General features: G+C 38.2%; 2 protein-coding genes across 3 annotated transcripts; both read left to right on the forward strand.

Annotated features, from left to right (window-relative positions):
• The first annotated feature begins 4762 nt into the window (after positions 1-4762).
• Positions 4763-9489, forward strand: LOC107832232 (bifunctional bis(5'-adenosyl)-triphosphatase/adenylylsulfatase FHIT). Of its 2 annotated transcripts, XM_016660048.2 has the most exons (5): positions 4768-5004; positions 5121-5231; positions 8389-8535; positions 8981-9079; positions 9175-9489. In XM_016660048.2, exons 1-5 carry the CDS (start codon positions 4852-4854, stop codon positions 9286-9288), a joined length of 624 nt encoding a protein of 207 aa, XP_016515534.1. In that variant the 5' UTR covers positions 4768-4851; the 3' UTR covers positions 9289-9489. The 2 variants fall into 2 exon arrangements, with proteins under 2 accessions (XP_016515535.1, XP_016515534.1); XM_016660049.2 differs by lacking the exon at positions 8981-9079 and having other exon boundaries at positions 4763-5004.
• A 519-nt stretch (positions 9490-10008) lies between these two features.
• Positions 10009-37170, forward strand: LOC107813256 (uncharacterized). Its single transcript, XM_075222951.1, is given in 20 exon segments — positions 10009-10371; positions 10555-10667; positions 10766-10841; positions 10918-11060; positions 11959-12045; positions 19736-19819; positions 20611-20818; positions 21271-21356; positions 21544-21775; positions 21871-21994; positions 22493-22629; positions 32351-32459; positions 33237-33279; positions 33439-33610; positions 35286-35356; positions 35522-35615; positions 36095-36304; positions 36381-36634; positions 36636-36888; positions 36983-37170. Coding segments are annotated over 20 exon segments (2793 nt in total). The 5' UTR covers positions 10009-10200; the 3' UTR covers positions 37109-37170.
• The last annotated feature ends 34919 nt before the right edge of the window (positions 37171-72089 follow it).

Here is a 72089-nt window from a genome sequence, read left to right on the forward strand (position 1 = left end):
TAGGTTTTAGGATTTGATTTAGATTTTAATTTAATTTTGGAAAAAAGAAGAAGAAAAGAATTTTTGGAAAATTGATTTGAAATAAGGAAAAGGAAATGAAGAAATAGCAATTTGGGCTGCTTTAAGTTAATTTACCTAGGCCCAATGATTCCCCTCCAAAACCCGGCCAACCCAACCCGTATTCCACCCTGACCCGGTCCGTTCCCCCACTAAACAAAACGACCCAGTTTAGATAGCCTAATCAGATCTCAACCGTCTATGATATCTGATCTAACAAACGGGAACTGTGGGAACTGGGGGGGGTTTAATATATAAGTGTCTGAAATGTGACCTCCCCTATCAAACTCGTCTCCTTCACCCCTCAGAGACTTAAAACCCTAATAGCTAGCCGCCCTGAAATCCCACCACCATCCGGTGACGGCGCCACCCCCGTTCACCACCAAATTAATACCCTAGGACCTCTTCCCTCCCCTCATCCGAATACCAACTCCACTTCCCTCGAATCACTCCAGAATCCCTCAAATTTTAGATCGAATGGATGAACCCTAATTCCCAAATAGTTCCTAATTCGAGTTTGTTTGAAGATTTGGGCCTATTTTGATGTTATTCGTGTGTTCTTATTAAAAACACACAATTAATATCATAGTTGGCCAGAAAATACGAGAAATTGAGGATTCAGACTCCTTTCCTTATTTGCTTGAGTTTCAGTAGGTATTTTCTTTTCTTCTTTTCGGTTTAATCTAGCTTTCATTTTTCTTTTTCTATTTCTCTGCATCTGTTTCTTCTCCTGGATTTCTTTTTTATTTTTTAGTTTTCCAGAATTTTTGTATTTGTTTTTTGTTCATGCATGATTAATCCTACATTTTTTTAGTATCATTAGCCTGTTAATTAACTGAGTTTACCAATTTAGTTAGTTCTAGTTAATAAACTGTTTAGCTTAGATTTTAATGGCGCCATGTTTGCATGCTTCTGGTACTCCAGACTTTAATTGGGCCAATTGTTTATTTGGGTTTTAGGATCTCTGACCCATTTAGAAGAGAAGGGTAGCCTGTTCACCTAGTTAACTCACTGGGTCTTGAAGGGTAATTAACAGGGGTATGGGGGTAATTAGGTAGGGGAATCTATTTGTAACTGCTTAGGAAGCTTCTAGGAAGATGGGGAGGGGACTGTCTTGCAAAACTGAAAATTGGACTAAGGGTAGTTAAGCTAAAATAAAAATTGGAGGAGGGTAGAAAACCAAATCTAATTTCCCTAGTGCTGCCTTATTCCCTTGCCTATAAAGGCACATTTTCTTGCTATTCAAGAGGGGTGAAGATATAAAAATTTAGAAAATCCAAAAACGGCTAAAAAAATTCATAAAATCTACTGTTCCATTGGTCTTTGATCTCATTCTGCAAATTTTTCTTTTTCTGAAGTTGTCTATGATTCACCTGGGGTAAAAAATGGCTTAGTTTGGTTTTTCAAATACCGATTTTGAGCTGAATTTGGTGTTTGGAGTCTTGTTTCAATTCGAGTTTGGGGAAGATAAAAATTCTAGAAATCAAACGGCTAAAAAAAATACTGTTCTATTGCTTTCTTCTACAATTTTGAAGATTTTCAATCTATGAAGAACTCCTCTTTTACCTGGGTGAAAAAATGGTTTACAAAGTGAAGTTGGTCGAATTTTTAGAGGCTACTTGATTGAGTCTTACTGCTAATTGTTGCTGTTGTATCTACTAGATTGGTTTGGTTTTAAAATCATTCTCAAGGTCATTTATTCCTCTTTGCTGTAACATGTACATTCTCGAATCCTTGCAATGGAAATATAAATGTTGAATTAAAGATAGTGTTTCAATGTCCAATTTTAGCTCACTTTCCAAAGTTTGATCTTAGAATTCTTGTTAGATGTCTGCAATTTTAATTGAATTTGGTGTTGTCATGTAGTAGCTTGTAACTATAAAGTTTGGACTTTTATTTTTTTAGTAGCTTTATATATATTGGAATGAATTTTCAGCTTTGTAGTGAGGGTCCGATGGCATGATATAACCGTGTTTGACAATAGCTTCATGTCTAAATTGCTCTTAAGGATGCTAAAATGATATTGTTTGGTGCGATTTGGGAAGTGGTGCAGAAAGTAGGATGTTTAGATAATTGATTTAAGTATGAATGTTTGAAAGCAAGCATGATTATTTGATTAGTGTTTCGGTGACTACAAATTTATAGTGTTGCAATGGTTATCATTTGGATGTGTTTGACTTAAAACGGTTTGGCTGGAGGGTCATTCTAATTCTATAAGGCATACTGTCAATTTTAAGAGGGGTTCATGAATTTCTTCAACCTTTTGTCTTGTTTGTGAGATTTTAATCAATCATATGGCAGCATTAGTTTTTGGTTTGCAAATACGAAATCCCCCCTCTTTTGTTTGCATTCTCATTTCCATGCCTACATCAGTTTTGTTTGCTTCTTTGGTTAATGTTTTCCTCCTCGTTGTACTCTTCTAATCAGTAATGTTATCCTGTTGTCATCACATTTTGAATTCGATTTGCTTTTTGTTATTCTATGGGTTCGATACACGACCCATTTGATATTTGACTTGAGCTTGCCTCATGAGAGCTGGGCTCTCCGATTGGGCTCAAATGAAATTTGTTGCGGAGCCCAGCACTCTGTGCCATGGTGATTCCATTGAGCCATTGGGCCTCGTTTCAGGTCAAGTCAATCTGGAATTGGTATAGAATGGACCTCACTTTAGTCTTAATTTTAGACTCCCTTTTAATTAAAACTATATCTCCTTTGTTTTTTCTAATTAGCAGGTCCTTGTAGTTAATTGAGGTGTGCCATTCCAAACAAATAATTTATGGCCCTCTGAACTTTAGTTTGAATTCCTTTTTAAGAATTGGAATTGAGGTGTGCCGCGCCAAATAAAATCTCAAATGCGTGGACTTCATTTAATTATTTCTTTTAAAATCCTTAGAATTTGAGGAGTGCCATTTAGCAAATTTTCCCTGGCCCTCGCAAAGTTAAAAACGCGTAGTTGCTTTAGGCGCGTTATTTTAATAATATTACCTTCCTAAACTCGGGTGCACATTTCATGTGACCCAAATCCAAATCTTAACAACGTCAAATAGAATATGTCTCAGACTGCGGGTGCATTTCATGTGATGCGGTCAAAAGATGTATTTTGGCTGACGTTGAAATCTTCCTTAAAAATGAATAAAAGCTGTTATAAAGTTAAAATGCACATAGGTTCAAAATGTTCTAAAATCAGATAATAGTCCAATAATAACAGTTGAGCGACCGTGCTAGAACCACGGAACTCGAGAATGCCTAACACCTTCTCCCGGGTTAACAGAATTCTTTACCCGGATTTCTAGTTCGCGGACTCTAATATAGAGTTAATCTTTTCCTCAATTTCGGGATTTGAACCGGTGACTTGGGACACCATAAATTTTCCAAGTGGCGACTCTGAATCTTTTAATAATATAACCTCGTTTCGATTGTCCTTTAATTGGAAAAACTCTCTTATACCCTTTCGGAGTATAGGAAAAAGGAGGTGTGACACTTATTAGAAAGATTCAGTTCCTCCCTAGCAAGCAGATATTGGAATGGTGTTACGCATGTATTTAGATATCTTCGGGAGAACTTTAGATATGTGATTGTTTTATTCTAAGGAATTCAAGTCATAAATTATTGGCTATGTCGATGCAGGTTATTGTCTGATCCACCTAAAGTCCGATCTCAAACATGCTATTTGTTCACATAAGGAGGTATAGCTATATCATCACGCTTAATGAAACAAGCAATAACTGCCACATCTTTACATGCTGAGATAATAGCCATTCATGAAGCTAGTCGGGAATGTGTTTGGTTGAGATCAATGACTCAACATATTCAGGAAATGTGTGGTTTTCTTATAAAAAAGGTAATCCAACTATACTATATGAAGACAATGCTGCTTGCATACTGAAAAGAGGATACATCAAAGGAGACGGAACAAAGCCCACTTCACCAAAGTTCTTTTTCACGCATGATCTTCAACAAAATGTTGAAATTAATGATCAACAAATTCGTTCATGTTAAAATTTGGCTGATCTGTTCACTAAGACATTACCAACTTCAACATTTTAAAAGTTGAGACAGAATATAGAAATGCGCCATCTTTGAGAAATAAAGTGATATTTTCATGAGGGGGAGTAAGATACGCCTTGTACTCTTTTTCTCTTAGTCTAGGTTTTGCCCCACTAATTTTCCTGGTAAAGTTTTTAACGAGACAACAAATAAAGCGTATTACATATATGTGTACTCTTTTTCCTTCACTAAGATTTTTCCCACATGATTTTTTTTTAATAAGGTTTTCACGAGACATATTATCTATTTTGGACATCCAAGGGGAGTGTTGTAAAACCTATAGTAATTGTGGATGTCCACTACTCCCACTACTTTCACCCATGATGTAAATAACCTCCCACTACTCATCACTATTATGGTTGTAACTCTCACACCTCCATAACCCCTCTCCATGATGTTCCCCATAATTTCAATTGTTAATGTCATGTTTAAATCAATCCTTTTATAACCTTCTATATAATAGTATAAATAGAGGCATGAACTATGACATGGGACACACTTGAGCACTTGAACACTCGATGAAATAAAAAAATTATCTCTTCTTCTCTTATTCTATTTATATTCTTATTTTATTCTTATTTTATATTGTTACATTGAGCTACATTTCTTAATAAAGATTAAATAATTCCACATTTTATTGTTTTTCATCTTGTGAATCATATCACCCTGAGAAAAAAATAAGCCATTATTCTCGGGGGACGGTGCTACTGTACTACCTGCTCCAAATTCCAGAATACAAACCTAGACATGTTAAAGCTACTGTCTTTTGTTTCATCACATAACTTCACTCCATTGTCAAATTTCATTGGAGGCATTCAATTTCAGTCCGCCTTCACACCCACTAATCATTTCTTCCACTTAGCGCGAGTCTTTTCTTCAATCAGTCATTCCCAGTCCAAGGTATGTCAAATCCTACCTTCCTCTTTTCTTTCACTCATCAATTTTACTAGCTGTTTCCCCAGGCACATATCATTGTTGCACTCATATCCTTTTTTTTTTTTCAAATTTAAACCCAGATGGAGGCTGATTCTTACATGTTTGGGCCATACAAGATTGACAAAAAAGAAGTCTTCTACTCCACTGATTTGTCGTATGCCTTGGTCAACCTCCGTCCCCTTCTTCCTGGTAATTCTTATTTATGTCTTTACCTGAAAAATTGCATATGCTAGTAAAGATCATCTTCTCTCACTTTCTTTCTCCACTGAACTGAAATTAGATTTCTGGTATTTTTTAATTTGTAATCTAGGATCTTTTTTTCCCCCTAATTTTCTTTAATTAGTAATAAGCACCTGTTATTTTTGACTGAAACTTTAACCCTTGATAGAAGGAGTGATGCATCCAGGAGCTGTACTCAATACACATAACAATTAACACCATTCATTTGGATGGTTGGAAAATTGTAGAGCAAGCTTTGACAGTAAAAGACACGAGAGAAAGTATGCATACTTAGCGCGATAGCAGAAAACTGCAATTTTATAGGGTTTTGCTTATTCATCCTAGACACATGGAATGCTTCATAGTTCAAGCACCAAACTAACTGCTGGGCAACCTTTTGTTGCTTGAAGCAAATAACCAACATTATACTAGGTAAATGGACACTGTCATATATAAGTGCTTGATCCTATATTTATCTGCTACTCTAGACTAAGGTCTGGCTTGCAGCACTTCTACTGTGTTCATCTGGTAATTAGTCAGAACCAAACTTCTTAAAATGTGGAATCTATGGAAACTCTATCCTCATTCTGCATTCTTCATACAAGATTCTTCTCCAACAAAATTTATAAACAAACACGTTCAATGTAGTACTTCCCTTTTGTGTTACTTCCTTAAGTATCAGACTATCAGTTTCGGGTTCATACTTCTGTTATTGGTATATCCTTCTTACAGTCCCTTGTATTTTGTGATCATTATTCATATTTCTCATGTATCGTAAAAGAAAATCACTTTAGTATTGGTTTGGTTTTATGTCATCATTTTCCGATGTCGCATGAGTACCATCTATTGAGCACTCTTCTTTTGCCGTGCAGGTCATATCCTTTTCCAGACTGTAATTGAATGGTTGTTGGAGATTCATTAAATATTTTCTAATGAGAATATAGTCGCTTAATTGTGATGATACAGAGGAAGCTGAAATATGGTGCTTTATCTCCTCAATATACTTTTAGTATGATCCCTCTGTGCTTAAATGTGGTTTTAACTCCAGAAGTACATGTATTTATGACTTTGGTGTATATCTTCAAATAGAGTATACCTCGGAGGTCACGGGTTTGAGCTGTGGAAACAGCCTCTTGCAGAAATGCAGGGTAAGACTGCGTACAATAGACCCTTGTGGTTCGGCCCTTCCCTGGGCCCCGCGCATAGCGGGAGCTTAGTGCACCGGACTGCCCTTTTTTTAGAGTATACCTCGGATGATCAGTTTAGAAAGTCCAGTACTCTTTTAAATGGTAATGCTAATGCAATGCTACTTGCAATCACTCAATTAATCAACCAATTAGGCTCAATCAAATCCTCAGTGTCAATTCTGTTCTATTTGATTCATTTTTTAATGCTAAGTAATCTAACTTTTAAGGCAGATAAAAAGTTTAATTTTTTAAATAAAATTATTGGTTCTCTATTTTAAAAATAAATTTCTGTAGAGATTTTTAAATCTTACACTAATCCTTGCATGAAAATACAAGTCTCCTATCATAATAACAAGAGTCATGACAAATACCGATCCTAATGTAAGTGTAACAAGTTTGGATTCTCTAAAGATGTAACATAGCAGGGAGCCTGCTTGTCATCTTTTGTACTCCTGCTGGTAGCTTCTCAGTACTATTATATCAATAAAACTACCTTACCTTATAAAAAATAAAAATAAAAATCCAAGTGTTACCGCATCTAAGAATTTTTTGCTTCTTTTGTTTTGTTCTTTGTAAGTCTGCATTGAGTCCGAGAGATCTAGATCTTTTGAGACAGCTTTCCTTGATATGATTTGAGGTCTTCCTTGTTCTCTTTTATCACTTTCAATTATTATATCATTGTACATATGGACCATTGCATGTGAAAATAAACCATGTTAAGTAACCTCTTATTTTATTTTAGTGCTACTTATAGTATATCCTCTGTGTGTGGTTTTCTAATCTTGCCATATCCTGTATATTACCATCCATCTTAACATTTGCATGTCTTGTGGATATGTTAAGGTTTAAAGGACCAACATTCACTACATATAGCATTACTAGTTTCACAACCATTATATAGTATTTGACTTTCACTTTAGTGGGTATCTTCCAATCTTTAAGCACTACCCTGTCACCCCTCCATTTCAACTATCTTTTTTATTTTTATTTTTTATGCATTACATTTTCATCTATCATGCCATCCTCCTGGAAGACTGAGCCTAAATATTTGAATTGTCTGCACTTGTATACCATAGTCCCTTCTGATCTCACTTCACTTGCATTCTTCTTGTGGAGGCTAACCCTCGTAACATTCATAGTATCTTTACTTTCGTAGATCTAATTCTACCAATATAGCTAAGGTTTCTGTCATGGATATATGAACATATGCGATTTTATCCTCATGATTTGTGTTGAGCAATTGATTGCAATATCATTTTCATCTCTCATTGATCTTGCAACTATCCATCAAATTTGTTGGCAATTATCTTAATACACTTACCTTGGTTTGGGTCTTTACCCATCTTCTCTTTTAGTTGTGCTAGCTTATAGATCACATACTCACAGATGCAGAAAAAACATCCAATTAAAGTTAGCTATGATATGCAAAAGTCTGGAGACATAATAATAAATTTGAACTTTGTTAGTTTTTAAGGACAAGTGGCATCTGGCGATTATTAATTTATGTAATACAGAAGAGTTGATTCCCATGACTGGACCATGAAAGCTTGTAACCAGACAAGATAGTGTTATTGGCTGTGGTCTGAATGATTCCTCTCACAAACTCATCCTCCAATGCAGTTAATAAACTTTTTATTGACCGTCATTATGAGGTTTATAATTCTTGAAATATATATTAATAGACAGTTAACAAAGGTGTTATGTCTGTTGGGGATGATTCTTGTTCCAATCTTTTGTTATAACTGCAATATAAGTTTTCTCCCACCAATTAATAGGTTTAATTTTGTGCTTTATTGGCCTTTGGGCATGTCTCACACTACATCTATTAGTTTCTTGAAAGTCTGCTTGTATTCTTTTGTTTTTCTTTTCCTTGGGGTATTATGGATTATGGAGTGGCATTCAAAATCTGAAGTATCATATTTGGTCTACTTAACGAGATGTACATGTGCTTGTCTGCCCAAGACGCGAAGTAAAGCGCTTTGGTGATCTTTCTGCTGATGAAACTAGCGACTTGTGGCTTACAGCACAAAAAGTGGGCAAGCAACTTGAGTCCTACCACAAGGCATCCTCTCTTACATTTGCAATCCAAGTAAGAAGGCAGAGTTGTTATCATTAATGATATTATTGTAAAACCTGATATGCTCAGATTTTTGAAAAAGACAGCTACAACAACAACAACCTAGTATAATCCCACTTAGCGGGGTCTGGGGAGGGTAGTGTGTACGCAGACCTTACCCGTACCCTGGGGTAGAGAGGCTGTTTCCAAATAGACCCCCGGCATCCTTCCCTCCAAGAACTTCTCACCTTGCTCTTGGGGAGACTCGAACTCACAACATCTTGCTGGATGCAGAATTTGATATTTATAAGTATTCTTGGCATCATTGTACAATGTAAAAAGGATAGCCAGATTTTCTTTGTGATTGAGTTATGTATACTTTCACTTATGTTCTTGTTTTATTATTATTTGTTTCCTTTGGCTTATTTTACTGGTTGAGAAGCTGGTCCTAAGTTCTTTGCTTCTGTTAATATCTCAGGATGGACCCCAGGCGGGGCAGACAGTTCCTCATGTTCATATTCACATCATCCCACGTAAAAGTGGTGACTTTGAAAAGAATGATGAAATTTATGATGCTGTAGGATTCAAATATCTGTTACTGATTACTAGTACTTAGTTGGCTGGATTCAAAATACAAATTGCCGGTACTAATCTTTTGCATTATTCATGCAGCTGGACGTGAAGGAGAAGGAGATGAAGCAATCGCTCGATTTGGACAAAGAAAGGAAAGACAGAAGCATTGAGGAGATGGCTGAAGAGGCAGATGAATACAGAAAACTTTTCTAGTGAAGAGGCATAATATATCATCTCATTATTGTCTTTAGAATCCAGCTGTTGCCTATTGATCACTAACTATTCCGTGGATGTAACATTCGGATATTATAAACTAGTATTATATGATTACATTCTGGTGTTAGCAGTAAGATATTCCCATCTGAGAAGGGAATTTTACTGATATAATTGAAGCTGTTGTTGTTTTTTCCTGTACTCAAATTTGTTTGCTATACCACTGATATATCAATGATAGCCACTGCAGAATTGGGGTTTAGGGTTACAAGCCCTTCAATTATCCTGAGGATTCCATGATCTCATATTTTTTTTGCTTTCCCGACCAGAATTAGAATGTTGAGATACCTTGATCCTTATACTTTCAATCGCGTTATTCTAATTGGAATAGAAGGAGTCCCCATTTTATTTTTGTAACAATGTTTGATGTATGTTTTTTTAAGATGCCATTTTACACTAGAGCCATTTTTACGCTCTTATATAACTTTTTTTCTTTTTAGTTTCAAATTTTATTTATTACACAAAAGCAATGTTCACGTTTAGTTTGGTAGAGAACAAGTACACTGTGTTTGGTGTCATTTGAAGTTTTTCTATTTATTTTTATTTATGTGGATTTCTTTTAGTAAAATATCTGGTTATGGCTCTATGAATAAGTAACAAATTAGTTATTTCCCCTCCGATAAAACTACTTACTACAATTGTAGATGTATTATTCGAAGAGATTTCTTCCTATCATGACAGTTCAATAATCAAGAGTTCACAATTTTGAACCATAATATTATCAAGAGTTCATAATATTATGAGTTAATGTTTTCATTTACTCATACGTAGGAAAGGGGGATAGATTGTAATTTTGGAATGTTCCAAGACTAATTAATTAAGAGATGTGGCACTCTATAATTGCTCAAAGAAATGGCGCGAAAAGAGAAGGCCCAAGCTCACACTTCGGGGTACTTGTACCAAATATTCCCAGTTGCCCGCAAAGTAAAAAATCCCACTGAGGAAGTTGACGACGATTCGCTCCTCTTCCTCTTACGGCCTCCGACGATAACGCCAAACAAAGAAATGCATTCGACTCTTAAGGTTTTTTTCTTTTCAATTTCTCATTTTTCATCTATTTTCCCCTTCATTAGTCTATCTTTAAAATTCTGTTTGAAGTTTCGTAGTTCTACCCACAAAAATGTGTTACTTTTTAGTTTTGTTATTAGTATTAGTGCGTTTCTACGTACGTGACTTGATGGAATTTCCATTTTCCAATGGGTGTAGAAATATTTTGGGTACACAGAGTTTCGACCTTATCAGAAGGAGATTATAGAGAAAATTTTAGATGGAAAGGACTGTTTGGTGGTAATGGCCACCGGTAGTGGCAAGTCATTGTGGTATACTTCAACCTTTTGTCAATATTTAAACATCCCACGAACACACACACACGCTTACACACATGGGCTGATCTTTTTGCTTGAATTGTTGGTTTAAGCTATCAGGTTCCCCCATTGATCTCCGAAAAGACTGCTTTAGTTATAAGTCCTCTCATTTCTTTGATGCAAGATCAGGTAAAAAATCTAGTGTCGTATGCTTTTTTCTCGTAGCATAAAAAAGATGTCGTGAAGATACTCTGTCCTGGCGTAGGTGATGGCATTGAAACAAAGGGGGATTGAAGCTGATTATCTTTCAAGTGCTCAGACTGATCGTGGGGTGCAGACAAATGCTGAGTTGGGTCACTATGACGTTCTGTATATGACTCCGGAAAAGGCTTGTGCGCTCCCTAACAGGTGTGTATTCTAGAAACACGTATGTCTAAGTGAAAAAAGCTCCATGAATACCTAAAGGAAGTACTTATTTACTTCCCTCTATGCATTTTCTGGACCATCTGGGAAGAAAGGAACAATGTTTGCTTTGAGGACAAGAGGAATCACATTGCTAGAATAAAAATATTTGTCTTCAAAATTTATTTTTTTGGTGTAAGAAACGTTTAGTTGAAAGTCTAGATCAATATATGGAGTTTTTGGATGTGCTAAGCAACTTGTAACTGAAAGTATGCTATTATAGGTGTTGTCCAATCTTGGTGTAATCTTATGTACCATCTTGGTACTTTTATCAATAAAACCTTTACCTTATAAAAAAAAGAAGAAGAAAAAGGAAGTACTTATTCACTCTTACAACTTCTGTAGCATTGCCGAATCCAGTGATTCAGCTAATATCTTGCTGAAGAAGTTCATCAAAACAAAACGGGTTTTCGATATAAAACACTTGCAAGATTTTTATATATATCTCAGAGATTATTTCTGCTCCTAGCATGAGTTCTCATATCAAGTTGCGGGCAAGAGGATTGTTGTGTATAACTGGTTAGGCTCCACTATTGTTGATGGATTCCTTCAATTTCACGTTCACCTGCTGCATGTATTCTCTCTTCAGTCTTTAGATGGCCCAATTTGGCTCATGTGAAAAACACTGGAACTTTCCGTAAACAGCTAGTCTAGGTTTTACACTGACTACTGTTGACTATTTTTGTTGTTGTTTTTGTTGTTTTCTGTCATTCACTTAGCGAGGTTTTTATCCTAGCAGTAATGATGATTTTCAAGTTAAGAATCTTAAGATGTTTTTTCCAATGGGTTTAGCTTATTTTACATATGAATGAGTTCCATCCTTACTTTTGGAACGTGCTAGCAGTTTCTGGTCAAGATTGTTGAAAGCTGGGATGTGTCTGTTGGCTGTTGATGAAGCACACTGCATTTCAGAATGGGGTCACGATTTCAGGTCAGATTGCACCACATTATCCTTGCATTTTGACATTTGAATTGTTCACGGATTCTTTGGTCCATCTGGCATGGTTATTAGCAAATGTATTATTTGAGTATCCTGCCCGTGTATGCTATGCTGCTTCAAGAAAAAAAGACCAAGTTTAGAGGTACTGATAGCAGTGGCTGAAGATCAATAAATTTCAAGATTATATTTTCCGAGTTGTGCAATTCTTCCGAGCTGAAAAATGTGAAACAGTGGTAGTTGAATCGCTTGGGATCCAGTTTTGCTTCTTGGTTACATGTTCATTTAAGTGTCTCCATATGGAGAAACACTCTAGAGTGTAATGATTTTATGAGAAGCAGGAGTAAGACATAATACTGGAAGTATGGTCCCCATTTCCCAAGAGGGATGAAGGTGAAGTGAGACTGCGATTGCAGTGCCTAAATGTTGACAGTTCAAATATTCACTCAGTTTGACTGGATAATTGAATGATAGATGAAGAATGAAGTTGTAATATGTAGAATTAAAATCTTATTACTTAAATTGCAGCAGCGTTGAACTGTTGATGGGGTGCTATGCGTTAGAAAGAGATACCTAATAAAGTGAAATCTTACTACTTGGTGAAACGGGAAATTACTACGATGGGTAAAGACTAGGAGGACTGGGCATAAAAAATATGAGACTCCAAAATAGAAGCTTACTAAAGAAGTGGCTATGGAGGTTTAATAAAGAGGATGATGCCTTATGGATATGTTTGATTAAAGAGAAATATGGAAAGCAAGGAGAATGGTGGACCCAAGCACCCGCAGGAACTTATAGGTTGGGCTGCTGGAAAAATATTATGGTCATGTGGCCTGATTTTGAGAAAATAGTGGGTTTTAAAATTGGAAATGACAGAAGAATTTCCTTTTTCTTTATCAGTAAATGTAACTTCTATATAAATTACCAGCGAAAGGAAATTTCCTTGTGAATAGGTGACAGAAGATTATCCTTCTTTCATGACGACTTGATCGGGCATACCCCCATGAAGGAGCAATTTCATCAGCTTTACAATCTGGTGAATAAATACAAATTTATCTCAGTGCAATGTAAAGGATACAATGTGAGGTTCAGAAGAAACTTGAACTACTTGGAGCTAGAAAGTAGCATTTTTATCTTAGGACTCTAGAAGAGTGCAAAGAGCTACTCTGATGCAGAAGATTCTTGTGTGGAAGGCACAAGGAAAGGGGATGTTTACTGTTTAAGACGTGCTTCCTATGTCTTACAAAAAGGGATGGACGGTACAATGCAGCAAGGGGGGAGAAGTTCTGGAAATCTGAAGCACCTCTGGAAGTGACTTGTCTCTTGGATGGTGTCTCATCAAGTGCACTTGTTCCAAGAGAACCTCCAGAAGAGAGGAGTCCAGCTGTGCAATCGATGCTACCTATGAGAAGAGCATGAAAGCATTAATCATGTAATTGCACTGCTGTAAAGCAAGCCAGTTATGGTCCTTTTTCCTAAGCACACCGGGGATGACTTGGACTATGCCTGGAACAACAACGGAACTGATAGATTGCTAAGGCTAAAGAGGTCAGAGTGAAGCTCGGGGAAGATAATATGGAACACCATCTCTGTATGCATTTGGGGGATGTGAGAAGGTACGGGAGAAAATATGATATATTGATATTGTTTGTGATGCAATACAAGAGGTGCTATTTATAGCTACTCTATACAAAGGGGATACTACTCCTATTCCAATGTGGGGCAATTACATAGCTATCTCTAACACTCCCCCTCAAGCCGGAGCATATAAATCATGTGTATCGAGCTTGTTACATATATAATCAATGTGAGGACTAGTGAGGGACTTGGTGAAAATATCTGCAAGTTGATCATTCGATCTCACAAACTTAGTAGTAATATCTCCTGAGAGTATCTTTTCTCTGACGAAGTGACAATCAATCTCAATGTGTTTAGTTCTCTCATGAAACACCGGATTTGATGCAATATGAAGTGCAGCTTGATTATCGCACACAAGTTCCATCCGACTGATTTCACCAAATTTCAACTCCTTGAGCAATTGTTTGGTCCAGACTAGTTCACATGTTGCCATAGCCATTGCTCGGTATTCTGCTTCTGCACTAGACCGAGCAACTACATTCTGTTTCTTACTTTTCCAGGACACCAAATTTCCTCCTACTAAAACACAATATCCAGACGTAGAACGTCTATCAGAAGGTGATCCTACCCAATCAGCATCCGAGTACCCAACGATCTGCTCATGACCTCGATCCTCAAACAGTAATCCTTTACCTGGAGCCGATTTTATATACCGGATAATGCGGACAACTGCATCCCAATGACTATCACAAGGAGAATTCATAAACTGACTTACAACACTCACAGGATAAGAAATGTCGGGCCTAGTCACTGTGAGATAATTTAATTTACCAACCAGCCGCCTATAGCTTGCAGGATCGCTAAGCGGCTCCCCCTGTCCAGGCAGAAGTTTAGAATTCGGATCCATCGGCGTGTCAACAGGTCTGCAACCTGTCATCCCTGTTTCCTCAAGAATGTCTAACACATATTTCCTTTGAAAAATAACAATACCTGAGCTAGATTGAGCAACCTCCATACCTAGAAAGTACTTCAATCTGCCTAGATCCTTAATTTGAAAGTGCTGGAAGAGATGCTGCTTCAGATTAGTAATACCATCCTGATCATTGCCCGTAATAACAATATCATCAACATAGACTACCAGATAAATACATAGACTTGAAGCAGAGTGGCAATAAAACACAGAGTGATCAGCTTCACTACGAGTCATGCCAAACTCCTGGATAACCGTGCTGAACTTACCAAACCAGGCTCGAGGAGACTGCTTTAGACCATAAAGTGACCGACGCAAGCGACATACAAGGCCACGAGACTCCCCCTGAGCAATAAAACCAGGTGGTTGCTCCATATAAACCTCATCCTCAAGATCACCATGAAGAAAGACATTCTTAATGTCCAACTGATAGAGGGGCCAATGACGAACTGCAGCCATGGATAGAAAAAGGCGAACTGATGCCACTTTAGCCACTGGAGAGAAGGTATCACTGTAATCTAGCCCAAATATTTGAGTGTATCCTTTGGCAACAAGACGTGCCTTAAGTCGATCAATCTGGCCATCGGGACCAACTTTGACTGCATAAACCCAACGACAACCAACGGTAGATTTACCTGAAGGAAGAGGAACAAGCTCCCATGTACCACTTGTATGTAAAGCAGACATCTCGTCACTCATAGCCTGTCGCCATCCTGGATGAGACAATGCTTCACCTGTAGACTTAGGGATGGAAACCGAGGACAATGAAGATATAAAAGCATAATGGGGAGATGACAGACGATGATAACTCAAACCAACATAATGAGGATTAGGGTTTAGTGTGGTCCGTATACCTTTTCGAAGTGCAATCGGTGTACTAGGAGCAGGATCCGCAGTAGGAGCCGTGTCAGGTGCAGGACGAGAACCAGATGGGCCTGATGTAGGGCGCGAACGACGATGATAAGTCAAGAGTGGTGTTCCTGTGGCTGGGGAACTAGGAGGGATAACACTGGACTCCTCAAAAGTTGGTATGGGTGAAACCTCTGTGGTTGAAGGTGGAGGAGGATTACTAAACTCCTCAAAAGTCGGTATAGGTAAGACCTCAGATATGTCATGGTGGTCAGCAGAAGTGACATCAGTTGTGAAGAAAGGTTTAGACTCGAAAAATGTGACGTCAGCTGACATAAGGTACCTATGAAGATCAGGTAAATAACAACGATATCCCTTCTGAACACGAGAATAACCAAGGAAGACACACTTGAGAGCACGAGGAGCTAACTTATCTTTCCCCGAGGCTAAGTTATGAACAAAACATGTGCTCCCAAAAACCCGAGGTGGAAGAGGGTATAAGGCTGACTGGGGAAACAATATTGAATGTGGAATCTGACCCTTGATGGGAGGTGAAGGCATCCTATTAATCAAATAACAAGCTGTGAGAACTGCATCGCCCCAAAAACGCAGCGGAACACGAGACTCAATTAGAAGTGTGCGAGCAGTCTCAATAAGGTGCCTATTCTTTCTTTCTGCAACCCCATTTTGCTGAGGGGTATAAGGACAAGATGTCTGATGAATAATTCCATGAGAAGACATAAACTGCTGAAACTGAGAAGATACATATTCTAAGGCATTATCACTGCGAAAAATGCGGATAGAGACACCAAATTGGTTTTTGATTTCAGCACAAAAACTCTGGAATATAGAGAATAACTCAGAACGATCTTTCATTAAGAAAAGCCAAGTACATCTTAAGTAATCATCAATAAAGCTAACAAAATAACGAAATCCCAAGGTTGAACTGACTCTACTAGGACCCCATATGTCAGAATGAGCCAAGGAGAAAACAGACTCTGCATGACTCTCAACACTACGCGTAAAGGAAGCTCGGGTATGTTTCCCAAGCTGACACGACTCACAATCTAATCTAGACAAACTGGATAAACTAGGCACCATCTTTTGAAGTTTGGATAAACTCGGATGTCCTAAACGTCTGTGGATTAGATCTGGAGGATCTGTAACTAGACATGTTGTGGAAGGACTGAGCGAGTTAAGGTAGTAAAGACCTTCTGATTCACGACCTGTACCAATTGTCCGTCCCGTACTGCGGTCCTGCATAATAAAAGAATCATCAATAAAATATATACCACAATTGAGGGCACGAGTCAAACGACTAACAGATGCAAGACTAAAAGGACAACCAGGAACATAAAGAACGGAATCTAGGGTGATAGAAGACAATGGGTTGGCTTGTCCAACTCCTTGTGCCTTAGTTTGACATCCATTGGCTAAAGTAACAGTAGGAAGAGACTGTGAATATACAATATTCGACAAAAGTGATTTATTACCAGAGATATGATCAGAAGCGCCTGAGTCCATGACCCATGGTCCAAGAGTACTAGACTGGGAAACACAAGCAAAAGAATTACCAGCAATAGGAGTGTCAGTCTGGGCAACTGAGGCTACTTGTGGAGATGTTTGCTTACTTGCTCGATACTGAAAGAGCTCATTATATTCTTCTTTAGATACAGAAAAGCCCTGGTTACCTGTAGTCTCGCTCTGAGCAACGTAGGCATTTTTGGGTGGACGGCCATTTAAGGAATAACACATTTCGCGAGTGTGTCCAAGTTTGTGACAATAAGAACACTTGGGTCTAGATCTCCCAAAACGACCGTCTCCTCGTCTATTCTCCATAACTTGAGATGCCCGAACATCCACTGTATGGGATGCAAGAACAGAGGAATCAAGTATCTGGGATGAAATCACTGGGTGACTTGGTGCTGCAGCAAGGCGAAGTAATCGAGAAAATAATTCATCAACTGTAGGGACAGTCGGACTCGCCAAAATCTGGTCTCGTACTGAATCAAGATCATGAGGAAGTCCAGCGAGTGTAAGAACTAGAAACATTTTCTGTCGCTGCTCTTGTTGTTTTGACACACTAGCAGAAACTGACATCAATGTCTCAAATTCCTCCATGACTGCCTGTACCTGACCCAAGTAAGTAGACATATCTAATTCTTGCTTCTTTAAGTTTGTCATCCGTGATATCACATCATAGAAGCGAGATATATCATTAGTGTATAACGTACGAGCCTTTGCCCAAACCAAATAACATGTCTGGAATGGTCGAAACAAAGGCATCAACTTAGAATCAATAGAACGCCACAAAATGCTACATAATTGAGCATCAATTTTTGCCCAAAGCGCTATCGCCTTTTCATCTCCTTCGCTAGACTGTTTAATCAGATGATCTTGCACACCTTGACCTTTACGCCACAACTCGACAGATGAAGCCCAAGCTAAGTAGTTTGAACCTCCAATTAAAGGTTCCGAGGTAATCATAACATTAGAGTTTCCAGAACTCATGCTTTTAGACCCAAAAACATCAATTCCCAAAGACATCTTGTAAATTATTACCAAATAAGAGAAATAATCAACTGTAATCCATTGAAAATAGAGTAAGGAACACTGAACCAGAATAGTAAACTACTGTAGCAGTTGGAAAGTTACTGTTGCAGCCTGAAAATATTCAAAGTGGTCGGAATGAAATAAAAACAGTAGGGGTAGGATCGGAATTACCAGAAGACCCAACTGTTCTGAAGGAACTTTTTCAAAAAATGGTCGGAAGTCAACCTTTTGAAATTACTATTCACGCCGGAAAAATAAAAAAGTGGTCGGAATTTGGTGTAACCTGGATGGGTAGGCTCGGAATTGCAAGGGAAACAATCTGTCCTGAAGAGTCGTCGCCAAAAAATGGCCGGAAGGTGGCCCACGCAACTTTGGAACTTCGCCGGAAAATTTTCTTTGGACAGCTACAGTACTGCCGGAGATTTTCACTGGGATTTGGTCGTCGGACAGTGACTACTCTTGTGGTAGTGTTGGATTTTGTGCACAACACTGACCGAGACAAAGCAGACGCAAAACAACTTTGAAAGTCGCCGGAAAAAAAGGGTTCCGGTGACTGATTTTACTTCCCGGAATCGCTGGAATTTATGCACAGCGATAAATCTCTCACGATAGCTCTGATACCATGTGAGAAGGCACGGGAGAAAATATGATATATTGATATTGTGTGTGATGCAATACAAGAGGTGCTATTTATAGCTACTCTATACAAAGGGGATACTACTCCTATTCCAATGTGGGACAATTACATAGCTATCTCTAACATTTACATAGCTATCTCTAACAACAAGTATACAAGGAAAGACGAACATATGAGTATGAATGTAGATACAAGTAGACAATACTATGTGTTGAGAACTATATTTTGGTGTAGATTCTCTTTTTTTGGTATATGGCTTGTATACGGGGTTAGTCCCCAATTGTTAATAAAATTATTTACCTTATCAAAAAAAGATCTGGACTAATTGTATATTTTTGTTGTACTTTTGGTGTGTATAGGAATATGTACAGGAGGCTGAATACTGATAGATTTTATTGGTTCCTTTCACTGTTAGAAGGAATTTCACTTTGTTTTTTTGCATCTTCGTGCTGTTGATTATTGAAATTTCTCTTTACTGTTTGAAAAAAATACCTAACAGTGTGAAAGGCAAGTGATCAATATTTGGCAGTCTTCATCAAACAATGTTATGTGGCAGTAAATGATGAACCATTTTAGACCCAAATACCCACATGATGAATATCGCGAAAATGCAAATGTTAAGACGGATACGTGGTTGTGTAAGATAGGAAAACTTGAAAAGGTACAAGCAGCACACATGGTGGTTAAGGTTATAACTTTGCACTAATCAGTGGACCTCAATTCTTTGAAGTGCATTCTTTACAAATGTATGAACTATTCTATAAGTGGATTGAGAATTGAATGTACCTTCATCGTTATTTCTTGTAGCTCTAGCTTGAAAGTTTCTTCTGATGAATATTGAATTCTACAAGCATGAAGAAAGATGTTAGTAATAGTGTATTTATAGCATCATTCCATCGAGATATTTTTTTTTCTTCCTTGTGGAGTCTACTTCTGCCTTTTATTTTATGGTTCTTCATTATTTCTTGCTCTTTCAATTCAATATTGCTTGGACATTTTAGTTCTCTCTTGTAGTATTAACCTGTTTCTGCCTTGTAAATGATAGTATTTCTTTCTCCTTATCCTATTGTCTCATGGAACTTCCTTTTCTCCTGCAGGGTAGAGTATAAACAGTTAGACAAGCTGCGTAATGTTCTTTTGAATGTTCCATTTGTTGGCTTAACAGCAACTGCTACAGAAAAGTATATACTTTTTCAAGTTCTGTAATTTGTTTTTTTACTTTTGCTTTCCCAACTTCTGCAGTTTCTTCTTTTCTTTTAATTCTTCGGGGCCATATTCTGCTTCAGAAACCTGGTGGACAGGATCTAACTGGATATAGTTTCTTTCTCTACACTCTTATTCCATCTCATAATTTTGTTTCCTTGCTGCTTATTAGTATCTGGACCACTCAGTAAACTTTCTACCAAACACTGTTTAATATTTTAATTTCTACTTTTGGTTGGGATTCCAGTGTTAGATGTCATAAACAACTGCATTTTAGAGGGACATTTATTAGGGTGAGTTGGTCGTTTCCCAGTGATAAAAGGAAAATTGATATTCAGGCTCAACTGTTAGTTAGCTTTGTTCTGAGATATCAGCCTTAATTATATCCTTTACCACGGTACTCTTGTTTCTAACAGTCAATTGAATTATGTTAACTTTTGCTGTCTCTTGACTAATTGTTCTAATTTTACAAGCATGCTTGTGTGTTATGCAGCTTCTGTTGTAAGTTAAGCTGGATCAGGTTTATGCTATCTATGTTTTTTTGTTAAACTCTTTGCCTTCTAATCCTTGTCAAGAATTTATTCACGTCTCTCATAGCATGAGGTGCTTAAGTCTTGATATTACTGGGTAATAATAAAATTGAATGTGCACCATAGCTTTGTTAGACTTGTATATATAATCTGACAGTTTGATTGTCTTAGTTTTTCTTCTCTTTATTTAGATCTTAGAAGCTTTGGACGAATAATTTTATTCTTTTCTTACTTTTCAGAGTTCGGAGTGACATTATGAACTCCTTGCAGATGAAAGACCCTCATGTTGCTATTGGCTCATTTGATCGCAAAAATCTTTTCTATGGAGTCAAATCTTTTAGTCGTAGTTCTCAATTTGTTGATCAGCTGGTGGAGGAGATCTCTAAATATGTGGATAACGCAAATTCAACAATAATATATTGTACAACTGTCAAAGACACTGAAGAGGTCGCATCTCACCTCTGTCATGTCCACTAGAACGTTACCAGTAGATCTGATTTGATACACCTATTAATGAGTAGAAAGTATTGCAAATATTAGTCCCTTGTGCCTTTTATTTCAATGTCTCCCTTCTCCTAGGTTTTGTGGTTAGATGCATGAAGTTTGGCTTGCTTGGAACTTACAGTTTGTTTCAGTTGAGAAAATGCTGAACTTAATTTCTCCTCCTGTCTAGTAGTTTCCCTTTTTCCTTATTCTGTCTCTCCACATGCTAGTCTGCTAGGTTCTGATAGAGTTCATGATTTCAACAGACTCTTGGTCCTTGTAGCGTAATAGTATCAAGTCAAATGGATGCGTTGCCATTCTCATGATATCGTAACAGTGCATCATGCTTTACTAGTGATTCAATGTCACTGGACCTAGTGACTTGACTTGTGATACCATTATCATGGTTTTTGTAGATCTTCAAATCACTTCATGAGGCAGGAATCAAAGCTGGAATCTACCATGGGCAAATGGCTAATAAAGCACGTGAGGAGTCTCATAGGTTTCATCCTTCTTCATTTAACTCTTCTGCTTTTGAAGCTAGCTCGGGCAATTAATTGGCCTTTCTAAGTCTGTTACAGAAACCAATTTATCTACCTTTCTTTTGCTATGCTTATTAGTTGTTCTTGTGTCATTAGTGTTTGCTTATGGCCTCATGAATGAAGTATAGGATACATTTCTTATTGCAGGTCATTTATCAGAGATGAATTCTATGTCATGGTTGCAACTGTTGCTTTTGGCATGGGTATAGATAAACCAAACATAAGGTATGTGATACACTACGGCTGCCCAAAGAGTCTGGAGTCTTACTACCAGGAAAGTGGACGATGCGGCAGAGATGGTATTCCTTCAGTTTGCTGGCTTTACTACACAAGAAGTGACTTCACAAAAGCTGATTTCTACTCTGCAGAAGCTCGTTCAGTATGTTGCTCTTCATCCTGGTTCCATAATGGACCATATATTGCATTTCTCTCTTTAGGTCTGTTGAACATCCTGGTATTGTGACTTCTTGCCAGGCAGCTCAAAGAAAAGCTATTATGGAAGCATTTTCTGCTGCACAACATTATTGCATGCTGTCAACTTGTAGACGAAAATATTTGTTGGATTACTTTGCTGATGAGTATGACCATGATGATTGTGGTATGATCTCTATCAAAATCTCTCTTTTCCTGGGAATATCTTGGTATTTTTTTCAAGATGTTTATATCTGACTTGATTTTGTGCCATTATTGTTGGTTACCAACACAAAATCAAGAATAGTTATCTGGTACTGACATAGAAGGATGTCTTGTTTACGTAATTGGGATCTTACAAAAGAGTTTTAACGTTTGTGTCAACTTAGAGCACAAAGCAGCTAGGACATGGATTTTGTTTTTCTGAATTCACATTTTAGAGGTCAGAGCATTGTTGCATAAAATTAGTGTCTGATTCTACAACATTGACTAATCTCCGACACACTTTAGAGAAGAAAAAGAACTGAATGGGACAAAATATTTTTGTTTTAAAATGTTCTGATGGGTCTTATGGTATGGGCCTCTTCAAATAGACTGGTTGATAACATTTCTGGGTTTCTATACTTGGGATGAGGTACTAGCAATTACTTAAAGAGAGTGAAATGAATCTGTATGCTGTTTCCAGGAAACTGTGATATTTGCACTAGCTCAATGAAGGAAAAGGACTTGTCCCGAGAAGCATTTCTTCTTATGGCCTGTATTCAGTCATGTGGAGGCCGTTGGGGCTTGAATCTGCCCATAGGCATTCTTCGTGGATCTCGAGTAAGCTCTCGTTGAAATCTTACATGGAAGAATATGTTTTAATTATTGTTTAACACTAACTGAATTCTTGAATACTTTTTCTCCCCAATGGTGAGACCTGTGAAAATGCACGGGAGAATATTATTGATTGATATTCTATGTTACAATGAGCCCTATTTATATGTATACATAACACACAATCTACTCCTATTACATGAGGGACTAGGACTAATTACATATAGTCACATAACTTTTCTAACACTCCCCCTCAAGCTGGTGCTTATAAATCATATGTACCGAGCTTGTTACATATGTAGTTAATACGAGGACCAGTGAGGGACTTGGTGAAAATATCTGCAAGCTGATCATTCGACTTCACAAACTTTGTAGCAATTATCTCCCGAGAGTATCTTTTCCCTAACAAAGTGGCAATCAATCTCAATGTGTTTAGTTCTCATGGAACATTGGATTTGACGCAATATGAAGAGCAGCTTGATTATCACACACAAGTCCCATCTGACTAATCTCACCAAATTTCAACTCGTTGAGCAACTGTTTGATCCAAATAGCTCACATGTCGCCATAGCCATTGCTCGATAGTCTGCTTTTGCACTAGATTGAGCAACCATAGTCTGTTTCTTGCTCTTTCAAGACACCAAATTTCCTCATACTAAGACACAATATCCAGACATAGAACGTCTATCAGAAGGTGATCCTGCCCAATCAACATCTGAGTATCCAACGATCTGCTCATGGCCTCGATCCTCAAACAATAAACCTTTACCTAGAGTTGATTTTATATACCGAAGAATGCGGACAACTGTATCCTAATGACTATCACAGGGAGAATCCATAAACTGACTCACAACACTCACAAGAAAGGAAATGTCAGGTCTAGTCACTGTAAGGTAATTTAATTTACCAACCAACCGCCTATATCTTGCAGGATCGCTAAGAGGCCCCCCTGTCCTGGCAGAAGTTTAGAATTCGGATCCATCGGAGTGTCAACAGGTCTACAACCTGTCATTCCTGTCTCCTCAAGAATATCTAAGGCATATTTCCGTAGTGAGATCACAATACCTGAGCTAGACTGAGCGACCTCAATACCCAAAAAATACTTTAATATGCCCAGATCCTTAGTCTGAAAGTGCTGAAAGAGATGTTGCTTCAACTTACTAATACCATCCTGATCATTGCCGGTAATAACAATATCGTCAACATAAACGACTAGATAAATATAGAGATTTGAAGGAGAATGCCGATAAAACATAGAGTGATCAGCTATACTACGAGTCATGAAACTCCGGAATAACTACGCTGAACTTACCAAACTAGGCTCGAGGAGATTGCTTTAGTCCATAGAGGGACCGGTGCAACTGACATACAAGGCAACTAGACTCCTCCTGAGCAACAAAACCAGGTGGTTGCTCCATGTAAACCTCATCCTCAAGGTCATCGTGAAGAAAAGCATTCTTAATGTCCAACTGATAGAGGCCAATGGCGAACAACAACCATGGATAGAAAAAGGCGGACTGATGCTATTTTAGCCACGGGAGAGAAAGTATCATTGTAATCGAGTCCAAATATCTGAGTATACCTTTTGGCAACAAGACGAGCCTTAAGTCGATCAACCTGGCCATCTGGACCAACTTTGAATGCGTACACCCTCGATTTACTCGAAGGAAGAGGAACAAGCTCCCAAGTACCACTCGTATGTAAAACAGACATCTCGTCAATCATAGCCGGTTGCCACCCGGGATGAGACAATGCTTCACCTGTAGACTTAGGGATGCAGTTCTTACATCTTGCTATCTTATTAATCGTATGCCATCTTCAGCTATCCAGAATCAAGTTCCATTCCCTGTCCTGTTTCCCCACTTACCTTTGTTCTCTCTTCCACCCCGTGTCTTTGGGAGTACGTGTTTTGTTCATAACTTTACTCCAGGAAAAGATAAGTTAGCTCCTCGTGCTTTTAAGTGCTGGGTTACTCGAGATCGCAACAGGGATATCGATGCTATTCTCCTGACCTACAGCGGTATCTTATGTTTGCTGATGTTACCTTCTAGTGGCCTTGTATGTCGGTTGCGCCGGTCCCTCTATGTCTAAAGGTAAGGAAGGAAGTGGACTTGCTTGACCTATTGCAGTTGCCATGGTTTGAGACCCATTGGCCATTGTGACTGTTGGAAGAGATTGAGAATATGAAATACTAGTGAAAAGAGATTTGTTACCAAAAATATGATCACATGCACCTGAATCAATGACCCAAGACCCAGAGGTTGAAGATTGCGAGACACAAGTCATACTACTATCTGTTTGAACAACAAAGGCTATTCCTTAAGATGTCTGTTTACATGCTTTGTACTGAAGGAACTCAATATAATTCGGTAAAGAAACCATCTGCATTGGATTTAATGCATTGGATAGATTGTGAGTTAAAGGCTTCTGATACGAATGCCATTATAATATTGTGCCGGAAAAAGTAGAAATTTTCTGGGGATCACTGTTCACGCCGGAAAATCACTGTAGCTCGCCTAAAAATTCCAAAGTTGTCGGAATCTGTCGGAAATAGTACCAATGGACTCGGAATTTATGTGCGACTAGGCTGTCCTCAAAAAGCTTGGCCAATGCATCTGGATTGGATTCAATGCATTGGATCCAATGGATTGTGAGTCTAAGGCTTCTGATACGAATGCCATTATAATGCTGTGCTGGAAAATATTGTCACGACCCAAATCGAAGGGCCGCGACGGACACCCGGTGCCTTACTCAATCGAGTACCAACGTAGCATATATTTCTTATCATACTATCATGGGTAAATGAGCCAGAAAACCCGTCATGAGATAAAAAGAATAAAACATAAGGGAATACTCAACATATGACGACCCAACATGATATACAAACTTATACATGTGACATACGGGCCTATAAGGCCGACATGACCATTTGTAAACTCAAAACATAGGCCGACAAGGCCATACAAGTATCCATACACCTGACATCTGTCTACAAGCCCCTAAGAGTACATAAAATCATAAAGGTCGGGACAGGGCCCCGCCATACCAATCAATACATATCCAAAGCATACTGACCAAATAAGCAACTCCGGAGCAAGTGGAGTGCACCAACACCTTCCGCTGAGCTGATAGCCTACTTGGAGGACTGTCAACCTATCAACCGGGACCTGCGGGCATGAAACGCAGCGTCCCCAGACAAAAGGGACGTCAGTACGAATAAAGTACCGAGTATGTAAGGCAAGAAAACATAAACAAGAACAGTAATGTAAAGAGAGATAAAGGAGATACAACCTGTGACATCTGGGTGCCTCTGGGGGCTACTGACATGAAATGCATAATACATATATATACATAAACCTTTAAAAACATACGCCTCTGTGGGCATCATCATCATCATCATATCGTACCCGGCCTCAAAGAGGACTCGGTAAAAACGTACCCGACCATCATAAGGCTCGGTAGAATCGTACCCGGCCACGTGAAGCTCGGTAAACCCAACTGATCAGTGGTTGCACAATAGGTGCCGTACCCGGCGACAATAGCGCGACTCAGTAGAGTAAAATAGATACATATATATAATGCATGCTAGACTCATGGAATCACGTTCTAAACCTTTGGGAGTGACGTAAGGTCGTTGCACCTCTGATTAACATTATGGACATCATACCATCAATATGAACTTCTATAGGATTCAAGGATCATACATACTTGCTTAGAATAACTTTATATGGAAAGAAGATTCAATACTCTGGACAAGCTGGAAATTAATGGAGAGCAAATAATTGACTCAGAGATCATTAAAAAAGAGATCGTAGAGTTTTACAAGACATTATATGCTGAAATTGAGATATGGAGACCGGATTTCACATATATGGGCTGCCCAAAAATTTCAGAAGAAGAGGATGTGTGGCTCCAGAGGCCTTTTCAAGAACAAGAAGTCTTGGAAAGCATCAAATTATGTGCTACTGACAAAGCTCCAGGCCCAGATGGTTACTCTATGGGATTCTTTCACACATGCTGGGATGTGGTGAAAGATGACATTATGAAGACTATGGAGAATTTCCACACTCAAGAATTTTTTGAGAAAAGCTTCAATGCTACATGCTCTGATTCCAAATAAAAAGGGTGCCAAGGAGCTGAGAGACTTCAGGTCAATTAGCTTGATTGGGAGTGTGTACAAGATCATCTCTAAAATGTTAACTGAAAGACTAAAGAAAATGATGGATAAACTGGTGGATAAACATCAAATGGCATTCATAAAAGGACGACAGATTATGGACGCTGCATTGATAGCTAGTGAAATTGTGGACACAAGACTGAGAGCTCAGATGCCGGGAGTTCTTTGTAAGCTGGATATTGAAAAAACATTTGATCATGTCAATTGGAAATTCCTTATCAAAATTCTAAAAGAGATGGGCTTTGGCAGGAAGTGGCTAAGTTGGATTCATTTCTGCATTAGCACAGTTAAATTTTCAGTCCTCATCAATGGATCTCCAGAAGGCTTTTTCCCATCTCAGATCTCAGAGGGGGCTCAGGCAAGGAGATCCCCTATCCCCCTTCCTGTTTATTTTAGTAATGGAGGGCCTCAATAGCATGTTAAAGAATGCCAAGTCAAATGGATGGGTGAGGGGATTCAGAGTTTCAAATAACAATTGCAACATGGAAATTTCCCACATTTTATATGCAGATGATTCTTTGATATTATGTGATGCAAACATTGACCAACTAAGGCACATTAGATTAATTCTAACAGTCTTCGAGGCAATATCAGGCTTACATGTCAATTGGAGGAAGAGTATGTTATATCCAGTTAATGAAATGGATTAACTACAAAGGCTGACAGGCACACTGGGGTGTGAAATTGGAACCCTACCAACAACTTACCTGGGGCTAGCTTTAGGGGCAAAGAACAAATCTCAAGAAATATGGCAGGGGGTGATTGAAAGAAGTGAAAAGAGGCTAGCAAAATGGAAGAGTCAATACCTTTCTTTTGGGGGAAGAGTGGTCCTGGTAAACAGTGTGTTAGACTCCATCCCTACTTATGTAATGTCCTTGTTTCCTATTCCAGCTAAAGTGGAAAAGAGACTTGACACTCTAAGAAGAAAATTCATTTGGCAAGGTAACAAGGAGAACAAAACTTATCACCTGGTAAATTGGAAGACTCTCATCTCCAGCAAGAAAGTGGGTGGCATGGGTATCAAAGATTTGAGGAAGCATAACAAAAGTCTACTTTCAAAATGGCTTTGGGGATATAACTATGAGCAAGAAGCATTACGGAGGCAGGTGATCAACTACAAGTATGGCCAGTTATCCCATTGGTGCACCAAAAATATGAAAGCTACTTTTGGAGTTAGTAACTGGAGAGCTATCAGATCTCTTTGGCCCAATTTCACCACCCACTGTGGCTTCAATATTGGTGATGGCAGTAGAATTTCTTTCTGGCATGACAATTGGCTTGGCCACGGTCCTCTCAAAGATTTATTTCCTGACTTACACAACTTACTATCCAGTTTTGAAGCAACAATTGGGGAGATGTGGGGTCAGCAGGGGTGGAACTTCAATCCCAGAAGGTCTCTAAATGACTGGGAAATTGACAGAGTAGCTGAGCTATTGAGGCATCTGGAGTTATTTCAGGGCACAACAAATACAACAGACTCTTTAATATGGAAGGGAACTAGCAAGAAGACATTCACAATCAAATCAGCTTACACCTTACTATCGGGAAACAATCAGGGAGACAGCAATTGGCCTTGGAAACAAATTTGGAAAACCAAGGCTCCTTTCAAAGTGGTATGCTTTTCATGGTTAGTTGCTAAGCAGGCCTGTCTAACTCATGAGAACCTAATGAAAAGAGGATTTCAACTGAGCTCCAGATGCTATCTGTGCTCTACAGATTCAGAAAGCAATAGCCATTTGTTTCTGCACTGTAAAGTTACTTCTCAGTTGTGGCAACTTTTTCTCAGCATGATTGGACTTAGGTGGACTATGCCAAAAACCACAATAGATTTACTGAGATGCTGGAATAATCAGGAGGGCGTGTAAGGCAAAAAACCTGCTGGAATTTGATCCCAATGTGCATATGGTGGATAGTTTGGAAGGAAAGGAATGCCAGGTGTTTTGAAGACAGATTCAGTCCTATTCAGAAGTTAAAGATGAACTGTATCTTGTTGTTTCATTTTTGGTGTAAAGAAAATTATGTGAATGATGAAGAATCGATTTTAGACATCATAGAATCCTTGTAAGAAGAACAAGGATAGGTTTTTGCTTCTTTTGGAATCTGTAAATGGTTACCAGCACAACCTTTGTGCTGGGTTTCTTTTTTTATAATACATAACTGTTACCTTTGTCAAAAAAAAAATATGAATGACATCAGCTCACACAGCTAAGGACAACCATAATTTTTTTTCTTGATAACCTATTCATTTTACTTTAGATCATGCCAAAAGAATGAAGGAAGTGCCTTAACATACCTTTGAAATCTTCTATCCCATCTTCAAGCAAGCTCAATATGATCTTCTTACGTCTATAATGAGTAAACCGACTTCATCATCATCATATAAGCGTTGTAACTCTCATATTTGGAAACCAATATTCTACAAAAAAATGGACAGCACCTCCCCTATTTGTATACATCCCATATGTTACCAAAATTCACCAAACAGCCCAAACAACAACAATATAATTCACAATAAGCTCTCCGATTTGTTCAACAACCATTTTGAGCGGCAAGCTCGATTTACGATTAACAAAATATGGTTTGAATCCAATTCCTTTTCCATGAATCTGCCTACAACATATATAACATCATACTTATGCTTACCATATTATTTTCAACCCAAAACATCATAAACATAATCTTCAAATATAGTCCACACACCTAGCACCTTAACCTTTATCGTTGACATCTTATTTTTAATGTTATCTTCTTCAATCCACTGAATTAGCACATAGATAAGCTTAACAACAACCACAACATAATAAAACTATTTATAACCATTTCCAACCACAACAAACCATATATATAGCCTCAATACAGCCCACAAAAAGATAACGATTCCTTATGCCATGTCAATTACTATCCTGTAGATTTTCACTCAAACAACTCAACCAACACATGATTGACCTTAAGAACAACCAAGAACATGATTTACTTAGGCAGTAGATAAAACTTGAAATACCCATCTGGTGTACTCACTACAACCCTCAATCACACCACAACACTATAAGAGTTGTATTCTCTTCTTGAATCAACTTTTGTGTTCATGTTGGTGAGTAAACACTTGTATTTCGCCTTGAAACTCTAATATACATGAAAGAGGTACTGATTCTTAGCTTAATCATAGAGAACAACACGAAATCTGAGGTTACTTACCTTTGAAGAACCCTCCAAAACAACCACAAGATGAAGAACTACGATCTAGCAAGCACCACGGGATTTCTAAGGGCGTTGGATTCATGTTTTTATCGTAGGTTTTCACCTTAGAATCATGGAGGAACCCTTGGAGAGCATTTAGGAGGGTTTAGGAACTGTTATGGATGAGAAAAATGAGTTAAAATGACATATAAATGACTTAAATACAAGCTGAAGTTTAAACCGACTTTGTGGGTCCCATGGGAGCTGCTTGCGCAGTCTCGCGAAAATATGAATATCTCTCTAGTATGATGTCGTATCGACGAGCGATTTAATGCGTTAGAAACTAGACTCGTAGATATTCAATTTGATATGTAGATCATCCCTTGATTCCAAGTATATTGGGAGAAACATGCAGCTACATTTGACCTAAATTTCAGCACATTATGAATGCAACTTGTGATGACCTTTGCCAACTTTTGTTCCACAACTCGCTTGACTTAAAATCATAACACACGACTATCATACGAATAAAATAACTCATAACTTAACCTCCTCATCATGTTAATCACCCTAGTCTCACCCCAAAAGTATATGTTATAACCTTCCAAACTTGTCGACTTTCGACAAAACTTATTTTTTTCAATTCGTTTAGCGTCTAAGCTTTCCAACCCTTTTGGTACTTGTTATTCATGATCTTAAAGATTTGTAACCTCCAAGATAACATGATGAACTTACGTTATGTACTTTCAAAAATGATCTCATTTCCGAGCTTACATCAGTTGGCTTACGACGTACTCTCACGTACAAAAACATGGGATGTAACAAATATGATGGTTGGATTTTGATTTAAACTTGAATAAAAAAAGACTCGGAATAACCTCCTAAGTAATCTGTCCCAAAGAAGTTTCGTCGGAAAAATCACTGTAGCCGCCGGAAAGTCAATGTGGTCGCTGGAAAATCTCAAAGTGATCGGAACAAAAAGAATAAGGTATGGGTAGACTCGGAATAACTAGGCGATCTGACTGTCCAACTGAAACTTTTTTTAAATCTGGCCGGAACAGGCTTACGTGCCGGCGCGTGGGTCAGATCTCGCAGGAAAATTTCTTCCTTTTCTGGCACGTGAGGGCGCATGGACGTGTGTTTTCCGGTGGGGTTGACTGGGGTTTGGTCGCCGGAGCCTAAGGAGTCTTGTGGTGGTGTTGGTTTTTGCACAACACCAATAGAAAGTGATTTTCTTGCGGACAACCTTTTAAGTCGCCGGAAAATTGCATGGCGACAAGGTCTTTCTTCCCGGAAGTTGCTGGAATGATTCACAACGATAAGTTTCACACTAAAGCTCTGATACCATGTGAGAATGCACGGGAGAAAATATTATTGATTGATATTCTATGTTACAATGAGCCCTATTTATATGTATACATAATACATAACCTACTTCTATTACATAAGGGACTAAGACTAATTACATATAGTCACATAACAATTCTAACAAGACCTTTTTTTGAGTGAAGAAGAAATGGGTGAATCATGAATCTTCTATTTGGTTATGGTATCAACAAAGTTTGTAATCGTATCAGCATTTCTGAAGTTAAGATTAAAAAGCATTTGGAAGATACAAAATAATGATTCTTGTTTACATGGTTTCTTGGTGTTGTCCCATCTTGTTTTCTTGTTATTATTGTGGTACCCATGCTTTCCTAAGCCAAGGGTCTATTGGAAACAACCTCTCTACCTCCACAAGGTAGGGTTTAGGTCTGCGTACACACTACCCTCCCCAGACCCCACTATGTGGGGTTATACCGGGTATGTTGTTGTAGGAGAATTAATTGAGAGCCCACTAGTAGAGATTCTAGCTTGCATCCTTGAGGTGCAATGTTCGATACACACTCTGCTATCTCCCACCTGCCAAACAAATTAAACAAAAGTGATTCTCTAAGGCAACAAAATTAAAAGGGGTCCATCTATTTGAGACGGTTAAAATATAATGTAGGTCAGACAAAACGGGATGCAATATCATATTCTTTATGTGGAGATGTACTTCCAAGTTTTTGAAGCTTCTATTCAAATAATACAAACTCACAGAAAAAGTTATTTTCTTTTAGTTTAAATATTTCCAATTGATATCTGTTATGGGCTAAATTAACATGAGTTAGACCTTTTGTTTTAAGGTGTGTAAAAAAGCTTGGTACCCCTTTATTAAGGATCAGGTGCTGAACTTCAGATGTAAGGGTGTCAACATCGTTCATTTTGTCAATAGAAATCCTTATTGCTTATAGTTGAATGTTTAAAAAGTTGTCTGTAGAATTACTGATTCATCTTTAGTTGAGCGCCAAAGACACCAAGCTCCTTGTACTAACCCTTTCTGAATGACAGACCAAGAAAATTGTTGACGCTCAGTTTGATAAGCTTCCATTTCATGGTCTTGGGAAGGAGCTATCTGCAAATTGGTGGAAGGGACTGGCTTACCAATTGATTTCACGTGGTATGTATGAGCAATTGTTATCAGTCATGCTTTTAAATGCAGTTGATATACCTCAGAGTCTCTTTCCCCCGGATCTCTGAACTGTCATAAGAAAGAAGATAAAGCATCTTGAATCAACAAAATCTATAGCATTTACCTGATCCATGGGATAATAGTGTCAGAAAAAGAGAAATTGGCAAGCTCCTAGGTTTGGTCTAGTGGTAAGAGTGCAACTCGTGATGAGTGGGTTAGGCACATGTCACGAGTGCGAAACCTGCTGCAGACAAGAGTCTGATTTTTTCAGTGGAGAATTGTAACGGCGGACCCATTATCTGCCGAGTCCAAACCATGCGCCAATTGCTCCTCAGAGATTTCTTGGTTATCAAGGAAAAAAAGAAGAGAGATTTGCAAGAAAGCAAGAGACATGATTTACACCTGAATCTTTTTATGGGTGTTCTTTTTGATAACCTACAAATACCTTGAGGGCCGGTGGAGCACGGTTTCGAACTCAGTGGATAATATGCCCATCTACCCTTCTTTACTTAAATACCATGCTTTTGTCTGTGATAGACCGAATCCTTGACGTGCCCCTAACCCACACATCACAAGCTGCGTCTCTTACCACTAGACTTCAGTGTATCTATACTGGATGGAGGGTCATAGGTTTCAGCGTATATACTCTTTCGAACAGTTGCTCCTTTTCCTTGTGAGATAGTGCTAAGTATTAAGTGTAAGGCCTTTTTCTTTCATCAACTTTGAATTGCCAGGGATTTTAACAAAAATTGTACCTTGTCGCAGATTATTTGGTAGAAACCTTCAAAGATATGTACAAAACTGTGAGGTAGATACTTCCCTTATATGTCTGTTGACTTCTACTAGGACTTATTTAACATTTTCATATTATACTTCCGTCAACTGTGGATCCTCTCTTTAAATCCTTTTAGACATCTTGCTGTGTATCTACAAATGAATGACAGAATATTAAAAATTCATGCATCAGTGTCAGTGAAAAGGGTTTGCAGTTTCTAAGATCAAGTAACCCTGATCATCAACCTCCACTGTTTTTGCCGGAGACTCCTGAAATGGATCTTCATGAGAAAAATAGAGATACACCCAATGAAGTGAGTGAAATCAATGGTTTGGCTTCAAAGGAATTTGAAGGAGTTTCACAAGTATGTGCTCTTTCTTTTTTCCTTTTCCTTCGGTCACCAATTGTGTGATTCATATAATCCTAATTGTTGCATCATCACTATTCTTTTCTTCGTATTAGTGTCTTCCAAGTCCTGAAAGGAATTATGTACTGGTTTTTCTATCCAATACGGAATCAGGGGCAGAACCTCCTTGATGCAAGAGGGTTAGGGTTCACCCAAACATGCTTTGCCAAAATGTGTCTCTATATAGGTGTAAATTACATTCTATTATGTTTTGTAGCATAAATTGAACCTGTCAATAGTCAATACATTAAGGAGCGTCAGCTCCACTAATTAAGGTGATTCATTCTCTAGGAGAGATAGGAGTGAGTCACTCCATTCCCCATTTGTCCTTTCAGGCCATTTTAGAAATAGATGATGGATATAACTGACCTAGAGGCACCTGCATTTTGCAATAGGATTTGGAGACACAGTAAATGGGGAGGACTCCTCTTGACTTTACCTCATTTAATGTAAGTATGTTTGGATTAAACGCTTTTAACAATAGGGATGGTGAGCTTTTGTAATACTATAGTTACTAAAGGCGTGGCTGTTTTTACTCTATCTAAAGACATGGTAGTTTAATGAGTAATCCAACAGAAATATTATTCTTATTCTTTTGAGCATGTTTTTGTTTATGAATAAGTAATTAAACAAAGATCTTAATCTCGTTCTTTTAAGACTGTATTTTATGTATAATAAGTTTGGTGCTCACAAACAATAAAAGTTTATAAGTTCATTAAATTTGTTGGAGTTTAATAAACTATTAGAATTATAAGAGTATAATTAATTTTTAGATTTTGATAAATGATTAGATAAATTAAACAGTTTTTTTTGGTTTAAGTAGAATTCATTACGAATCAATGAAATGTTAAATCTGTTCAAAGTAAAATTGGTTTAAATTAAACAGATAAATTGTTAAAGTAGTAAAACTTTTGTTAAAGTTAACAGAACTGTTGAATTATTTTTGTATTAAATTAAGTTTGACCTCTCAAAGAGCACCCAACACCAATAAATCAGAGTGTATGCATTCATTGAAGAGACAATTGACAACTCGATTTTAAAATAAACAGTTTTTATTTTGTAATTCGTGTTTCTTTTTTAAATTTAGAAAAATGTTGACACAAAATGAGGTTGTTTTGTCCAATCATTTAAGAAAAAAGCGTGGCCTTAGGAGTTGCAGGCAGATCTGCCTTTCAAGTCCGACATCGCCTCCATTGCCGGTAACAATTGCAGTTCTGTTTAGCACTTGGCTGAGCCTGCTTACTTAAAATCCTACATTTGCCAACTTTATGCAGCAAAGAACTTAATTAACCCCTCCAGATCTTAGTTCTCTGTCTCAGAGTTCTTTTGCTTATGCAAAATGGCAGAACTCAAGTATCAAACATCCTCAGCTGGCCGTAGCTGCTGGGGTGTTCTAATATGCTTCATGTACATCTTAGCTACTTACCGAACTTCATAATGCTTGAAACTCCTTACAAATCAGAATTGAACTCGAACTTGAAACAATGTAATCCACATAAAAGTGCATATCCATAATTTCACAGGCTATCCAAAATTTTGGCTCAGACAATTCAACTTCCATAACTTGACATCCATATGGTTAAATCGAGTGGTGCCCTCACTAATATATCTCTTTTCCTTGTGAATTGTTCAGGCTGAAACTCAATTGTACAAAATGCTTATAGAAGAGAGAATTAAGCTTGCCAGAGCTACTGGAACTGCTCCGTAAGTACATAATATTGTACACAGCTCATTCTTGTGGAATTTTGCCTTGACAAGTACCCACATGATATTTGAATTACAAAGGCTGCTACATGCATGTTATGAAAGTATTTGTCTTTGATAGATAAGAGTGAGATACAAATTTATTTGTCCAGTTGTCACTTCCAGGTATGCAGTCTGTGGAGACCAAACATTGAAAAGGATAAGCTTGACCAGGCCTTCTACAAAAGCAAGACTAGCTAATATAGATGGTGTAAACCAGGTATACTTAGTAGTTGAATACTGGTATCTAAATACTTGTAACTGTTGCATTACTGGTTGACGTATACCAGAAACTCCAAGGAATTATGCATTCAGTATAATGGGAAGTGTTCCAAAATGTGTGAGATAACCCTGGTAATTAAGGGCCTTGTTTAACTTTGCGATGTTCGTATTACGTCATTTGTCAAACTCTGTGTAAGCTCCTTTCTATATTTTCGTGCTCAGATGCCTACTTTTTGTGTTTGTTCTCTTTCCCTGTTGCACCATATCAGGAGGTTGATCCATGATTCACCTTTCTGCTTTATTTTTTGGTGCCATATTTATTGCTGGAACCACTCATCCTGCAAGGGATTATCTTATGTTAGACTCTACTTTGATTCCTGAATGTTATAACTGATTTTGCATCTGTTTCTTTTGGTGCACGCTATTGTTATCTGACTGTTTGGCATTGCTGGAGTTAATTTCTCAATTCTGTTGCAGCATTTCATAAAACTGTATGGGGATAATTTTCTTCAAAGCATTAAGCGTCTATCAGAAGCTTGCAATCTTTCTTTGGATGGGGATTCAAGCAGTCAAACCTCTGTTCCCAGTAAGATTGTCACGGTTCCAAGCAATAAAAAATTAACACCAGCAAAATTTGAAGCATGGAAGATGTGGCATGAGGATGGTCTTACGTTCAAAGAAATTGCTGTGAGTCATTATTAGGATTCATTGAATGCAACTCTGGCTTGTCTGTTACAATTCTTACATATTCTTTTCCATGTAGAATTTTCCTGGTAGAGCAGCAGCAATAAAGGAACAAACTGTGCTAGAGTATATACTCGAAGCTGCACGAGAGGGATGCAAAATGAATTGGACCAGGTTTTGTGAGGAGACTGGGTTGACAAGAGAGACATTCTTGAGTATCCAGAATGCTGTCTCAAAAGTTGGTAAAGAAAAATTGAAGCCCATCAAAACTGAGTTACCAGAAGAGGTGAGGTCTACGTTGAAATCACTCATATTATATATTGTTCGTAATTGTAGTGCAGGGAGATGATGGCGTAGTTGAAGCACCTGTTGTCACTGGTACAAAGGGTGCTTCTCCTAAAAAGACTGAAGGAGCAGAATCTCATCTCCTGACTGAGACGAACAGGAAAGAAGCTGCATCCAGTGAAGGTGATTTGCTCATTCCTACAAAACGCCAAAGGATCGAAGCAGCAGAAGTCAAAAGTTTTAGGACTCTGGATGCCACAGAAGAATCCATATTGAGCTGGCTCAAGAACTTTGATGATGGGGTAAGTACTGGTCCTTTGTAGTGACATTGAAATCTTAAGTTTCACATTCCTTGTTGATGGAAGGACAATGTTGGATAACAAGATAAATATGCAGGTCACCCTTTCTGATCTTTTGGAGCACTTCAACGGGGCCACTGAAAAATCTTTATTCGATCTGCTTAGTTACCTTGAAGGTGAGTTTTTGATTTATAGGAAGAACAACCTATACCAGCTTATGTAATCAATCTTGGGGGAAGAATTGCTGTAATTGGTGAACTTAGTTAATGGCTTCTTTTAAATCTATTTCTACTCTGTTATTTGCCCCCCATTTCTCCAAATAGTAAGGATCCTCAGAAGAGCTTGAATTTTGTTAAACTGGGAGCAAAGCGTCACTGGAATGGTTCGTTCCTAGATCACCAACAAAAATTGGCGAGAAGCTAGCAGCAACCAACTTCTGTGTAAAAGTTGTTGGATGATGGAATTCAATAGCATGATAGCACAGCCAGCCTCCCCAACCGATAATAACAAAACACATACAAGCATAAAGCAAAACATATGCGAAATTGACTAGTTATCTAATGCGAACGTGTGACTACTACATCAATATCTCCACCATTTTACTGGTGATTCGAACTTCATCTTTGCAGTAAATCTTTAACTCTTTGGTTCTATTGAGTTAATCTGGGAATTACAAATACTGAATCATCTTCCTATAAGGCTGCGGTATTGATTGGGGTTTGAAACTTCCACCTCAGTTGTGGAGCAGGGAGCAAACCAAATGAACTAGCCCTTAACCCCATGGTTCTTGTTTTTCGTTAATACAAGCTAAGGCTAAATGTTCGGCTACTTACAAAATAAAGAATAATTCATTTAGGCTTAATAGGAGTAATCGGGATAAAAATCATCAAAGGTATGTCAATTTAGGCCATGGTTCAATAAGGAATATCTACTTTCATTTTCCAACTCTAAAATCTACTACGAATTTCACCTCAAAGTATATTCAAGACTAGTTCTAGATGTTCAAATAAGCAGGAGAACCAATCAATATAAGCTTACTATAATGCACTTAGAGTCAACAAATACTGTGATTTTAATTTCAATCACCAATAAGCAAGTATGAGTTTAGAAAGGTACTTGTACAACTTATGAATGGTACTTAATCAAACATGTCTTTCCTAAGTCTATTTTTTTTTCCTTCATATTTGACCAACTTTTAGCTAGCGCATTTGCTAAAAGAAAACAACTAAAAGTTTTAAGAGGAGCTCGATTCAAAATATTATGATCATGGCAAGTAGTTGAATAGGAAATATAAGGAAGCAAATTAGAAGTTATGCTATGAATTAAAGCAACCAAAATTTTTTTAAATATTTTTTCCAAAAAAATAAAATAAATCTAAAACATTCAAAGACACAACAACAACACACATTTATAACAATATATTTTCTACTTCACACTGAAATTCTATCATGTGCCATGATGACACACAATTTACAACAAAAGGAGGTATTGGAGCTCTTCTGAGCTTGTGAACTTCACTCCTAATTTCGAGACATTCTTTTTCTTCGTTTATTGGGTTTATTTTTTTTTTTTGGAGCTCATTTGGCTAAGGACAACACAAAATATTTCTTTGTTTGCATATCGTGCTTGCCTTTTTCTTTTTTTGGCCTCATCTCAAGTGGTAAAATAACTGTACCGAATGATCCCTAGTTTCATTTTGCATTCTTCAATAGAATCCTTCTGTGCATTTTCTTGAAAATTCCTAATAATAAAATTCAAAAAATTATATTGATTAAAAGAATTGAAGAGTGATGGTCAAATGGATATTCATTAATTACATTTACGTTTATGATATCTTCATTCTCATTTACTTCTATATCAGCCAATTTTTGCAGATAAGAAAAGTGGGTTATAAACGCATCCCATGTGAACAAGCTCTAATGTTATCCATCTCGAATGGATATGTTCGTTTAGGGTTGCACCATGACACAAGAAGGGGGACATAAATCGTGTCTCACTAGATTTTCATAAATCATACCCAGAACAGACACAAATAGCTAGTAAAGTGCGGAATATAAGAACATTATAATTTTTACGTGGAAAACCTTCTTGGTCAAGAGAGTAAAAATCACGACCTACCATCGTAGGATTTTCCATCAAACTTCACTAACTGCAAAGAGCTATTTTAGATTATAACTCTATAACTAAGGAGACTAATTCTAGTACCCTACCCCGACAATCAACCTAATTGCATCGATCCAAACTAACTCTAGTCTAGAAAGAGAAACAAAATTTTTAATATTTTTGTGCTAAACTATGATTATGCTTCACAAAAGCAAATATTTTAAAATTTTACGAACAACATACTCAACCTAACAACTAAAGAACTGGCAGCTTCGTCCTCTGGAATATATTTTTTAGTTGAGCAGCTTGAATCCTTTGAGAGCACCTTCTTGCCCTAGTTGCTATTGCCAACAATGAATCCTTGATTTGTGTGAATATCATTAGTCGTAGGCGGAAACTATAGGCCTCTTTATGAAGGTATGAGGGCGGCCGAAATCCTTCTCCAATTAATGCTCCAAAACCTAGAATATTTCGATTAAGGAAATACTCTCCTACCTTAATTTGGTTTCCTTATTTATTTCCACCTCCTTAACCTTTTCTTTCCATGCAAGTTATTTCTTATTTATAAAAATCCTTTTAGTATATGGATTCCTCCAATCAAGATCTTTTCTTGTTATGCACGAAGTGATTTTTTTTCGGAATCCAACTTATACACATTCAATCTTCATGCGTCTGATTAGCATTTGACGTCATCCTGCTATGAACCTGATTCTCTTGTTATTTTCATATTACATATGCTCACCAATTTAATAGTATAGTATCCTGTCTATGAAACCTGGTTCTTTTTAATATAGTTGATCATATTTTATTAATCATCAAAACATATTCATATTCGGACATGCTCAGCTCAATAAAATTCTCCCTTTTGAAGAAGAGCTTAAGAACCAGTTTCTATATCAGTACTCTTCTTCTGATTTGTCCATATTTGCACAGGTGTAAGAGACTAGCCTTTCATTCATTGCAACCCTATAAATGGATAGGCATAAGATATTTAAAAATTCCTACAAACAAATAGACTTTGATCAACACAACACAACACATCATGCACATCCTTAACTTTTTCCTTTTGACATTATAAAAAAATAAAGCATTAGTAGGGTCAAAAGTAAATATTAGTAATATCAACTCATAGCCTCAAGGGCTACATTAACATGTGCACAATCTCAAAAGCTCGAATATTTAATCCAATGAAAAATTATCCAACTTGAAAGAGACAACTATAACGCAAAACATAAATTTATCTTCATGAAAAGTTGTACCACATTAAGCCCAAATGGCCCAAATCAAAATACGATTGAGCAAGCTCATCAAACCGCACAAAAAATAAATAAAAGTAACAATCCAGAACCTGATCATAGAAGAGATATAGTTAGGAACTAACAGGACTAGACTGCGACAACTAAGAGGATCAAGGACCAGAATCTTTGCTGGAAGAGGTTTTCCATGAGTAAGCCTTAGAAGCTTGTCAAAGCAAGGAACATCCTGCTCTTGCTTCATCTCTTCTTTAAGCCTCATGTTCTCTTCCTTCAAGAAGCAATTTCAGCATCTATCTTCTTTTTCTCTTCATTTGCAACTGCAAATTCTTCCAACAAATTTGTGACTCTAATTTTGCTCTTTGTGCCTGGTAATCTTGCAATGTCACATTCCCTCTAGGTTTTCTCATCAAACATGTCCTTATTTATCCATTTCTTTGATCCTCTCAGTGGCACCTTAAAGTGCTCAAATACACTAGTCAACATAAACCCATATAGTAGAGCATGTGAGCCTTTCTCTTAAGCAGCCGCCCGTGCATGTGCTTGATCATTAGCTAGAGCAAGTTGATCAGATTATTTTGATCTAGAGGCTCATGAATGCCAAATCCAAGTGGGTGGCCTCATGCTTCCTTTATAATCGAGGCATAAGACATTTGTTTATAAACTCAAATAGGAGCTTGTGAATCAATTTTATCTCCCCTTTTTCCAACCTTGCTTGAGCTCTGCTTCTCCCTTCCCTTGGTGTACTTAGAGGTTAAATACATATCATCCTTATTCTCTCCCAAATTAGGCCACTCACATCGCACATGGGTATCAAACCCATTAACTCGCACTCTCAAAATCTATCCTAGCAACTCAGCATCAAGAACTAGGTTCATTCCCCATGCCATAGTGCTTACTGTGCCATTCTCAAAAAGTATAAAGTTCTTGTAAGATGAAGCGTTGCTTCACTATACATCATAGGGAGTGGGCACATGAATGGATGTTTTTAGATTTTGTGCTTAAGCTTTTCTAGAAACTCCTTCATGCCAAATATCTCAGAGGTGGCTGGGTCCATCACTCTACCCTTCAACATCTTCAAACCACTAAATCAATATTCTTTGCCCACAACAACAATCTTTTTCTTAGTTTTCTTTTGCGTTTGGAACTGGATATCTTTCTGCAGACTCATCTGCTTTTTTTTTTTGGGATTTCTCTGCTTCTTAGGTGTGGCTGAAGATGATCCGGCCTTCTCCTTTGCTTCCTTCTGAAGAGGAACCTCCTCCTCTTCCTCCTCTTCTTTCTTATCTTCCTCACTCACTAAGTCAACTTCCTCTGCATCAGACTCATCCCTTAATCAAAACTCTTGTTTTCTTTTTTCTTTTTCTTATTTTTTCCAAGTCTTTCTCAAGAGAAGCCTTGCTCTCCCCCTGGGTGTTTAGTGTTCTAGCCTTGAAAGTCACACACTTCCCTTTCTTGACTGCCTTCTTTGTAACATGTTTAACCCTCTTAGGTTTCTCACTTTCTTACCCATAATTTTCTGGTTCAACTAAGATATTTTCTCAGTCAAAACTACATCATCACTGTCACCCTCTCATGTATTCACTTTATGATCTCCTTCTCCTTCTCCAATTATCCGAAAATTATATCCCTAACGATGAGGATACTTCCTTTTTAGAGGCCAAATAACCAGGTTCTTGCAATCCTTCAGCCACCTTTCTAGAATTATCTCCCACAACACTTTCTTTTCCAACCTCTACGCCCTCACAAGCAACAGAAGAACTCGGTTGTTAGCCTAGAACTTCCGTTGTTTCTACATCACCACTAACATTCTCTCTTCCTAGTTCTTTATAAAGGCCACTCATGTTCTACAAATCAATACCAACAATATTAGTATTACCACTTTCCTTTTCACTTTTTTTTCCTTCACCTTCTCACCTTTACTTCTTTCCATTGAATTTCAAACTACCTTACCACTTTACTTGTATGTTCAGATTCTTCAACTTGCTTTTTGTTGAAGTCATTGACAATTTTCGTGATACCTTTTCGGGTTTATTGAGTGGGGTTTTGGTCAGCATCGATTTGAGTTGGTGAGACAAAATAGGTGTTGGTTACAAACTCCAAATAAAAAGATATGGGAAGATTTAGTGAGGTCGACATTTTTGGAACTTTAGGTCTTTCTAGGAGAATTTTGGAGTTTGGGAATTCTTTGCTTTTCCTTCTGTTTTGGAAATTTTAGAGAGAGATTAAGAGATAGTTGTCACGATCCAAATCTTAACATGTCATGATGAAACCTATCACAGTACTAGGCAAGCTGACCATCATAAAATAACTATGCATTTTAGTTTAAAAGCACGAAATATTAGGTTTAACAGTGAAAATATCATAAATAAGCGATAAACACAATTGCGACTCAACTACAAAATCTCCCAAAATCTGGGTGTCCCCGAGTACATGATGTACTAAGTATCAACACAGTCAAAACTTCTAATACAACTTTCTGGACAGATAGAACAGTGATAAATAACCTGAAAAGAAGGAGAGTCGAGGTCTGCGGAGGCCATAGCAGCTACCTCAATAGTCTCTAAGCAGGTAATGCTCCAAGTCGAGCAACCATCAGGTTTAGATGTACTTAGATCTGCACACAAAGTGTAGAGTGTAGTATGAGTACAACCGACCCAATGTACTCAATAAGTAATAAGACTAACCTTGGGCTGAAGAAGTGATGAGCTCAGAAAAGTACAGTCCAAATCTAGATAATAATAGTACAGATATAATAGGGAAATGACATTAATAACTCAGAGAAATCGCATAATCAGTACACAGTACAGAAATGTAGACATGCATTCAACTTCAACAGTTTAAGCTCAACACTGATAAAGTTTGCCAAGTATAACTAATATGGGGAATGTTACATCTCTATGTCTACATAACAAATATGCATGTCAATGCAATGCATCACAAAGATACTCCCATATACTCACGCTCTCAGAGTACTCAATTTGACTGTCTCAACTCTTTCTCATCATGCTCAATCACTCAGCACTGTACGATACCTGCGCTTGCTGCTGGTATGTCAAACTTCAGAGGAGCGAATCCTGCCCAAGCGCTAATATATCAACCAATACGGCCTGCTACAGCGTGCATCCCGATCCCATCATGAATCAATAAAACTTGTTTCGGCGTGCAGCCCGATCCCATCATGAATCAGTAAAAACCTATTGCGGCATGCAACCCGATCCCATAAATATCACTCACAATCTGACCCTCAGACCCCAACTCAGTCATCAATCTCTCCAGTCCCTCAAGCTCACAAATCTCATGCCAAATCAACCCAAATAATGATAACATGATGTAATAATAAATGATAACAGAGAATGAGATATGATATGCAAATGATGGATGTGACTGAGTATAAAATTATTGTTTAAGCAAATAATTCAATAGCAAAAATGACCTCAATGAGTCCCAACCGAATAAGCATATAGCCTAAACATGATTTTTAACATGGATTGCAGCTCAATTACTCTAACACATAGGGATTACATGAATAACAATAAGGTTTGATAACTACACGGTACCACGAAATCAAACGGGTCACAATTTCTACGGTGCACGCCCGTCATCTAGCATGTGCGTCGCCTAACACCAACCACCTAACATGTATTTTAGGGATTCATACCTTCAGTATCAAGTTTAGAAGTCTTGCTTACCTCAACCGCGCAAATCCCTACTCCAACAAGCCCTTGCCTCGCGAATCGGCCTCCGAATGAATCGAATCTAGCCATGAACAACTTAATACAAGCTATAGAAATCAATTTCATACGATAAAGCTAAGTTCTTTAACCAAAGTTAAAAGTCAACCTCGGGACAACGCCTCAGAACCAGATAAAATTTACAAATTCTGAATACCCATTCAATAACGAGTCCAACCATACCAAAATCATCCAATTCCGACCGCAAATTGGCCTTCAAACCCCAAATCTCACTCTCCAATCCCTAGTCCAAAATCTTCCAAATCTTACCTCAAAAACACATAATCTAGGTGAAAAAATTCAACGGGTATTCAATATTAATGAATAATAATGATCAAAAGTCACTTACCTCTTGAAATCTAGTGAAACCCCTCTAAAAAATTTCCTCTAGCCGGTTTGCAGAGTCCAAAGATGATAGAATCATAAAAAACCCTCAATTTTATCTTCTGTCCAGGAATCTCGCTTCTACGGTTGATTAGTCGTTTCTGTGGAACTGCTTCTATGGTCAAAGTTCTGCATCTGCGAAACTCACTTAAGACCCGAACCAATCGCACTTGCGGTCCCCTCCTCACACCCGTGAGACTGCTTTTGCGGTCTCACCCTCGCTCCTGCGCTTCCGCACATGCGGAATCTTTCCGCTTTTGCGGCTCCACCCCTTCCTGCCCATTTTTACTTCTGCGGACCTTCTTGCGCAGAAGCGCATCCACTTCTGCGGAGTCTTACTTCCTAGTTCTCGCATCTGTGCCTATATGGTTGCCTTTGCAACTCCGCACCTGTAGCCAAAACCTCACAAGTGCGGTTACACCAGAACTGCTGCCAACAAAAATTGCATAAGTCCAACTCTTGATCCAATTTCAACCCAAATCAGTCCCGAAGCTCCCAGGACCCCATCCAAACATACCAACGCATCCTAAAATATCATACAAACTTAGTCGAGGCTTCAAACCACATCTAATAACATGAAAAACACGAATCACACCTAAATTCAAGCCTATTGAAACTAATGGATTTTCAACTTCTACAATCGATGTTGAAGCTTATCAAACCAGCTTTGATTGACCTCAAATTTTGTACACAAGTCATAAATGATACGACAGACCTATGCCAATTTCAAAACCAAAATCCAAGCCCCGTAACAACAAAGTCATCTCTCGGTCAAACTTCTCAACTCTCCAAATCTTGATTTTCCAAATTTTGCTAATCCAAGCCAAAACCATCTATGGACATCGAAATCAATATCCAGATACACTCCTAAGTCCAAAATTACCCCACGAAACTATCAAAACCATCACAACTTCATTTCGGAGTCGTTTACACATAAGTCAATATCCGGTCAACTCTTCCAACTTAGGCTTTCAACCTTGGGACTAAATGTCACAATTCATTCTGAAATATCCTCGGAACCAAAACAACTGCCCCAGCAAGTCACGCAATAATAAACAAACACAAAATAAGTAATAAATAGGGAAACATGGCTATAATACTCAAAACAACCGGTAAGGTTGTTACAATAATAGGATGTGATTAAGAGTGAAGAGTTACATAAGGGACATGATTTGACAGTTCAATACCTAATCAACCAAGGAATTAACTCCTAATCCAATTCTAAGTGGGAAAGAGTGGCACCAATGTTCAAATTATAAATGAGGCAGTTTCTAATTGGCTCTAGTTGAGCAACAAAAACGTGTTCAGTGCAGTTCAAGGAACCCAATCTCTTTAATTACACAAGAGGTTATAATTATAGGATATGATCAAGTGACTAAAAACTTGGTATTCATGATGTGGCAATTTAATAAACTCATTACAATTATCAATTGCAAAGGAGGTACATACGTGGGTGTCAAACAATCATGTTCTTTCCTCATTGTGGCCAAATGTTCTTTTGAGATCAAGGATATTTTTATCAGATTAAACATCTAATCTTTCATCAGCATGCCACGCATGCATACATGTTATAGTATTAGACATATATGTTAACACTTAGACTCACTGAATACTTTATTTAAACATTAGCCAATCATTGAGGGAATAAAAAGTATTCTTAGTTTATTTTGATCAAACCAAGCTCCAAACGGTTTTTTTTCAAGATGATCCCTACTTAAATCTTTGGTAAAGATATCAACAGTCTGCTCCTTGCAAAACTCCATAGAGATGTGTCCCTCTTCTACATTATCTCTCAAAATGTGATGTCTAACATTAATATACTTTGTTCTCGTGTGATGAACTAGGCTCTTTTCCATATTCATTGAACTTGAGTTATCAAAAAATATAGGAACCCATTCTATTACAACACTATAATCTTTTAACTGATGTTTGATCTATAACAATTGAGCACAACATGAAACAACAACCACATACTCAGCTTTTACAATTAACAATGTTACTTAATTTTGTTTCTTGACCATTATATCAAACACGAACCTAGGAAGTGATCCATCCCCGATGTGCTCTTCCTATCCACCAAATAACCCACATAATCAATACCATTGTCAATTGTAAAAGTTCAATATGTAGTTGCTGCTTTATGTTGTGCCTAATTATTATAGATTAAACACTAGTTAGAAGATTATGGTGTTGTAATAGAAGGGGTTCCTATATTTTGTGACAATACAAGTGTAATGAATATGACAATGATCCTGTATCTACATACCTAATAAAGTCAAACGTATCACCCGAAGAATTCAAAAGAACCAGGTCTTAAGTACCTTTCAGATATCTCAAGCCTTTTCACAGCTTTCAAATGTGGCTCCTAGGCATTTGATTAAAATCGTGCACAAAGCCCAACACTATACATAATATTTGATCTACTTGCAGTTATATAGAGAAAATACCCCCATCATATCCCTCCACTTCTTTTCATCAAGAAGAAGACCATGTTTATCCATATTCAGCGTGGTTGCAGTTACAATATGAGTATCATTTCTTTGCAATATAAATATCAAAACTTTTATTTTTGTTATGTATTATAGTCTCCTTTTTGCTTAACTTGCAGTCCAAGGAAGAAGTTCAACACTCCCATCATGCTCATCTCAAATTAACTTCCCATAAGTTTCTCAAACTCATTCCATAAGGATTCATTAGTAGCACCAATGATGATATCATCAACATATATTTTGACAATTAGCCAATTCTTGTCATTCTTCAACAAAAGTAATATGTTGTCAATTTTTCCGTGTGAGAACTCATTCTCCAGTAAATGTTTTGATAGTCTTTTATACCATGCTCTTGGAGCTTGATTTAATCCATACAGTGACTTTTCCCGTTTATGCACGTACTCAAAAAACTCATGACTCTCAAAGCCTGGAGGTTGACACACAAACACCTCCTTCAAATACCCATTGAGGAAAGCACTCGTTACATCCTTTTGATACAGTTTGAAGCCCATGTAGGATGCAAAGGCAATGAGCATTTGAATAGCCTCTTTTCAAGAAACTGGAGTAAATGTCTTATCATAGTCGACATCTTCTTCTTGATTGTACCCTTGTACTACCCGTCTAACCTTGTTCCTTGTGATTGTATCTTGGTTATCTTTGTTTCTGAAAACCCACCTGGTTCCTATGATTGTTCTATCCTTTGGTCAAAGTTTCAAGCACCACACTTTATTTCTAACTGATAAAGTTTTTCTTTCATAACCACGATCCAATCAATTTCTTGAAGAGCCTTCTTTATATTTTTAAGGTCAATCATGGTAGGCTAAGAAGGTAATCATGTTTCTAAACTTGGATCTTTTCGCCATTCCATAATCAACATGTGTGAGAATATTTGTGAGTGGATAAGAACTTTGATTCTTCCATGCTTTTACTTGTAATCTTTGAATGTCAATGTTTCCTTCATGATCTGCAAAGGGACCAAGTTCATTATCACCACCATCATCAACCTGATCAGTTCCCCCTGTCAGTTATACATCATGCCCAGCTTCATGAGGTTCAGGTTTTTGTGTTTTTCAGCATCAACTTCTGAAAGTTCTTGGTTTGATTGATCACTATATACCTGTGTGTGTCCAAATTCTCCATCATCTGAAGCCTGTGTACCTTTCTTATCTAAGTGATTAGCTTTAAAAAAAATCACATGCACACTTTCTTTAGCACACATGATTATTTTCTTAAAAACTTTATAAACTTACTATTTGGAGAATAACCAAGAAAGATACCCTCGTCACTTTTAGCATTAAAGTTTCCTAAAACATCTTTGCCGTTAATGTATACAAGACACTTGCTACCAAATGCTCTTAGATGATTTTATTAGGTTTTCAGCCCTTAAACAATTTATGTTTTTTTTTCAATTATTGGCCTAATCATGCACATATTAATAATGTAACATGTAGTATTCACAGCTTCAGTCAAAATATTTTAGGGAGACCACAAGCAATCAACATGGTTCTTGCCTTATCGTCTAATGTTCTATTCTTCCTTTCAACAACACTATTTTGCTATAGGGTCTTAGGCGCAGAAAAATTACAATCAATGCCATGTCTCACATAGTATTCAAGAAAACTAGCATTTTCAAATTCAGTACCATGATCATATCTAATGCTAGCTTGTCACGATCCAATACCCACCAATGACCGTGATAGAACCTAATAAGTGGCTAGGCAAACCAACAGTCCTAATCTCTAAATAAACCATTAGCATGGATATAATTAGTCTAAACAAGATCAATATTATAGATAAGTCTGGATCTAATAAAGAAGTAAAAACAACACAACAACCCCAGAACTAGTGCCATTGAGTACATAAGCTTCTAAGAGTAGCAAAATACAAGGTCAAAAATAAGTACAGTACTGTCTGAATCAAATAATTATAAATAGATGTGAAGAAGGTGACTTCAAAGGCCTGTAGTCAAACAAGAAGCACTACCTTGAGTCTCCAACATCAGTAACTATGCACCTTACTATGCTCCATTAGTACCCTAATGCTTGGATCTGCACAATATTTGCAAAAATATAGTATGAGTATAAACAACAACAACAACAAACTCAGTATGATCCCAACAGGTAGGGTCTGGGGAGGGTAGTCTGTACGTAGACCTTACCCTTACCTAATGCAGGTAGAGAGACTGTTTCCAATAGACCCTCAGCTCAGGAAGGGCAAGAAGAAGAAGAGGAAAGCAAGGAAGGAAGAAAGAAGGAAGATAAAAGAAAAAGGGAGAGATAAAGGATAACTAGTACCAAATAATAGCAACGGAAAATACAATACCTAAGGCGAACAAAACCACATAACGTAATAAAAATCTAAGAATATGAAGGGACATGCATGTTACTAAGACTATCGGTGAACAACTAAAAACTACCCACTAACCTTCTACCTTAATCCTCAATCTCCACACCCTCCTATAAAGGGTCATGTCCTCAGTGAGCTGAAGCAGCGCCATGTCTTGTCTAATCACCTCTCCTTAGTACTTCTTAGGCCTACCTCGACCTCTTCTCAAACTCATCATGGCCAGCCTATCACACCTCCTGACATGAGCATCAATGCATCTTCTCTTAACATGTCCAAACCATCTCAGCCTCGACTCTCGTATCTTGTCCTCCATGGAGGCTACTCCCAATTTGTCTTGGATAGCTTCATTCTTAATCCTATCTCTCCTAGTACACCCACACATCCATCTCAACATTCTCATCTCTACTACTTACCCAATATACTCAGTAAGTATCAAGTCTAACCTCGAAGAAGTAGTGACGAGTCTATGACCAACATGATACTTACTTCCATAATTAGATATTATTCAATAAGTGTAAATATAGAGAAGGGACAGTTCAACAACAATGAATATTAGTAATATAAATCACAGTTCAAAGAAAATATTAAGCATGCTCCTCAAATACAGTAATCAAAGCATAATTCTTACTCCGATTTCACATAAGTTAAATAATATACAAAAAATAACATGTAAAGAGACGCTTCTATGTGAGTGCATGATAGACGTGCATGCTCAAACTCAATCTTTCCACAGAATTAGTACCAATCCACGTACACACTCAACACTGTACAAATGTCTAACATAAATACCCCTAATAGACACAACTCACACATTTGATACTCACAGGGTCCAAAGTAACATATGTGATCACCTGACTCCTGAGGGACGAATCCGTATCCAATTGTCGGTATCATAATATCTCAATAATCAATATCATCAATCCGCTCATATGTATCAATATGCCAAAGTAGCTCACAGTATCATAATTACATTAACCCTCACAAAATATACCATTGAGCCATAACTCCGCTCAAATAACTAAATCCATATGCAGAGATGTATGCGTATGCATGTGAGATAATATAGGTATGATGAACAAGTATATAAGAAATAAATATGTGGATGTATGTGCTCATGAGAGTAAGGTATGACTATAGCTAAATCACATAGCTTAAAATATCAAGAATGAGTCGTCATGTTCAAATAAGGAATCATAAACCTAGGGATGATCTCTAGCATGAATAAGAAAAACCCACATAGTCATACAATGAATAAAGCATGTATTAGAAGAATACATAACTAACAAGGTATAAAGAAATCTAAAACTACCCCAAACATGGTATAACCTTGGTCTGTGTATATACGCTCGTCACCTTATATATACATCACTCCCAACTCAAGTAACACATATCAATCAAGTCCATTTTAAGGTGAATTTCCTCTTAACAAGGTTAGCCAAGAGATTTACCTCTTCCTAGTATCGCCTCAAACTTCCTCAATCGCTTTTCCATTAGAAATCTTCTCCAACCAGCTCAAAACTAACCAAACAATACTTAACAGGTCAAATAGAGTTATAGAATCCAGTTCCAAATAATAAAGCTTTTATTTTTAATTAATTCTAAAAAAGTTGACAAAAGTCAAGTCAAACTCACATGATCAAAATCTGAGTATAGGACTAGATTCCATTGAATCATAATCCCTCGAGTCTAAATATGTGGTTAGTTTCCAAATTCGAGCCCAAATTGGTATTCAAAACCTCAAAATACACTATCTTAAGCTCTAGACAAAAACCCAAATTTCACTTTGAAATTTTATAGTTTAGGTGTCGAAATCCATGTAGAATCAAGATATATGATCAAAACTAAGTAGAAATTACTCACCCGCAAGATTGTATTGAGAACCCTTTTTAAAATCTCATTCTCTCGTTCTCCAAAACTAAAAAATGAGCTAAAAGTCGAACTTAAAGCCAATACGACATGCATTCCTGCAGGTGCAACACTTAATGCATGGGTGTGACCTCATACCTACGAGTCTCTGATTTGCAGGTACAAACCTGCCTAAGCTAGCCTCAATTCGCATGTGCAAACTCGCCTAGCCTAGCCTGCCTTCGATGGCATGCACCACTCACAACAAGTGCGCCCTTCATTGGCATGCACCACTCACAATAGGTGCGCCCTTCACAGGTGCTCACCTGTCATTGTAGGTGCGTCCTTCGCAGGCATGTACCATTCGCTGCAGGTACGATGCGTCAGACACCAGATATTCCAAACAACCTCAATATGATTCGAAACCACATCAAAACTCACCGGAGCCTATCATCCTAACAAGTTCATATGCCATATTCAAACTTATCTAAAAGCTCAAAACACTAAGAAAAACATCAAAACTAATAATGCCGCATCAAACCAAAAACATTAAACTTTCTTAAGTTCAAAATTCCAACTTTTGACTTGAAGCTCCGAATGAACCCTGGGACACCTAAGACTCGAACCAAACATGTGTACGAGTGCAAAATTATCATAAGAACCTACTGAAACCCTTAAAATACCAATCCAAAGTTATTAACTCAAAAGTCAAACTTTGGTCAACTCTTCCAACTTCAAACCTCAAAGTAAAACTAAGTGTTCCAACACACTCCCGAACCCCTCGGGACCCAAACCACCCATCCTCACAAGTCTTAAATTACCAAAACAACCTACGGAAAATATCAAATAGGGTAATAGGATTCTATAACTCAAAATGAATGGGCGGGGCGTTATATTCTCCATCTCTTAAACAAGCATTCCTCCTCAAATGAGTTTAGAATCATACTTGGATAGATGAAAAGGTGTATATATCTACTCCATATATCTGACTTGGTCTCTCAAGTAGCCTCCTCACTCGGCTGACCTTACCTCAACTTTCGAACCTGCCTATCCGAAATAGTTACCGGCTCTTCTTCATAGACCAAATCATCTAACTGCAGTGTACTGAAGTCCAAGACATCTGGCTTATCTTCATTATACCTATGATGGCTAAAAACATAAAATACCAGATGAAATCCCAAAAGACTAGAAGGCAAAGCAAGCCTATAAGAAACCTCACCAACTATCGCCAACACCTTAAATTAGCCAATAAACGTCGAACTCAACTTGCTCTTCCTCCCAAACCTAATCACACCTTTGTTAGGTGAAACTTTCAAAAGTACCTTCTCACATTCCATAATTGCCAACTTGTAAACCTTCTTCTCTGCATAATTCTTCTACCTCCTCTGAGCTATCTGAATCCATTCTTGAATAAACTTCACCTTTTTCAAATCATCACGAACCAAATTTGTATCCAACAACCTAGCCTGACCAGGCTCAAACAAATAATAGGAGAATGACAGTGCCTCCCTGCAAAGCCTCGTACAATGACATCTGAATACTAGACTGATAACTGTTATAGTAAGCAAACTTTGATAATGGCAGGATCTGATCCCAATAGCCTCCAAAGTCAATCATACAATCCCGCAACATGTCCTCCAGAATCTAAATAGTCTACTCGGACTGACCATCCATCCGTGGGTGAAATGTTATGCTAAGCTTCACCCATGTACACAACGCTCATTGAAGAACTCTCCAAAAGTGAGATGCAAACTGAGTGCCACGGTTTGAAAAGATAGAAACAGGCATACCCTGCAAACAAACTATCTCCTTGATGTAAATCTGGGCTAACCTCTTGATGTATAAGTAGTTAACATCGCTATAAAGTGAGCGGACTTAGTCACCCTATCCATAATGAACCAAATAACATCAACCTTCCTCAAAGTATGTGGTAAACCTACCATAAAGTCCATAGTGATACACTCCCATTTCTACTGTAGTATAACTATATTCTAAATTAAATAACCCGATTTATGATGTTCATACTTAATTTATTGAAAATTCAAACATCGTGAAACATGTCCAAAAATCCTTCTTCATCCTCTGTCAGCAATAATACTACGTCAAGTCATAATACATCTTTGTAGAACATGGATGAATAGAATACCATAAACTGTGAGCCTCCTTTTAATGACCCGACAAGTCGTTTTATGTATTTGTGACCGTTCCCCTATTTTGATGCTTCTCGTATGTTTGTTTGTTGTTTTGTGACTTGATGGGATAGGTCGTTTGGTTTTAGGAAGATTTAAGAGGGATTTAAGACACTTAGTCTCATTTTGGAAGCTTAAGTTGTAAAAGCTGACAAAGATTTACCTTTTGAGTAACACTCTCGGAATGGTAATTTGACGATTCCAATAAGTTTGCATGGTGATTTGGGACTTGTGCGTATGTTCGGATTTGGATTCATAGGTTCTTAGGAGATTTTAGCTCTTTTTGCAGTATCTAAATTTAGTAGTATCGTATCATTTCCAAAGAAAGAGAGTATGCTAAAATAGATTTTCTTCTAGGGATAAAGTAGTTGGTGCTGGCGCCTGCAGTAGCACAACTGGAGTCGCCCCCCATTTTGGAGCAAGCAGGTTCTGAATGACCCCCTCTTACTTTGTTCGAGCTGAATTATATCCACCATCTCACGGTTAAAAAAAGGTTAACTATCTCAAAAAAATCCATATTGTCTATCCAAAAAACATGTCAATTATAGCCAACTCCCCCTCTCATGTCTCTTTCCCTATCAAAAACCAGCCCTTGCTAGCCGGGGGCTCAGTCTTTCAAGATTCAATCTTTCCCCTTTTGGTTCTGTAACTTGAAGGTTTGGAGAGTTCATAAGGTAAACTGAGAGTTGCCTTTGATGTTATCGGTGTCTGATCGGTGCTATGAGACTTTGGATAGGTTCATTTAGTACATTGGAATTTGAGTTCAAAGTTTTGTTGTGATATAAAATGTCCAAGTATGATTCAGGCACGTTTGGAAAAGTTGGAATATTTGAAACTTAAGAGAAGGATTTTGAAACTTTTATATTCTTGGAATATAGACTTGTTGACATGATTGGAAGGGTTCGGAGGGAGGATGGGGGGGGGGGGGGGGGGGGAGCTCTGGTGTATCTTGGAGTATTTCTGACCAATTTCCCTTTAATTTGTAAAGGATGGTTTCTAGTGTGAAACAACACTTCACGATCGCAGAGCTAAGTCTAGCGATCGCGGAGAAGGGAGACTGGTGGGTATGCTTTATCTCATCGCGTTCACAACCAGGGCTTCACATTTGCATAGTGTATAGGGCAGGAGGATTGCATTCGCATGCATGTGTCCGTGTTCACAATGTCGCGGATTCAGGTGAGAAGATTGTCTTAGCACTCGCATGGATGTTTCCCATGTTCATGTAGAGGTGTGGCCTGGCTAGGGAATGTTAGACTTTACGTTCACGAAAAGGAGTTCGTATTTACGGGGTAGCAAAACTTTTGTGCTTCATGATCGCAAATCTTTGGACCTCGATCACGAAGGGTATGCTTGCGTAGTCCACTTAACAGATTTATTTTGGGATTTTTCCAATTCTCTCATATTTTGAACTCTAGACTTCGAGAGGTGGAGATTTTTAAGAACTATTTTACTACAACATTGGAGGTAAATAATTTTCACTTGGATTTAATTTTATATCTTGACTCCCCATAGATTTCTACACCTAAAACATGGATTTTTAAAGTGAAATTTAGGATTCTTCCTACAACTTAAGAAGGTGTATTTTGGGGATGTGATGGTTGATTTGGACTTGATTATGGAACATAATCACATATTTGGACTCATAGGGTTATGAATAGTCAAGATGTACCCCTTGACTCGAGTTTGACCATATGGGCCGTGTTGACTTTGGTTGACTTACTAATGTCTCATTCTAGTTACATTTTCAAATTAGGAGTTTGGGTGATAGAAACATACCTCTTGGGAAGAAGAAATAGGTATCTCTCTTGATAATCTTCAAGGTTTAAGCAATAATTGAAGAGAATTGTTTGATGAAGAACACTTTCTCCCTCTAGAACCCTCTTTCTCACTCTAAAGATATCAGAAAATAGGCTCAAAATGGTCTAAGGTGGGTGTTTTAACGGAATAGGGTCGGGTTTAAAAATTAGAAAATAGGAGCCCCGACATAGATCTGCTATCGCACATGCGACCGCATAATGCTTCTGCGGTCCGCAAATGGGCCGCATAATTGGCCCTCAGGAACTGACATTTTTTGCTTCAGTCTGCGACCAGTCTGTGGTCCACAGACCTGTTCTGCGGTCGTATATGGCGCCGCGGATCCTTTATATGAAATATCTCAAGGAATGATGTGCGATCATAGTGCGGCCCCCGAAATGGTTTTACGGTTGCATAAAGGGCTGAAAAAATAACATCAAAAATAGCCAAAAATATTGCTTCACTTTGCGGCCATTATGCGTCCTGCAGAGTGATTCTGTGACCCACTATAATGCCTTTTATGCAAAATATTTTTCTTTAACTTTTTAGCGTACCGTTCACCCCAAAAAGCCCGAGCCACTATTTTTAACCCATAAGCCTATCTCGGCACTACAAATTTTTGGGTTTTTAGGAAAGCTTTTACGGGGCCATACATTAAACCTCGGAGGCACCTGGTGTAGGTATTGATACCTTTCAATGATCCAACCCATAATGTGTTTCATTTCTCCAAGTTTGAGCTAACTCCTACATTGGAAGAGATAGCAGGTTACATTGGGTTTGGAGGGATCTGCGGAATCAGAAGCTCATTTTACCAAGAGTCGTCACCTCACACCAGTTCTTAGATCTTTTTAACATTAGCAAACAAGTTAAAAATACAGATTTAACAAGGGATATTGCTCGTTTTATTTCCTATACACCAGATTTGGGCATCGAAACAGTTTTGATGTGCACAAAGCAGAGCATAGTAACAAAAGAAGCAAAAAAGTATGGGAGCTTCACAAATGCTTTGCCTTTATGGTGACATTTTTGGGAATAATAATCTTCCCAGACAAGGAACAAAAGATTGACACCCCTCTAGCCAAAGTTATGCAAGTTTTTAACACAAAAGCCCATCATACCCTTGCACTAATCATCCTTTCAGATATTTATCAAGCATTGACCCTGTGCAAAGCTAAGCCAAATGTCTTTGAAGGATGCAATATTCACTTATAGATGTGGTTGGTTGAGCATCTCCGTCACCATCCCAGGTACATGAGCCATGGTTCAAATAAGAATGATTACATTAAAAAAGATGAAGAAAGGGTCAATGACTACAATGCTTCTGTAGGGGTGAGAGCCTGGATGGCTCGTTTAAGATCTTATGATCGCAAATCAGATTGAGTGGACCTTGGGATGTCTCCCAATGAGAGAGGTTATACATATATGTCTGCCCTCAAAAGCTATCCATTATTGATGGGTCTCTAAAGTGTCCAACCATATGCCGCACATAGAGTCGTACGCTAGCTGGGTGGATATCAAGTATTGTCGGATAATGAAGATCTCAACATTCATGTAATTGAGCTACATCTAGAGGCCACACTCCCTAAAACTCTAACTCAACAAATTTGGGACAAATGCTGCTATTTGACATCAGATACATAAGTGCAAGATCCAACAAAAAGTTAGTGGATCCGGGGTACGTTACATGGTACGGTAAAAGATCTTGTGTTAATGATGGCTGAGAGACTCACAAAGAGGTCGCACGTCCATAATTTCAATGACAGGATGCAAGAGCAATGGACCTGGGGAGAGAAGAAAAAGATTATCGGGCCAATATTACGACATTACAAGAAAAGGTGAGAGCCCTCAGTTTTGAAAAAGACTTGCAAGCCCAAGATGCTGAGGGAGAAAGAAAAAGGTTGATCTGTGAGAATGATACCCTTAAAGACCAGCTCCAACAAATCAATAGCACACCTGAGTACCAACCCGAAGCTGGAAAGACCAAAAGACCATCGCAAATCCGTGGGAGAAAGTGATATATTATGATTCTATTTTGCAAAAAATAGAGAAAGAATTGGACAAAGCCTATGAAAGGATAATACAGCTAGGAGAAGATACAGAAAACCATTTAAGGTTGGCTCGCCATGCTAAAAAAACCATGATGAGAAAAATCTTTGGCTTAAGAAAAGAATTAAGTGCCCTTGAAGAAGCCATGAGTTGCCAGTCAAAGAATTTGAGGTAGAGAGAGCACTGTTACTGCTTGCTTAATCGTTTTGGAAAGTGATGTGGTAAACTTTCAAAACCACAAAGAAGTGGCCTTACAAGTGGTTCAAGCCCAGGAACAACAGATCTGGAGAATGTTCCAAGATTAAAGGGACACTAAGAGAAGAATCCGAAAAATAGCTGAATATATTTCACAAAAGCATTCTGACTATGAGAAATGAGCAAGACCATGTTCTTTGCTACAACAATGAGCTTCGTGTGACATGTCTATCGATTTGTAGGTTCTTCACAAGTAGATAGGAAATAGTTTAGAGCAATGAATGAAGAGACAACCAAAAGAATTGGTTGGCGAGATCAGAGTTGTTAGAGTCTCTTTGTTTTTTTAGTCTAGAGTGGTTTGTCTTGTATTAGACTTTATCTTTATCGAGTCTATTTTTGTATTTCCTTTATTATATTTTTTCTTTGAGTCGTGTAATTAAAAACCCAAAAAGAAATTGTGTAATAGAATACTGAAAACCAAAAAAGATCCTTTTTTTGGTTTTAATATGTCTATTCCTGAACTACATAATGATCTGATTCATGCTGTATCATAATATATAAACTACCCCTAAAGGGTGCAATTGAAATCTTGCTAAAAAACTCAAGATAGTTTAAAAGAAACGAACAAAAACCAAAGAGTAAAAAAGAAAAAAAAAGAGAGATTTGAAAGGAATAAAAGAATAGAAAGACGTAAACGAGAGGTGGAATAATTGAAAAAGCTAGGATGACACATGCAACCTTTAAGAAACATGCTAAAAGCATTTAAATGCTAGGTGCATTGCATAACTACGTGTGATTTTATATCTGCTAAATTCTCCAAACTATCATGCATATTGTGTGTGGAAAAATAGGCAAGGTTTACGTGGGTGGTTGGTTTTTGTTATCCTGACATCACATCCTTATTTCACCCAATCAAAGGGAAGTGTCTCGATGATTACTCAATGCAATCTCCCCATCATCAGCCCTGAGGACAGTCCAGCTCCGATCATTTCTCTAGAATTTGATATTGTTGAGGAAAATAGGATTCTTAAAATAAGAATGATGAAAATATAGGAAGTTTGATCTAATGGAAGAGAGCCTCCTAGCTCTATCCCCATATTTTTGTGCCTGACCCGTTCTTCCCCTATTGGTAGAGGCCTACACCCAATAATATTGTTGTCATGCCTTTCGCTGCCTGTCCTCAAGCACTATTACAAAGAGCTGCACTGGTGGTCCTCACCACCACTCCCGTCTATATCTCCCCACAACCTAGCATATAAAGGCCCAACGAACCACAAATCATTACCCCTCAAAGCCCCTACTTTTAGGCTGAGGTGATTTACATAACACCCAACTTCTTTAACCAAATTCCTCAGTATGGTTCTCCGTTCTAGGTTGAGAAGCCTTCCAAGAGCGCCAAATAGAAAGAAATGTCAAGGAAGATGAGGAGTTTAGAACAAAGTGTGCAAAACATACAGGGTCTGAGCGGCTAGATGAGTGTGTCTTTTCTTGACCTTTGCATGTTACCCTCTGTGCACTTGCCTCCTAGACACAAAACCCCAAAATTTAAAAAGTATAATAGGCATGGTGATCCTATTGCTCACTTAAAGAGGTACCATAATCAGTTAGGTGGGACAGGGGGTAAGAAGAATTGCTAATGGCTTACTTTGGTAAAAGATTAATTGGGGTTGCCTCAAAATGGTACATAGATTAGGAGATCTCGCACTGGCACATGTGGGATAGTCTGGTTCGGGATATTGTTAGGCAATTCAAATACAATATCAACATTGTGCCTGACCGCAACTCACTATCAAACTTGAAGAAGAAGTTTACAGAAAGATTTCGTGAGTATGCTGTAAAGTGAAGGGAACAAACGGCAAGGTTCAAGCCACTTATCGATAAAACTGAAATAATAATTATTTTTCCTCCGAGCTCAAGAAGCTGACTATTTTCAAAATATGATATCTGCCATGGGCAAGCATTTTGCCAAGGAAATCAAAATAGGTGAGATGGTGGAAAAATATTTTAAGTACCGGAAGGATTATGAGCCAATCCGCGCTCAAAGCCACATCTAAAGCCATTCAAAACGGCTCAAGAAACCTGGCTAACAAGAAGAAGAGAGAAGAATGAGCTATGATGGCTTCAAGTTCCACTGGAATTTGGGGAATCTCTAACCACTCATACATGCAAACCAAAGCACCACAAAACTACTATCCCCACCAAGAAATTTCCTATGTTATAGCACCACCGTAATACACGATGATGGGTTCTCAATGTCTTTACCTTATGCTTCTTATGTTTTGATGATCTAACAAACTTATTGTTAAGAACCAGATAGAGAACCTGACTCACTTGGTACACATCTCAAATGAACAAAGTCTACTCTGATCTTCAGTGAATGAAATACTACAATGAGGAACACAACAGGGACCTGATCCCTTGGTGTTCTCTGATAGAAGTACAAGTCAACAATAGCTGGAACACAAATGCAAAAAGTGACTGTCTGCATACTGTACACACGATATTGGAGAAGATAGTGCGACACATTGGGAAGAAGCGTGTATCAAGAATTGACATCACCATTGTGATGTCCTTTGTAGTATAACAACCTGGTGTAAGGCACAAGACAATCACTTGAGCATTTAGTGATATTCTCTCAAGCAGAAAAGTGTTCATCCAGTATAGAAGTCACAAGTGCGTCAAGAACAAGAAGGCAACTCCACTAAAGGATCAGTTTCACAATGAGTCTATGTGTATCCATAGATGAGTTGTAATCTTGTTATTTATTCTTTATTGTAACTCCTATCTTGCTTTATTCGAAGCTGTGTTTTAGGAAACCCTCTTGTAAAATCCGTAAACTCTCTGAGTTTATATTGTGACTAGGTTTAGTCATAAGTTAAAGTCTTTTTGACTAGAGAGTGACAAAGTGGCTTGTGGTAAGAGTATTACAAGTTAGTTAAGTTGAATTCTTTGTAATGGAGTCATTACAAAGTGGCTTGTAATAGGTGTTTACAAGTTAGTGAAGTGGAAAGCCTATAGGTGTAGGTCGTGGTTTTTGTCCCCTTGAGTTGAGATGTTTTCACATAAATATCCCCTGTCTTATTTACTTACTGTTTTATTAGCATTGTCAGTACAACCCCATAGAGGACCAGGTACTCTACTATTTGGTGGACTCATACAAACTAATAATAGGAATCAGAGCAGGTTCTTTCTAAAAGGTTAACACCTAGAAAGGATCTCAATGGATGCTCCACCAAACTTTGAGGAAGGACAATCAACTTACAGACCTCCTAGATTCAATGGTTTGTACTACAGATGGTTGAAGACTCGTACACATGATTTTATAATGGCTGATGATTCAGAACTATGGGACATCATATGTGACAGTCCACATGTTCCTATGAAGAAGCTTGGACAAGCTGGACAAACGGTGCCGAAAGACAAAAAAGAGTATAGTGATCCTAACAAAAAAGCCGTAGAAAAGAACTATCGCGCCAAGAAAATCTTTGTATGTTGTATAGGACCTGATGAGTACAACAGAATCTCAGCTTGTGATTATTCCAAAGAAATATGGGAAGCATTGCAAATTGCACACGAAGGAACTACTCAGGTTAAACAGTCCAAGATTGACATGCTCACCACTAAGTATGAGCTCTTCAGGATGAAGAATGATGAGTCTATATAGGATATACACACTAGATTCATATCCATCATATATGAACTTCATTCACTTGGTGATATTATTCCCAGAACAAGCTTGTAAGAAAATTTCTCAGTGTTCTACCTGGTTCTTGGAAAAGTAAGGTAAATGCCATCACTGAAGCTAAAGACTACAGACTCTAACCATAGATGAGCTGATTGGTAATATGAAGACATACGAGATGAAAAGAAAGAAAGATAGTGAAAGGAGAGAGCCAAAGAAGGAAAATAACCTGGTACTCAAGGCTGAAAGCAGTGACTCAAGTGAAGAAGATAGTGATATGGCCTATCTTCCTAAAAGGTTTCAAAAGATGGTTTGAAGGAATGGTGGTGTACCAAAGAGGGGCAGCTCAAGTAAGGCAAGAAACAATGATCTCTGTCACAGATGCGTAAAGCCAGGGCATTTCATCAAAGACTATCCACTTCTGAAACAGGAGCAATACAAACAAAACCTGACAAAGCAGGAAAAAGGAACCTGGTTCCAGACAAACGATTCAGTCGAAAAGGTGCAGCTGACAATATTGTGAAGCAGGATCTTGCTGCTTGGGGAGACTCCTCCAGTAAATCAGAAAGGGAACCAGATACAGAAAACAGCTCCATGATGGCAGTGGAAACTAAAGCAACAAAGTATGACTCACTGTTCACGCTGATGGCTCAGTCTGATGATGATGAAAGAAGATGAAGATGAAGATGATGAGGTAAATTTCAGGGATGTTTAGAGAAATATGAAATCCTACTCTTCTAAGAAATTACGATCATTAACAAATATTCTAATTGATGTTTATTATAGCCTTGATAATGATAAGGAGATCCTGACCATAGAACTAGGAGAAGCTGAACAATCTAGAGATGATCTGGTGGTCTGTGTAGTGGACCTAAATGAGACCATAGCTAATCTTGAAAAGGAAAAAAATGCTCTAAATGAAAAAATAACTTATGTAGAAAATGGGAGAGATGACCTGATGGTAGTGGTTGTTGATTTGAAAGAAACAGTAGAAGGTCTTAGCAATGAGAAACACACTCTAGAAGAGAAAATTGCCGCTACTGAGCAAGAGAGGGATGACTTTTTAGTGATAATCACTGACCTAGAGGAAACCATTGAGTGACTCAATAGAGAACATAGGACTGCGAGTCTCGGGAAAAGGAAGAAAGTAGCTAGTGAGACATATATCAAGCTTGAAAAGGAATTAAATGATGTGAAAACTAGTCTATGTGGTGAATTTGAGAAAAATCGACAACTTCAAGCTGAATTGGAGAAAGTAAAAATTGATCTTGAGAAATCTCTAAAGTGGACCTGGTCCTTAGATGCTGTCACTGCCATGTACTTCAACAATAGTGGAAACAGGCAGGGAATCGGGTTCCAAAAGGAGAAAACTCCTTACAACCCTCACAGCAAGTATGTCACAGTTCCTGATAACTGGCTTTGTACCCACTGTGGGAACAATGGGCACTTCAAAAAAAATTGCCAAGCCAGGGTTCAATCTGTACAAAAGAACAAAGTGTTTACTGAAAAAGTGACTACTAAAGAGGGACCAGGTACCGCTTGCAAGAAACGAATATTGCCTGCATGGACTAGAAAAGCCCTCATCCATCACTTTTCTCATAACAAGGGACCCAAACTAGTTTGAGTTCCTAAATCTAACCCATGAGTTATATGTGTAGGGAATATTGAGAAGGAGTGGACTGCAATGGTTCACAAACAGTGGATGCTAAAAACACCATGAATTGTCTCTCAATGAAAGCCCTATAGAAAAAGGAATGTATCCTGTATATATATAAAAAAAAGAAAAAAAAAGAAGGGGGGGGGGGGGTACATTCTCAGCATTGAAAAGATGGAAAGTCTGTGTTAAAAGGAGCAAAGTAGAGTTCTTATAAAAATTGCACACAATTACCAATCTGGTAACTAGTGAAGTGGCCTTAGTCACCAAAAGAACAAGAACATCTACTTCGCTGATCTTAAATCCCTACAAACTGATGATATGAGTTGCTTAAAGGCTATTGACTATGATGTAAAACATTGGCATAAGGGATTGGAACACTCAAGGATCTCATTTCTAAATGAACTAACTCAGAAGAACCTGGTTCGTGGCCGTCAAAATTCAAGATCCATCTGGACACTACTTGTTAGAGCAAAGGAAGAGACTTTTGAAGCATTTGCATCACTTGTCAGGAAGATCCAAGTGGAGATGGAACTAAAGGAAGCACGTATCAGATCTGACCACGGGATAGAATATGTCAATGCCAAGATTTGATGAATCCTGTAATATAGATGAGATCACTCACAACTTCTCAGCACCAAGGACTCCACAGCTAAATGGTTTTATTGAAAGGAAGATCAAAACTTTGGAATACATGGAATGGATAATGCTCATTGACAAAGAAATCTCCAAAAAAAAAAAATATATCTAGGCAGAAGCAATAAACGAGGCTTGCTACTTGGTGAACATGTGTATAATCAGGTCCCTCCTCAAACAAAACCACCGTTGAGTTATGGAAAAAAACCAAAGATAACTCACTAGAGAACCTTTGGAGGCAAATACCATTCTGTCAACAACGGGAAGGACCAACTCGAGAAGCTTGATGAAAGAAGCAACCCTTCTGAGATACTTCCCTCAAAGCAAAGCCCACAAAGTCTACAACAAAAGGTCACACTGTGTGGAAGAAAGTTTTCATGTGATAATCAATGAGACATCCTCATCTAACAAAGGAAGGAACAGTGATATCTGATGTTTTAATTGGGAAGATTGATATGATGAGTTAGATAAATAAGACAGGTGAAGGCCGTGGAACATCCTCTTCCACTTCGCATGAGGAACCTGGTACTTCATTTACTAGCATTGAAGCTGAAGAAACTGTTGGAGATGCAGTGCAAGGTATTCCACAAGTAGTAGAACAAGGAGTGTAGGGAAATCTACCTAATCCTACATAGTTTCTCCACTAATCACACTTTAGTCTCCACCCAGAAACACAAAAGCTCCCATATACTTGATAACACAATAACTCCCCGTCATTCTGGATCTAGATAAGAACCCAAAATCAAATCCCAAGGGATCTTACTTGAAGGCTATCAAAAGAATTTTGAGATACCTTAAGGAAACATAGGACCTGGTCCTGTATTACCTCTCAGGTGACAACTTTAAATCCCATTGGGTATGCTGATGCTATTTGCAGGTCATCTTGTGGACATGAAAAACACTTCTGGAATGGCCACTTTCTATGATCATGTCTTGGTGCACAAGGCAGCAAACTTAGTGGTCCCTAAAACGGCTGAAGCAGAATATGTAACTACAATATCCTATGGTGCTCAGCTCGTATGGATTAAGCAGCAACTGGAGGATTTTGGAGTATTCACTAATTGGGTGCCTCTTCTATATGACAACACTGGTACACTCAACTTGGCCAAGAATCCAGTTCAATACAAAAGGATCAACACATTTATGAGAGACATCATTTTTTGAAGGACAATGTGGAGAAAAGGTTGATTTGTATGAAGTCCTGCAGCACAGAAGGCCAAACTCCAAATATCTTCACCGAAGCCTTGTGTAGGGAACTCTATGGAAGAAACAAGGTGAAGATGGGGGTATTGAAGCCAAGTGGAGAGCTTGATTCCCAATCAGTTGACTATGAAAATCACTTTCAGGTAAAATGAGCTAAAGTGTTTTCTAGCCAAGCCTAACTCACATCGATACCATTGCAAGTAAACACGCATGACAATCATAGAAGCTAAAGGTGCAATTATGAATTGCAAAAGAAGAGCTGCTAAAATCTTTTTCAAAAAAAAAAAACTGGTCGGGCATCAGGTTCCTGTACCATAGGTTAGTGGTAATGTGTTGTTTGGAATGCTTTCTCAAAAGGGGTTAACAAATTTAATTCAACTGCCACATCATCCAACTTTTCAAATCTGCATGTCATGTCTTGTCTTTCAAATCCCTTCACCCCCTCTGCACGATAACGTTTTCCCACAAATCTAGCGCCGTTTTCAGGACTGTTCAGAACCCATTTCTCTCTCTTCTCATCATTAGCCCTTCTTCCCATAAAACTCTTTCTCACTCTCACAACAAGTTATGAACCTTCATCCCCTTGTATCTCCGTGATTCTCTCTACATCTATTTTTCACTTAACTTCCCTATCAAATCCTCCTACAATGGCAATCGAACAATCGCTTCCTTCTTCCCCCATATACACCACTCCCATCTCTCTATCATCCTTAATGTCATCTCCAGAAATTCACTCTTCCACTCCTTCCAATACTATTGTACCCACACCTGTTTCCTCCTTATTTCCTATTATTTTTCTTTTTCTATCAAATTCCATCTTCTTTCTATGTGTTGAGAACCCCATGTCTCCGCACTCCTCTAATCCCACCAAAGAACACTCAGAAAGGGTCACCTCTCAGGTGTCAGAGGTCTCTGAGGATGATCATGATCAGTATCTGGACTCCTCCCCTTTGGACTCAGTGGCTCCCTCAGAGTCACCAGAAAAGTAAGCAGCGCACAATATCATGGATATTGCTGCTGAAAGCTTGTTAAATGAAAGAACCTATCTCTTGTCTGAGTATCAAGAGGAAGAAACTCCATTCCTAGGCAATGAAAGAACCGCGGTACTCTTCGAGTCTCTAATCCATGAAAATGTCCCAGAAAAACCTGCTGGAGGAACTGATTCTCTTCCGGATAAATACACTCCTGAACCTCTTGATTATCCTAAATCCTTAGAATCCTCTCTCAAGTCATCCTCTATCAGGTTGCAGCAGAAAGAGGGGTTCGAGTCTACACCACAGAAAAGTAGGAGGAGTGTCAAGACAAGAAAGAAGAGGTTGATGAATCATGGGAAAGTTGTTACTGACAAGAGCATTCCAGTAGGTGAGGTTAGCAAAAATGCTCTAAAGGAACCTGGTTCCTTAGTAAAACAATCTATAAAAGCGCAGAAGTCTGTGGATGAAGCTTTCGATGAAGCTATTGAGAAACAGAGTGGAGCATCTGTGAAGGGCAGCGGTAAGTCTAAGAAGAGTCTAGATGAGCAAGCTATGTTTGAAGATGATACTGTGGGGAAAGTACGTTGGAAAGGGATGTCTATTGAAGGATCTAGAAAATGAAAATGGGAAACTGTAAGGGAACCTGGTTCTCTGAAGATCACACTCAGTGACAGTGGTCTTTGGCAGGAGATATTGAGAACTCAAAAAGTCTTGTGGGGTTGTACGTTTGATCCAGCAATTTCAGAGATGGATGGTATGACGAAAATTCTGGAGATAGTGGAATTTCAGCAATGGGAGCACTTGTTTCAGGGGAGCATGCCTTTGGTGTACGAGGATGCGGTACAAAATTTCTATGGATCTCTCTTCACTGTTGAGGGGGATTACATCTGTGTGCTAGTAAATGGAGTAGACATTGTACTTGACACTTCAACATTGGGGAAGATTCTCAAAATTCCATGTGAAGGAATGTCCTCAATCAAAGGTGTCTGTGGTGTCAATTTTAGGAGAGCTATCATGAAAGAGCAAGCTATTCAGCAGAGGGAACATGTGCATAATAAGGTATTACTTCCTCAGTATCAGCTTCTCTTTGAACTGGTCAATAAGGTGATCTTTCCTCGTTTTGAAAGGCGGTCTATCACTACAAAATCTGATCTGGTCTTAATGGAGGCTCTTGACGAGTTTGTTCCAATCAATCTGCCAGCAATCATGATAGATCATATGCAAAAGGTGGCAAACTTTAAAGGTGGAAATCATGGGCTACCATATGGCTTTCTCCTCACTCAAGTGTTTAAATTTTACAAGGTTCCCTTGGGTAATCCCAGAGTGGGCACACACAAGAAAACCTTCTCTAAAACCACCTTGGAAGAATGTGAGTGCGTAGAAAGGGTTGGTGGAAGCATCTCAACCATTTCTCAGCTGATCAATGCTCAAAATGCAGCTTCTGAAGAGATTCGAAGGTTGATGGCGCATAATGCCATACTAAAAACTCAGCTTAGTCAAGCGGTTAAAGGACCTGGTTCCGTTAATGAAGAAGTTGCCTGCCTGACAAAGGAAAATTATAAGCTTCGTGCAAAACTGCTTGAAGAACAGTTGTCTGCCAATGCCCGACTGGACATGGTTCTCAAAACCCTTGATGCTTCTCTCTCCTAGTCTTCCTCTTCTAGTGTCTCTTAGATACCCACAAGTGACCAATGTCTTCTATTGTGATGTTTTGTGGCTGCTGTTTCTACTTTTGTTTGCCTTCTCTTTTTGCTGATGGCATGCTGGACTTCACCATTACTGCTCCTGTTTTGCTCAGTCCATTGTTAATATCAATGAAACAAGTCTTCTTTTTTGCTTTTATTCGCCTGTACAATGCTGTTTTCCTTTGGCTTCTCTTTTCTGTCATGTTGTGTGCAAATATGTGGCACGAGTTAGCTGTGTTAGACTTCTTTATACTGTGTTGCCTGCTTGAGTATTTTTAATGATTCCAAAAGGGGAAAGATAGATAGTAAGTGATATGCAGTAGATAGATAGTAGTGATATGTAGTAGATGTATGTATAGTTAACGGGTGGGGGATCTAAAGCAAAAGGTCAGGGGAAACTTGTGACAATTGATGAAAAAACAAGGGATCTGATTTAGGGGGAATCAAAACAAAAAGTTAGGGGGAACTTGTGAAGTTTTCGGTCCTCATCCAAAAAGTCAGGGGGAGCTTGTGAAGTTTCTGGTCCTCATCTGGTTATTTTTGCTCTAAAACAAACACTATCAATGTCTGAGTTTGTCATCATCAAAAAAGGGGATATTGATGGGTTCTCAATGTCTTTACCTTATGCTTCTTATGTTTTGATGATCTAACAAACTTATTGTTAAGAACCAGATAGAGAACCTAACTCACTTGGTACACATCTCAAATGAACAAAGTCTAGTCTGATCTTCAGCGAATGAACTACTACAAAGAGGAACACAACAGGGACCAAATCCCTTGGTGTTCTCTGATAGAAGTACAAGTCAACAACAACTGGAACGCAAATATAGAAAGTGACTGCCTGCGTACTGTACATGCAACAATGCAACAGATAGTGCGACAGTCACTTCTCATTGGGAAGAAGCGTGTATCAAGAATTGACATCGCCATTGTGATGTCCTTTGTAGTATAACAACCTGGTGTAAGGCACAAGACAATCACTTGAGCATTCAGTGATATTCTCTCAAGCAGAAAAGTGTTCATCCAATATTGAAGTCACAAGTGCGTCAAGAACAAGAAGTTAACTCCACTAAAGGATCAATTTCACAATGAGTCTATGTGTATCCATAGTTGAGTTGTAATCTTGTTATTTGTTCTTCATTGTAACTCCTATCTTACTTTATTCGAAGCTGTGTTTTAGGAAACCCTCTTGTAAAATCTGTAAACTCTCTGAGTTTATGTTGTGACTAGGTTTAGTTTTAAGTTAAATTCTTTGTGACTAGAGAGTGATAAAGTGGCTTGTGGTAAGAGTATCACAAGTTAGTTAAGTTGAATTCTTTGTAATGGAGTCATTACAAAGTGGCTTGTAATATGTGTTTACAAGTTAGTGAAGTTAAAAGCCTACAGGTGTAGGTCGTGGTTTTTGTCCCTTGAGTTGGGATTTTTCCACGTAAAAAATCCTCCGTGTTCTTTATTTACTGCCGAGCTACTGTGGGAACAATTAGAGAACCCGATTCCCTATACTTGTTCTAATGTTTGGTGGACTCATACAAACTAACACACGATGATGAACGCATAATCGTACACGTAACCACCAAATCAATAGATGAGAACTCCATATTCCAGAATTTTACGTCCCCAAAATACAAATTACTAGGCCCCACACAACCCTCATCCTCAGCCAAATATCCCATAGTACAATCCCCCCACAAGAGAACCTCAAAGAAGAAACAACTTCACTCCTATTGGAGAGTCATACTCTAGCCTTTTCAAGAAAATTGAAAAGCTTGGGTTTGTTGCAGCCAACAACTCCTAAAAGGGCAGACCCCGACTCCTTATTATTCTGAGCATATGCAAGTGAATATCACTCAGAGGCCGTAGGTCATGATACAAAAAATATTTGGTCTTCAAAGAGAGGTGTGGAAGACCTGATTGAGATAAAAGCTATTGTGATCCGAGAAGAGGAGGCTCCAAATGTTACCAACAATCCTTTACATGCTCACAATAATGGGCCGGTGATTGGCATGATAGGTGGTGATAAGGAATGCAGGCCAACTTGAAAATCTATAGTGACCATTACTTCTCCAAATATAAAATCAAAAGCAGTTGCAGAAGCCAAGAAGAAGGAACCTCCGATCATCCAAAGCTCAAAACAAGAACTGAGTTGGTGCCTAAAGGTAAATTGGTATTGTATGTTCTGAAGGCATCAAGAAAAGAGTAGCTCACTTTGAGTGTTCCCAAGGCGGAAAATAAAGAGAAGTTCACTTTGAATGTGCCAAAATTATATGTCTTTGGAGGGCCACCAAAGATTGCACGAGGCTCAAGAATGTTTGAAAGGCTGACAGAGCCTATGATAATCAGTCCTGCACCCCAAATCCCGATAAAGGATACCAATACAGTCCCTTAGAACTACAACAAGACTGTAGTCACATATGAAGGGAAATAGGTCGCGGAAGATGTCAATGAGATGACTCGGTCCTGGAGGTACTATACAACAGAAGAGTTGAGAACGGCAAAGTAAAATCGGGATAACCAGATGCATTTAAAGAAGCCTGTTACTAATGAAGAATCAGAGCAATTATATAAAAGGATGAAGGTCCCTGGATACTATATAGTGGACCAACTCAGATAGACTCCGGTTCAAATCTCTCTTATGTCATTACTATTTAGCTGAGATGAGCACCGCAAAGTGCTGATCAAAACCTTGAATGAGGCATATGTCCTAGATTCGACAACAGTGAGCCAATTAGAGAGAATGGCTGAACGATTCTTTGAAGTAAATAAGATATCTTTCAGTGATAGTGAATTGCCTGTTCATGGGGAGGTCATAATAGAGCCCTTCACGTGAACGTCAAGTGCTAGGAGCATTACATGAATATAAATGATTGATGGTGGCCTAGGGGTCAATATTTCCCCTCTCTCCACCTTTCAAGGATTAAAAATCACTTATTGGAAGACCGTAGGTCCACACTGCTCGGTCCATTGCCTCCACACTCCATCAAATGGTCAAGTTTGAGCATGACAACCAAGAAATAGTTGTCCACGGGGAGGATGAGCTCTCAATATATCAAGACCCCACAATTCCTTGCCTCAAAGCCAGAAAGGGAAATAAATCTATTGTTTACCATGCCTTCAACATAGTAGTTGCTGATAGATGCAAAGAGAGGACCACACTACTTGAACCTTGCCTATTTATGTAACGACGCGACCGGTCATTTTTATAGTGATAGCTCTGATCCCTTATTTACTTCTTTCCCCGTATCTTTTTATGCTTATATGACTTGCTGAGAGGTTTTATTTGTAGTTCGGAGTGATTTGGTAATTTAGTCCCTAAAACCGAAGCTTAAGTTTTAGGATTTTGATCGTAGTTGGAACTGTGTGAAGAAGACTCCGAAATGGAGTTTCTTTGATTCCGTTAGCTCCGTTGGGTGATTTTGGACTTAGGAGCATGTTCAGATTGTGAATTGGAGGTCAGTAGCTGCATTAGGCTTAAAATGGCGAAAGTTGAATTTTTGAGAAGTTTGACCGGAAGTGGACCTTTTTATATCGGGGTTGGATTCTGATTTTGAGAGTTGCAGTAGGTCCTTAATGTCTACTATGACTTGTGTACAAAATTTGGGGTCAATCGCATGTGATTTGATAGGTTTCGGCATCGGTAGTAGAAGTTTGAAGTTTCACAATTCATTAAGTTTGGATTGGAGTGTGATTCGTATTTTTGTTGTTGTTTGATGTGATTTGAGGGCTCGACTAAGTTCGTATGGTGTTTTAGTACTTGTTGGTATGTTTGGTTGAGGTCCCGGAGGCCTCGGGTGGATTTCGGGTGGTTAACGGATTAGTTTTAGACTTGTTAGAATTGCAGAAAAACATCTGGTGTCCAGTTGCTGGTTTCCTTCTTCTCGTTCGCGAGGGGAGTTTCGCGTTCGCAAAGGGAAGCTGGTGGTAGTAGAGGATTTGTGCTTAGCATTTGCAAAGCGGGAGCTGCATTTGCAAAGGTCTGCTCAGTGGTGCATTGTGAACGCGTGAAGAGTATCGCGTTTGCGTAGAGGAAGTAGAGCAGCTGGGACCCCAAGGCATTTGTTCTACACGTTCGCATAGTAGGTGTCACGTTTGCGAAGAAGTGGGTCAGTCATGCATAGCATTTGCGATAGGGCCTCACATTCGCGTAGAAGGATTTTTGGTCAATAGCTATTTGTACTACGTGAACGCGAGAGAAAGGCCTTGTTCACGAAGAAGGAATTACCTGGGCAACAATTTATATTTCAAAAATGAGGGTTTTGCCCTTTTTATCAAAACTTGAGATAGAGAGCTCGGATTTGGACAAAATTTTGAGGTATTTTCAGAGGCATCGATTTGGTAATGATTCTTCACTTGTTTTTAGTTATATCCACTAATCTATCATTAATTTCATCTTCTAATTTGAGATTGGGTTGAGAAATTTGGGGAGAAAGTGGAAAAAGTTTTCAGCCAATTTTTTGAGTTTTGATTGAGATTTTGGAATCAGATTTGAGTAATTTTGGTACGAGTGAACTCGTGGTTGAATGAATGTTCGTATTTTGTGACTTTTACGCGATTTTGAGATGTGGGCCCGGGTTGACTTTATTATTGCTTGCTTATGCCCTGATTTCATTAATTAGATTGGTTTCTTATAGTTATATTTATGGTATGTAATTGCTTTTGGCTAGATTTGGGCCATTCAGAGTCGGAAAATTGAGGAAAAGGCATTCTTACTGATTGATTGAGCTTGGTTCGAGGTAAGTGACTTGTCTAACCTTGTGTGGGAGAAATCCCCTTAGGATTTGGTACTGTTGTGATACTTCTGTGATATGTGAGCGCCGTGTATGCGAGGTGGCGAGTGCATACATGGGCTAATTGTTAAAATTCTATTTTTACTGATTAGTCACCTGTACATCTTAATTGGGTTATACCAGCATGTGTAGTTATCCTATTTAGCCTAATATTGCATGTCTACATGTCTTAAATGCTTACTTGTAATCTGTGCAACATGCTTAGTTG

Source organism: Nicotiana tabacum, chromosome 10 (assembly GCF_000715075.1).
Source record: "Nicotiana tabacum cultivar K326 chromosome 10, ASM71507v2, whole genome shotgun sequence".
Lineage (NCBI taxonomy): Eukaryota > Viridiplantae > Streptophyta > Magnoliopsida > Solanales > Solanaceae > Nicotiana > Nicotiana tabacum.

Coding starts and splice junctions, on each gene's coding strand:
- LOC107832232 (XM_016660048.2), top strand. CDS start 4,852: ATGTTAAAGCTACTGTCTTTTGTTTCATCACATAACTTCACTCCATTG. Junction 5,005..5,120: donor TCAGTCATTCCCAGTCCAAG/GTATGTCAAATC, acceptor ATTTAAACCCAG/ATGGAGGCTGATTCTTACAT. Junction 8,536..8,980: donor CTCTTACATTTGCAATCCAA/GTAAGAAGGCAG, acceptor TTAATATCTCAG/GATGGACCCCAGGCGGGGCA.